Genomic DNA, 72,089 nt, shown 5'->3' with positions numbered 1-72,089 from the left:
TTTCCAATACTGAGTTGAACTAGATATGCCCTGTTTGTGTAGGAAGCACAGTTCTTTTGTTCTGAGCTAGCTCACTTACGGGCCCTATAGGAAACACAGTAGAGGGAAAGAATGCTGTTTTCTCTTAAACAGAGTGTTTTTCTTGCATGGCACACTAGGGTTCAATTAAACTTCCTAAACGGAGTTGAATCACGTTGAGATTCAAGTTCTCACAGCAAGTGTTCGTTCAGGCTAAGAACAGCACACTTGTGCTTCCTTTCTGGCCATATACAGTGCAAATAGCATTCACGTCTGTTCCCAGCCGGTACAGTGTATTGGACTGATGAGAAGCTCCTGTTTTACTCAGTTTCCAATACTGAGTTGAACTAGATATGCCCCGTTTGTACAGGAAGCACAGTTCTTTTGTTCTGAGCTAGCTCACTTACGGGTCCTATAGGAAACACAGTAGAGGGAAAGAATGCTGTTTTCTCTAAAACAGAGTGTTTTTCTTGCATGGCACACTAGGGTTCAATTAAATTTCCTAAACGGAGTTGAATCACGTTGAGATTCAAGTTCTAGCAGCAAGTGTTCATGCAGGCTAAGAACAGCACACTTGTGCTATTCTGGCCATATACAGTGCAAATAGCATTCGCGTCTGTTCCCAGCCAGTACAGTGTATTGGACTGAAGAGAAGCTCCTGTTTTACTCAGTTTCCAATACTGAGTTGAGCTAGATATGCCCCGTTTGTGTAGGAAGCACATTTCTTTTGTTCTGAGCTAGCTCACTGTACGGGTGCTATAGGAAACACAGTAGAGGGAAAGAATGCTGTTTTCTCTAAAACAGAGCGTTTTTCTTGCATGGCACACCAGGGTTCAATTAAATTTCCTAAACGGAGTTGAATCACGTTGAGATTCAAGTTCTAGCAGCAAGTGTTCATGCAGGCTAAGAACAGCACACTTGTGCTATTCTGGCCAAATACAGTGCAAATAGCATTCGCGTCTGTTCCCAGCCAGTACAGTGTATTGGACTGAAGAGAAGCTCCTGTTTTACTCAGTTTCCAATACTGAGTTGAGCTAGATATGCCCCGTTTGTGTAGTAAGCACAGTTCTTTTGTTCTGAGCTAGCTCACTGTACGGGTCCTATAGGAAACACAGTAGAGGGAAAGAATGCTGTTTTCTCTAAAACAGAGCGTTTTTCTTGCATGGCACACTAGGGTTCAATTAAACTTCCTAAACGGAGTTGAATCACGTTGAGATTCAAATTCTAGCAGCAAGTGTTCATGCAGGCTAAGAACAGCACACTTGGGCTATTCTGGCCATATACAGTGCAAATAGCATTCGCGTCTGTTTCCAGCCAGTACAGTGTATTGGACTGAAGAGAAGCTCCTGTTTTACTCAGTTTCCAATACTGAGTTGAACTAGATATGCCCAGTTTGTGTAGGAAGCACAGTTCTTTTGTTCTGAGCTAGCTCACTGTACGTGCCCTATAGGAAACACAGTAGAGTGAAAGAATGCTGTTTTCTCTAAAACAGAGCGTTTTTCTTGCATGGCACACTAGGGTTCAATTAAACTTCCTAAACGGAGTTGAATCACGTTGAGATTCAAGTTCTAGCAGCAAGTGTTCATTCAGGCTAAGAACAGCACACTTGTGCTATTATGGCCATATACCGTGCAAATAGCATTCGCGTCTCTTTCCAGCCAGTACAGTGTATTGGACTGAAGAGAAGCTCCTGTTTTACTCAGTTTCCAATACTGAGTTGAACTAGATATGCCCTGTTTGTGTAGGAAGCACAGTTCTTTTGTTCTGAGCTAGCTCACTTACGGGCCCTATAGGAAACACAGTAGAGGGAAAGAATGCTGTTTTCTCTTAAACAGAGTGTTTTTCTTGCATGGCACACTAGGGTTCAATTAAACTTCCTAAACGGAGTTGAATCACGTTGAGATTCAAGTTCTCGCAGCAAGTGTTCATTCAGGCTAAGAACAGCACACTTGTGCTTCCTTTCTGGCCATATACAGTGCAAATAGAATTCACGTCTGTTCCCAGCCAATACAGTGTATTGGACTGAAGAGAAGCTCCTGTTTTACTCAGTTTCCAATACTGAGTTGAACTAGATATGCCCTGTTTGTGTAGGAAGCACAGTTCTTTTGTTCTGAGCTAGCTCACTGTATGTGCCCTATAGGAAACACAGTAGAGTGAAAGAATGCTGTTTTCTCTTAAACAGAGTGTTTTTCTTGCATGGCACACTAGGGTTCAATTAAACTTCCTAAACGGAGTTGAATCACGTTGAGATTCAAGTTCTAGCAGCAAGTGTTCATTCAGGCTAAGAACAGCACACTTGTGCTATTCTGGCCATATACAGTGCAAATAGCATTCGTGTCTGTTGCCAGCCAGTACAGTGTATTGGACTGAAGAGAAGCTCCTGTTTTACTCAGTTTCCAATACTGAGTTGAACTAGATATGCCCTGTTTGTGTAGGAAGCACAGTTCTTTTGTTCTGAGCTAGCTCACTGTATGTGCCCTATAGGAAAAACAGTAGAGTGAAAGAATGCTGTTTTCTCTAAAACAGAGTGTTTTTCTTGCATGGCACACTAGGGTTCAATTAAACTTCCTAAACGGAGTTGAATCACGTTGAGATTCAAGTTCTAGCAGCAAGTGTTCATTCAGGCTAAGAACAGCACACTTGTGCTATTCTGGCCATATACAGTGCAAATAGCATTCGTGTCTGTTCCCAGCCGGTACAGTGTATTGGACTGATGAGAAGCTCCTGTTTTACTCAGTTTCCAATACTGAGTTGAACTAGATATGCCCCGTTTGTGCAGGAAGCACAGTTCTTTTGTTCTGAGCTAGCTCACTTACGGGTCTTTAGGAAACACAGTAGAGGGAAAGAATGCTGTTTTCTCTAAAACAGAGTGTTTTTCTTGCATGGCACACTAGGGTTCAATTAAACTTCCTAAACGGAGTTGAATCACGTTGAGATTCAAGTTCTAGCAGCAAGTGTTCATTCAGGCTAAGAACAGCACACTTGTGCTATTCTGGCCATATACAGTGTAAATAGCATTCGTGTCTGTTCCCAGCCGGTACAGTGTATTGGACTGATGAGAAGCTCCTGTTTTACTCAGTTTCCAATACTGAGTTGAACTAGATATGCCCCATTTGTACAGGAAGCACAGTTCTTTTGTTCTGAGCTAGCTCACTTACGGGTCCTATAGGAAACACAGTAGAGGGAAAGAATGCTGTTTTCTCTAAAACAGAGTGTTTTTCTTGCATGGCACACTAGGGTTCAATTAAATTTCCTAAACGGAGTTGAATCACGTTGAGATTCAAGTTCTAGCAGCAAGTGTTCATTCAGGCTAAGAACAGCACACTTGTGCTATTCTGGCCATATACAGTGCAAATAGCATTCGCGTCTGTTCCCAGCCAGTACAGTGTATTGGACTGAAGAGAAGCTCCTGTTTTACTCAGTTTCCAATACTGAGTTGAGCTAGATATGCCCCGTTTGTGTAGGAAGCACAGTTCTTTTGTTCTGAGCTAGCTCACTGTACGGGTCCTATAGGAAACACAGTAGAGGGAAAGAATGCTGTTTTCTCTAAAACAGAGCGTTTTTCTTGCATGGCACACTAGGGTTCAATTAAATTTCCTAAACGGAGTTGAATCACGTTGAGATTCAAGTTCTAGCAGCAAGTGTTCATGCAGGCTAAGAACAGCACACTTGTGCTATTCTGGCCAAATACAGTGCAAATAGCATTCGCGTCTGTTCCCAGCCAGTACAGTGTATTGGACTGAAGAGAAGCTCCTGTTTTACTCAGTTTCCAATACTGAGTTGAGCTAGATATGCCCCGTTTGTGTAGGAAGCACAGTTCTTTTGTTCTGAGCTAGCTCACTGTATGTGCCCTATAGGAAACACAGTAGAGTGAAAGAATGCTGTTTTCTCTAAAACAGAGCGTTTTTCTTGCATGGTACACTAGGGTTCAATTAAACTTCCTAAACGGAGTTGAATCACGTTGAGATTCAAGTTCTAGCAGCAAGTGTTCATTCAGGTTAAGAACAGCACACTTGTGCTATTCTGGCCATATACAGTGCAAATAGGATTCGCGTCTGTTTCCAGCCAGTACAGTGTATTGGACTGAAGAGAAGCTCCTGTTTTACTCAGTTTCCAATACTGAGTTGAACTAGATATGCCCCGTTTGTGTAGGAAGCACAGTTCTTTTGTTCTGAGCTAGCTCACTTACGGGCCCTATAGGAAACACAGTAGAGGGAAAGAATGCTGTTTTCTCTTAAACAGAGTGTTTTTCTTGCATGGCACACTAGGGTTCAATTAAACTTCCTAAACGGAGTTGAATCACGTTGAGATTCAAGTTCTAGCAGCATGTGTTCATTCAGGATAATAACAGCACACTTGTGCTTCTTTTCTGGCCATATACAGTGCAAATAGCATTCACGTCTGTTCCCAGCCAGTACAGTGTATTGGACTGAAGAGAAGCTCCTGTTTTACTCAGTTTCCAATACTGAGTTGAACTAGATATGCCCTGTTTGTGTAGGAAGCACAGTTCTTTTGTTCTGAGCTAGCTCACTGTATGTGCCCTATAGGAAACACAGTAGAGTGAAAGAATGCTGTTTTCTCTTAAACAGAGTGTTTTTATTGCATGGCACACTAGGGTTCAATTAAACTTCCTAAACGGAGTTGAATAACGTTGAGATTCAAGTTCTAGCAGCAAGTGTTCATTCAGGCTAAGAACAGCACACTTGTGCTATTCTGGCCATATACAGTGCAAATAGCATTCGTGTCTGTTCCCAGCCGGTACAGTGTATTGGACTGATGAGAAGCTCCTGTTTTACTCAGTTTCCAATACTGAGTTGAACTAGATATGCCCCGTTTGTACAGGAAGCACAGTTCTTTTGTTCTGAGCTAGCTCACTTACGGGTCCTATAGGAAACACAGTAGAGGGAAAGAATGCTGTTTTCTCTAAAACAGAGTGTTTTTCTTGCATGGCACACTAGGGTTCAATTAAATTTCCTAAACGGAGTTGAATCACGTTGAGATTCAAGTTCTAGCAGCAAGTGTTCATGCAGGCTAAGAACAGCACACTTGTGCTATTCTGGCCATATACAGTGCAAATAGCATTCGCGTCTGTTCCCAGCCAGTACAGTGTATTGGACTGAAGAGAAGCTCCTGTTTTACTCAGTTTCCAATACTGAGTTGAGCTAGATATGCCCCGTTTGTGTAGGAAGCACAGTTCTTTTGTTCTGAGCTAGCTCACTGTACGGGTCCTATAGGAAACACAGTAGAGGGAAAGAATGCTGTTTTCTCTAAAACAGAGCGTTTTTCTTGCATGGCACACTAGGGTTCAATTAAACTTCCTAAACGGAGTTGAATCACGTTGAGATTCAAGTTCTAGCAGCAAGTGTTCATTTAGGATAAGAACAGCACACTTGTGCTTCCTTTCTGGCCATATACAGTGCAAATAGCATTCACGTCTGTTCCCAGCCAGTACAGTGTATTGGACTGAAGAGAAGCTCCTGTTTTACTCAGTTTCCAATACTGAGTTGAACTAGATATGCCCCGTTTGTGTAGGAAGCACAGTTCTTTTTTTCTGAGCTAGCTCACTGTATGTGCCCTATAGGAAACACAGTAGAGTGAAAGAATGCTGTTTTCTCTTAAACAGAGTGTTTTTATTGCATGGCACACTAGGGTTCAATTAAACTTCCTAAACGGAGTTGAATAACGTTGAGATTCAAGTTCTAGCAGCAAGTGTTCATTCAGGCTAAGAACAGCACACTTGTGCTATTCTGGCCATATACAGTGCAAATAGCATTCGTGTCTGTTCCCAGCCGGTACAGTGTATTGGACTGATGAGAAGCTCCTGTTTTACTCAGTTTCCAATACTGAGTTGAACTAGATATGCCCCGTTTGTGCAGGAAGCACAGTTCTTTTGTTCTGAGCTAGCTCACTTACGGGTCCTATAGGAAACACAGTAGAGGGAAAGAATGCTGTTTTCTCTAAAACAGAGTGTTTTTCTTGCATGGCACACTAGGGTTCAATTAAATTTCCTAAACGGAGTTGAATCACGTTGAGATTCAAGTTCTAGCAGCAAGTGTTCATTCAGGCTAAGAACAGCACACTTGTGCTTCCTTTCTGGCCATATACAGTGCAAATAGCATTCACGTCTGTTCCCAGCCAATACAGTGTATTGGACTGAAGAGAAGCTCCTGTTTTACTCAGTTTCCAATACTGAGTTGAGCTAGATATGCCCCGTTTGTGTAGGAAGCACAGTTCTTTTGTTCTGAGCTAGCTCACTGTACGTGCCCTATAGGAAACACAGTAGAGGGAGAGAATGCTGTTTTCTCTAAAACAGAGCGTTTTTCTTGCATGGCACACTAGGGTTCAATTAAACTTCCTAAACGGAGTTGAATCACATTGAGATTCAAGTTCTAGCAGCAAGTGTTCATGCAGGCTAAGAACAGCACACTTGTGCTCTTCTGGCCATATACAATGCAAAAAGCATTCGCGTCTGTTCTCAGCCTGTACAGTGAATTGGACTGAAGAGAAGCTCCTGTTTTACTCAGTTTCCAATTCTGAGTTGAACTAGATATGCCCCGTTTGTGTAGGAATCACAGTTCTTTTCTTCTGGGCTAGCTCACTGTACGTGCCCTATAGGAAACACAGTAGAGTGAAAGAATGCTGTTTTCTCTAAAACAGAGTGTTTTTCTTTCATGGCACACTAGGGTTCAATTAAACTTCCTAAACGGAGTTGAATCACGTTGAGATTCAAGTTCTAGGAGCAAGTGTTCATTCAGGCTAAGAACAGCACACTTGTGCTTTTCTGGCCATATACAGTGCAAATAGCATTCGTGTCTGTTTCCAGCCAGTACAGTGTATTGGACTGAAGAGAAGCTCCTGTTTTACTCAGTTTCCAATACTGAGTTGAACTAGATATGCCCCGTTTGTGTAGGAAGCACAGTTCTTTTGTTCTGAGCTAGCTCACTGTATGTGCCCTATAGGAAAAACAGTAGAGTGAAAGAATGCTGTTTTCTCTAAAACAGAGTGTTTTTCTTGCATGGCACACTAGGGTTCAATTAAACTTCCTAAACGGAGTTGAATCACGTTGAGATTCAAGTTCTAGCAGCAAGTGTTCATTCAGGCTAAGAACAGCACACTTGTGCTATTCTGGCCATATACAGTGTAAATAGCATTCGTGTCTGTTCCCAGCCGGTACAGTGTATTGGACTGATGAGAAGCTCCTGTTTTACTCAGTTTCCAATACTGAGTTGAACTAGATATGCCCCGTTTGTACAGGAAGCACAGTTCTTTTGTTCTGAGCTAGCTCACTTACGGGTCCTATAGGAAACACAGTAGAGGGAAAGAATGCTGTTTTCTCTAAAGCAGAGTGTTTTTCTTGCATGGCACACTAGGGTTCAATTAAATTTCCTAAACGGAGTTGAATCACGTTGAGATTCAAGTTCTAGCAGCAAGTGTTCATGCAGGCTAAGAACAGCACACTTGTGCTATTCTGGCCATATACAGTGCAAATAGCATTCGCGTCTGTTCCCAGCCAGTACAGTGTATTGGACTGAAGAGAAGCTCCTGTTTTACTCAGTTTCCAATACTGAGTTGAGCTAGATATGCCCCGTTTGTGTAGGAAGCACAGTTCTTTTGTTCTGAGCTAGCTCACTGTACGGGTCCTATAGGAAACACAGTAGAGGGAAAGAATGCTGTTTTCTCTAAAACAGAGCGTTTTTCTTGCATGGCACACCAGGGTTCAATTAAATTTCCTAAACGGAGTTGAATCACGTTGAGATTCAAGTTCTAGCAGCAAGTGTTCATGCAGGCTAAGAACAGCACACTTGTGCTATTCTGGCCAAATACAGTGCAAATAGCATTCGCGTCTGTTCCCAGCCAGTACAGTGTATTGGACTGAAGAGAAGCTCCTGTTTTACTCAGTTTCCAATACTGAGTTGAGCTAGATATGCCCCGTTTGTGTAGTAAGCACAGTTCTTTTGTTCTGAGCTAGCTCACTGTACGGGTCCTATAGGAAACACAGTAGAGGGAAAGAATGCTGTTTTCTCTAAAACAGAGCGTTTTTCTTGCATGGCACACTAGGGTTCAATTAAACTTCCTAAACGGAGTTGAATCACGTTGAGATTCAAATTCTAGCAGCAAGTGTTCATGCAGGCTAAGAACAGCACACTTGGGCTATTCTGGCCATATACAGTGCAAATAGCATTCGCGTCTGTTTCCAGCCAGTACAGTGTATTGGACTGAAGAGAAGCTCCTGTTTTACTCAGTTTCCAATACTGCGTTGAACTAGATATGCCCTGTTTGTGTAGGAAGCACAGTTCTTTTGTTCTGAGCTAGCTCACTGTACGTGCCCTATAGGAAACACAGTAGAGTGAAAGAATGCTGTTTTCTCTAAAACAGAGCGTTTTTCTTGCATGGCACACTAGGGTTCAATTAAACTTCCTAAACGGAGTTGAATCACGTTGAGATTCAAGTTCTAGCAGCAAGTGTTCATTCAGGCTAAGAACAGCACACTTGTGCTATTATGGCCATATACCGTGCAAATAGCATTCGCGTCTGTTTCCAGCCAGTACAGTGTATTGGACTGAAGAGAAGCTCCTGTTTTACTCAGTTTCCAATACTGAGTTGAACTAGATATGCCCTGTTTGTGTAGGAAGCACAGTTCTTTTGTTCTGAGCTAGCTCACTTACGGGCCCTATAGGAAACACAGTAGAGGGAAAGAATGCTGTTTTCTCTTAAACAGAGTGTTTTTCTTGCATGGCACACTAGGGTTCAATTAAACTTCCTAAACGGAGTTGAATCACGTTGAGATTCAAGTTCTCGCAGCAAGTGTTCATTCAGGCTAAGAACAGCACACTTGTGCTTCCTTTCTGGCCATATACAGTGCAAATAGAATTCACGTCTGTTCCCAGCCAATACAGTGTATTGGACTGAAGAGAAGCTCCTGTTTTACTCAGTTTCCAATACTGAGTTGAACTAGATATGCCCTGTTTGTGTAGGAAGCACAGTTCTTTTGTTCTGAGCTAGCTCACTGTATGTGCCCTATAGGAAACACAGTAGAGTGAAAGAATGCTGTTTTCTCTTAAACAGAGTGTTTTTCTTGCATGGCACACTAGGGTTCAATTAAACTTCCTAAACGGAGTTGAATCACGTTGAGATTCAAGTTCTAGCAGCAAGTGTTCATTCAGGCTAAGAACAGCACACTTGTGCTATTCTGGCCATATACAGTGCAAATAGCATTCGTGTCTGTTCCCAGCCGGTACAGTGTATTGGACTGATGAGAAGCTCCTTTTTTACTCAGTTTCCAATACTGAGTTGAACTAGATATGCCCCGTTTGTGCAGGAAGCACAGTTCTTTTGTTCCGAGCTAGCTCACTTACGGGTCCTATAGGAAACACAGTAGAGGGAAAGAATGCTGTTTTCTCTAAAACAGAGTGTTTTTCTTGCATGTCACACCAGGGTTCAATTAAACTTCCTAAACGGAGTTGAATCACGTTGAGATTCAAGTTCTAGCAGCAAGTGTTCATGCAGGCTAAGAACAGCACACTTGTGCTATTCTGGCCATATACAGTGCAAATAGCATTCACGTCTGTTCCCAGCCAGTACAGTGTATTGGACTGAAGAGAAGCTCCTGTTTTACTCAGTTTCCAATACTGAGTTGAGCTAGATATGCCCCGTTTGTGTAGGAAGCACAGTTCTTTTGTTCTGAGCTAGCTCACTGTACGTGCCCTATAGGAAACAGTAGAGGGAAAGAATGCTGTTTTCTCTAAAACAGAGCGTTTTTCTTGCATGGCACACTAGGGTTCAATTAAACTTCCTAAACGGAGTTGAATCACATTGAGATTCAAGTTCTAGCAGCAAGTGTTCATGCAGGCTAAGAACAGCACACTTGTGCTATTCTGGCCATATACAATGCAAAAAGCATTCGCGTCTGTTCTCAGCCTGTACAATGAATTGGACTGAAGAGAAGCTCCTGTTTTACTCAGTTTCCAATTCTGAGTTGAACTAGATATGCCCCGTTTGTGTAGGAAGCACATTTCTTTTATTCTGGGCTAGCTCACTGTACGTGCCCTATAGGAAACACAGTAGAGTGAAAGAATGCTGTTTTCTCTAAAACAGAGTGTTTTTCTTTCATGCCACACTAGGGTTCAATTAAACTTCCTAAACGGAGTTGAATCACGTTGAGATTCAAGTTCTAGGAGCAAGTGTTCATTCAGGCTACGAACAGCACACTTGTGCTTTTCTGGCCATATACAGTGCAAATAGCATTCGTGTCTGTTGCCAGCCAGTACAGTGTATTGGACTGAAGAGAAGCTCCTGTTTTACTCAGTTTCCTATACTGAGTTGAACTAGATATGCCCTGTTTGTGTAGGAAGCACAGTTCTTTTGTTCTGAGCTAGCTCACTGTATGTGCCCTATAGGAAAAACAGTAGAGTGAAAGAATGCTGTTTTCTCTAAAACAGAGTGTTTTTCTTGCATGGCACACTAGGGTTCAATTAAACTTCCTAAACGGAGTTGAATCACGTTGAGATTCAAGTTCTAGCAGCAAGTGTTCATTCAGGCTAAGAACAGCACACTTGTGCTATTCTGGCCATATACAGTGCAAATAGCATTCGTGTCTGTTCCCAGCCGGTACAGTGTATTGGACTGATGAGAAGCTCCTGTTTTACTCAGTTTCCAATACTGAGTTGAACTAGATATGCCCCGTTTGTGCAGGAAGCACAGTTCTTTTGTTCTGAGCTAGCTCACTTACGGGTCTTTAGGAAACACAGTAGAGGGAAAGAATGCTGTTTTCTCTAAAACAGAGTGTTTTTCTTGCATGGCACACTAGGGTTCAATTAAATTTCCTAAACGGAGTTGAATCACGTTGAGATTCAAGTTCTAGCAGCAAGTGTTCATGCAGGCTAAGTACAGCACACTTGTACTATTCTGGCCATATACAGTGCAAATAGCATTCGCGTCTGTTCCCAGCCAGTACAGTGTATTGGACTGAAGAGAAGCTCCTGTTTTACTCAGTTTCCAATACTGAGTTGAGCTAGATATGCCCCGTTTGTGTAGGAAGCACAGTTCTTTTGTTCTGAGCTAGCTCACTGTACGTGCCCAATAGGAAACACAGTAGAGTGAAAGAATGCTGTTTTCTCTAAAACAGAGCGTTTTTCTTGCATGGTACACTAGGGTTCAATTAAACTTCCTAAACGGAGTTGAATCACGTTGAGATTCAAGTTCTAGCAGCAAGTGTTCATTCAGGTTAAGAACAGCACACTTGTGCTATTCTGGCCATATACAGTGCAAATAGGATTCGCGTCTGTTTCCAGCCAGTACAGTGTATTGGACTGAAGAGAAGCTCCTGTTTTACTCAGTTTCCAATACTGAGTTGAACTAGATATGCCCCGTTTGTGTAGGAAGCACAGTTCTTTTGTTCTGAGCTAGCTCACTTACGGGCCCTATAGGAAACACAGTAGAGGGAAAGAATGCTGTTTTCTCTTAAACAGAGTGTTTTTCTTGCATGGCACACTAGGGTTCAATTAAACTTCCTAAACGGAGTTGAATAACGTTGAGATTCAAGTTCTAGCAGCAAGTGTTCATTCAGGCTAAGAACAGCACACTTGTGCTATTCTGGCCATATACAGTGCAAATAGCATTCGTGTCTGTTCCCAGCCGGTACAGTGTATTGGACTGATGAGAAGCTCCTGTTTTACTCAGTTTCCAATACTGAGTTGAACTAGATATGCCCCGTTTGTGCAGGAAGCACAGTTCTTTTGTTCTGAGCTAGCTCACTTACGGGTCCTATAGGAAACACAGTAGAGGGAAAGAATGCTGTTTTCTCTAAAACAGAGTGTTTTTCTTGCATGGCACACTAGGGTTCAATTAAATTTCCTAAAGGGAGTTGAATCACGTTGAGATTCAAGTTCTAGCAGCAAGTGTTCATGCAGGCTAAGAACAGCACACTTGTGCTATTCTGGCCATATACAGTGCAAATAGCATTCGCGTCTGTTCCCAGCCAGTACAGTGTATTAGACTGAAGAGAAGCTCCTGTTTTACTCAGTTTCCAATACTGAGTTGAGCTAGATATGCCCCGTTTGTGTAGGAAGCACAGTTCTTTTGTTCTGAGCTAGCTCACTGTACGTGCCCTATAGGAAACACAGTAGAGGGAAAGAATGCTGTTTTCTCTAAAACAGAGCGTTTTTCTTGCATGGCACACTAGGGTTCAATTAAACTTCCTAAACGGAGTTGAATCAAGTTGAGATTCAAATTCTAGCAGCAAGTGTTCATGCAGGCTAAGAACAGAACACTTGGGCTATTCTGGCCATATACAGTGCAAATAGCATTCGCGTCTGTTCTCAGCCTGTACAGTGAATTGGACTGAACAGAAGCTCCTGTTTTACTCAGTTTCCAATACTGAGTTGAGCTAGATATGCCCCGTTTGTGTAGGAAGCACAGTTCTTTTGTTCTGAGCTAGCTCACTGTACGTGCCCTATAGGAAACACAGTAGAGTGAAAGAATGCTGTTTTCTCTAAAACAGAGCGTTTTTCTTGCATGGCACACTAGGGTTCAATTAAACTTCGTAAACGGAGTTGAATCACGTTGAGATTCAAGTTCTAGCAGCAAGTGTTCATGCAGGCTAAGAACAGCACACTTGTGCTCTTCTGGCCATATACAGTGCAAATAGCATTCGCGTCTGTTCCCAGCCAGTACAGTGTATTGGACTGAAGAGAAGCTCCTGTTTTACTCAGTTTCCAATACTGAGTTGAGCTAGATATGCCCCGTTTGTGTAGGAAGCACAGTTCTTTTGTTCTGAGCTAGCTCACTGTACGTGCCCTATAGGAAACACAGTAGAGGGAAAGAATGCTGTTTTCTCTAAAACAGAGCGTTTTTCTTGCATGGCACACTAGGGTTCAATTAAACTTCCTAAACGGAGTTGAATCACATTGAGATTCAAGTTCTAGCAGCAAGTGTTCATGCAGGCTAAGAACAGCACACTTGTGCTATTCTGGCCATATACAATGCAAAAAGCATTCACGTCTGTTCTCAGCCTGTACAGTGAATTGGACTGAAGAGAAGCTCCTGTTTTACTCAGTTTCCAATTCTGAGTTGAAATAGATATGCCCCGTTTGTGTAGGAAGCCCAGTTCTTTTATTCTGGGCTAGCTCACTGTACGTGCCCTATAGGAAACACAGTAGAGTGAAAGAATGCTGTTTTCTCTAAAACAGAGTGTTTTTCTTTCATGGCACACTACGGTTCAATTAAACTTCCTAAACGGAGTTGAATCACGTTGAGATTCAAGTTCTAGGAGCAAGTGTTCATTCAGGCTAAGAACAGCACACTTGTGCTTTTCTGGCCATATACAGTGCAAATAGCATTCGTGTCTGTTTCCAGCCAGTACAGTGTATTGGACTGAAGAGAAGCTCCTGTTTTACTCAGTTTCCAATACTGAGTTGAACTAGATATGCCCTGTTTGTGTAGGAAGCACAGTTCTTTTGTTCTGAGCTAGCTCACTGTATGTGCCCTATAGGAAAAACAGTAGAGTGAAAGAATGCTGTTTTCTCTAAAACAGAGTGTTTTTCTTGCATGGCACACTAGGGTTCAATTAAACTTCCTAAACGGAGTTGAATCACGTTGAGATTCAAGTTCTAGCAGCAAGTGTTCATTCAGGCTAAGAACAGCACACTTGTGCTATTCTGGCCATATACAGTGCAAATAGCATTCGTGTCTGTTCCCAGCCGGTACAGTGTATTGGACTGATGAGAAGCTCCTGTTTTACTCAGTTTCCAATACTGAGTTGAACTAGATATGCCCCGTTTGTGCAGGAAGCACAGTTCTTTTGTTCTGAGCTAGCTCACTTACGGGTCCTATAGGAAACACAGTAGAGGGAAAGAATGCTGTTTTCTCTAAAACAGAGTGTTTTTCTTGCATGGCACACTAGGGTTCAATTAAATTTCCTAAACGGAGTTGAATCACGTTGAGATTCAAGTTCTAGCAGCAAGTGTTCATGCAGGCTAAGAACAGCACACTTGTGCTATTCTGGCCATATACAGTGCAAATAGCATTCGCGTCTGTTCCCAGCCAGTACAGTGTATTAGACTGAAGAGAAGCTCCTGTTTTACTCAGTTTCCAATACTGAGTTGAGCTAGATATGCCCCGTTTGTGTAGGAAGCACAGTTCTTTTGTTCTGAGCTAGCTCACTGTACGTGCCCTATAGGAAACACAGTAGAGGGAAAGAATGCTGTTTTCTCTAAAACAGAGCGTTTTTCTTGCATGGCACACTAGGGTTCAATTAAACTTCCTAAACGGAGTTGAATCAAGTTGAGATTCAAATTCTAGCAGCAAGTGTTCATGCAGGCTAAGAACAGAACACTTGGGCTATTCTGGCCATATACAGTGCAAATAGCATTCGCGTCTGTTCTCAGCCTGTACAGTGAATTGGACTGAAGAGAAGCTCCTGTTTTACTCAGTTTCCAATACTGAGTTGAACTAGATATGCCCCGTTTGTGTAGGAAGCACAGTTCTTTTGTTCTGAGCTAGCTCACTGTACGTGCCCTATAGGAAACACAGTAGAGTGAATGAATGCTGTTTTTTCTAAAACAGAGTGTTTTTCTTTCATGGCATACTAGGGTTCAATTAAACTTCATAAACGGAGTTGAATCACGTTGAGATTCAAGTTCTAGCAGCAAGTGTTCATTCAGGCTAAGAACAGCACACTTGTGCTTTTCTGGCCATATACAGTGCAAATAACATTCGTGTCTGTTTCCAGCCAGTACAGTGTATTGGACTGAAGAGAAGCTCCTGTTTTACTCAGTTTCCAATACTGAGTTGAACTAGATATACCCCGTTTGTGTAGGAAGCACAGTTCTTTTGTTTTGAGCTAGCTCACTTACGGGCCCTATAGGAAACACAGTAGAGGGAATGAATGCTGTTTTCTCTAAAACAGAGTGTTTTTCTTGCATGGCACACTAGGGTTCAATTAAACTTCCTAAACGGAGTTGAATCACGTTGAGATTCAAGTTCTAGAAGCAAGTGTTCATTCAGGCTAAGAACAGCACACTTGTGCTATTCTGGCCATATACAGGGCAAATAGCATTCGCGTCTGTTCCCAGCCAGTACAGTGTATTGGACTGAAGAGAAGCTCCTGTTTTACTCAGTTTCCAATACTGAGTTGAGCTAGATATGCCCCGTTTGTGTAGGAAGCACAGTTCTTTTGTTCTGAGCTAGCTCACTGTACGTGCCCTATAGGAAACACAGTAGAGTGAAAGAATGCTGTTTTCTCTAAAACAGAGCGTTTTTCTTGCATGGCACACTAGGGTTCAATTAAACTTCCTAAACGGAGTTGAATCACGTTGAGATTCAAGTTCTAGCAGCAAGTGTTCATTCAGGCTAAGAACAGCACACTTGTGCTATTCTGGCCATATACAGTACAAATAGCATTCGCGTCTGTTTCCAGCCAGTACAGTGTATTGGACTGAAGAGAAGCTCCTGTTTTACTCAGTTTCCAATACTGAGTTGAACTAGATATGCCCCGTTTGTGTAGGAAGCACAGTTCTTTTGTTCTGAGCTAGCTCACTGTATGTGCCCTATAGGAAACACAGTAGAGTGAAAGAATGCTGTTTTCTCTTAAACAGAGTGTTTTTATTGCATGGCACACTAGGGTTCAATTAAACTTCCTAAACGGAGTTGAATAACGTTGAGTTTCAAGTTCTAGCAGCAAGTGTTCATTCAGGCTAAGAACAGCACACTTGTGCTATTCTGGCCATATACAGTGCAAATAGCATTCGTGTCTGTTCCCAGCCGGTACAGTGTATTGGACTGATGAGAAGCTCCTGTTTTACTCAGTTTCCAATACTGAGTTGAACTAGATATGCCCCGTTTGTGCAGGAAGCACAGTTCTTTTGTTCTGAGCTAGCTCACTTACGGGTCCTATAGGAAACACAGTAGAGGGAAAGAATGCTGTTTTCTATAAAACAGAGTGTTTTTCTTGCATGGCACACTAGGGTTCAATTAAACTTCCTAAACGGAGTTGAATCACGTTGAGATTCAAGTTCTAGCAGCAAGTGTTCATGCAGGCTAAGAACAGCACACTTGTGCTCTTCTGGCCATATACAGTGCAAATAGCATTCGCGTCTGTTCCCAGCCAGTACAGTGTATTGGACTGAAGAGAAGCTCCTGTTTTACTCAGTTTCCAATGCTGAGTTGAGCTAGATATGCCCCGTTTGTGTAGGAAGCACAGTTCTTTTGTTCTGAGCTAGCTCACTGTACGTGCCCTATAGGAAACACAGTAGAGGGAAAGAATGCTGTTTTCTCTAAAACAGAGCGTTTTTCTTGCATGGCACACTAGGGTTCAATTAAACTTCCTAAACGGAGTTGAATCACATTGAGATTCAAGTTCTAGCAGCAAGTGTTCATGCAGGCTAAGAACAGCACACTTGTGCTATTCTGGCCATATACAATGCAAAAAGCATTCGCGTCTGTTCTCAGCCTGTACAGTGAATTGGACTGAAGAGAAGCTCCTGTTTTACTCAGTTTCCAATTCTGAGTTGAACTTGATATGCCCCGTTTGTGTAGGAAGCACAGTTCTTTTATTCTGGGCTAGCTCACTGTACGTGCCCTATAGGAAACACAGTAGAGTGAAAGAATGCTGTTTTCTCTAAAACAGAGTGTTTTTCTTTCATGGCACACTAGGGTTCAATTAAACTTCCTAAACGGAGTTGAATCACGTTGAGATTCAAGTTCTAGGAGCAAGTGTTCATTCAGGCTAAGAACAGCACACTTGTGCTTTTCTGGCCATATACAGTGCAAATAGCATTCGTGTCTGTTTCCAGCCAGTACAGTGTATTGGACTGATGAGAAGCTCCTGTTTTACTCATTTTCCAATACTGAGTTGAACTAGATATGCCCCGTTTGTGCAGGAAGCACAGTTCTTTTGTTCTGAGCTAGCTCACTTACGGGTCCTATAGGAAACACAGTAGAGGGAAAGAATGCTGTTTTCTCTAAAACAGAGTGTTTTTCTTGCATGGCACACTAGGGTTCAATTAAATTTCCTAAACGGAGTTGAATCACGTTGAGATTCAAGTTCTAGCAGCAAGTGTTCATGCAGGCTAAGAACAGAACACTTGTGCTATTCTCGCCATATACAGTGCAAATAGCATTCGCGTCTGTTCCCAGCCAGTACAGTGTATTAGACTGAAGAGAAGCTCCTGTTTTACTCAGTTTCCAATACTGAGTTGAGCTAGATATGCCCCGTTTGTGTAGGAAGCACAGTTCTTTTGTTCTGAGCTAGCTCACTGAACGTGCCCTATAGGAAACACAGTAGAGGGAAAGAATGCTGTTTTCTCTAAAACAGAGCGTTTTTCTTGCATGGCACACTAGGGTTCAATTAAACTTCCTAAACGGAGTTGAATCATGTTGAGATTCAAATTCTAGCAGCAAGTGTTCATGCAGGCTAAGAACAGCACACTTGGGCTATTCTGACCATATACAGTGCAAATAGCATTCGCGTCTGTTCTCAGCCTGTACAGTGTATTGGACTGAAGACAAGCTCCTGTTTTACTCAGTTTCCAATACTGAGTTGAACTAGATATGCCCCGTTTGTGTAGGAAGCACAGTTCTTTTGTTCTGAGCTAGCTCACTGTACGTGCCCTATAGGAAACACAGTAGAGTGAATGAATGCTGTTTTTTCTAAAACAGAGTGTTTTTCTTTCATGGCATACTAGGGTTCAATTAAACTTCATAAACGGAGTTGAATCACGTTGAGATTCAAGTTCTAGCAGCAAGTGTTCATTCAGGCTAAGAACAGCACACTTGTGCTTTTCTGGCCATATACAGTGCAAATAGCATTCGTGTCTGTTTCCAGCCAGTACAGTGTATTGGACTGAAGAGAAGCTCCTGTTTTACTCAGTTTCCAATACTGAGTTGAACTATATATGCCCCGTTTGTGTAGGAAGCACAGTTCTTTTGTTTTGAGCTAGCTCACTTACGGGACCTATAGGAAACACAGTAGAGGGAAAGAATGCTGTTTTCTCTAAAACAGAGTGTTTTTCTTGCATGGCACACTAGGGTTCAATTAAACTTCCTAAACGGAGTTGAATCACGTTGAGATTCAAGTTCTAGAAGCAAGTGTTCATTCAGGCTAAGAACAGCACACTTGTGCTATTCTGGCCATATACAGGGCAAATAGCATTCGCGTCTGTTCCCAGCCAGTACAGTGTATTGGACTGAAGAGAAGCTCCTGTTTTACTCAGTTTCCAATACTGAGTTGAGCTAGATATGCCCCGTTTGTGTAAGAAGCACAGTTCTTTTGTTCTGAGCTAGCTCACTGTACGTGCCCTATAGGAAACACAGTAGAGTGAAAGAATGCTCTTTTCTCTAAAACAGAGCGTTTTTCTTGCATGGCACACTAGGGTTCAATTAAACTTCCTAAACGGAGTTGAATCACGTTGAGATTCAAGTTCTAGCAGCAAGTGTTCATTCAGGCTAAGAACAGCACACTTGTGCTATTCTGGCCATATACAGTGCAAATAGCATTCGCGTCTGTTTCCAGCCAGTACAGTGTATTGGACTGAAGAGAAGCTCCTGTTTTACTCAGTTTCCAATACTGAGTTGAACTAGATATGCCCCGTTTGTGTAGGAAGCACAGTTCTTTTGTTCTGAGCTAGCTCACTTACGGGCCCTATAGGAAACACAGTAGAGGGAAAGAATGCTGTTTTCTCTTAAACAGAGTGTTTTTCTTGCATGGCACACTAGGGTTCAATTAAACTTCCTAAACGGAGTTGAATCACGTTGAGATTCAAGTTCTAGCAGCAAGTGTTCATTCAGGCTAAGAACAGCACACTTGTGCTTCCTTTCTGGCCATATACAGTGCAAATAGCATTCACGTCTGTTCCCAGCCAGTACAGTGTATTGGACTGAAGAGAAGCTCCTGTTTTACTCAGTTTCCAATACTGAGTTGAACTAGATATGCCCTGTTTGTGTAGGAAGCACAGTTCTTTTGTTCTGAGCTAGCTCACTGTATGTGCCCTATAGGAAACACAGTAGAGTGAAAGAATGCTGTTTTCTCTTAAACAGAGTGTTTTTATTGCATGGCACACTAGGGATCAATTAAACTTCCTAAACGGAGTTGAATCACGTTGAGATTCAAGTTCTAGCAGCAAGTGTTCATTCAGGCTAAGAACAGCACACTTGTGCTTTTCTGGCCATATACAGTGCAAATAGCATTCGCGTCTGTTCCCAGCCAGTACAGTGTATTGGACTGATGAGAAGCTCCTGTTTTACTCAGTTTCCAATACTGAGTTGAACTAGATATGCCCCGTTTGTGCAGGAAGCACAGTTCTTTTGTACTGAGCTAGCTCACTTACGGGTCCTATAGGAAATACAGTAGAGGGAAAGAATGCTGTTTTCTCTAAAACAGAGTGTTTTTCTTGCATGGCACACTAGGGTTCAATTAAACTTCCTAAACGGAGTTGAATCACGTTGAGATTCAAGTTCTAGCAGCAAGTGTTCATTCAGGCTAAGAACAGCACACTTGTGCTATTCTGGCCATATACAGTGCAAATAGCATTCGCGTCTGTTTCCAGCCAGTACAGTGTATTGGACTGAAGAGAAGCTCCTGTTTTACTCAGTTTCCAATACTGAGTTGAACTAGATATGCCCCGTTTGTGTAGGAAGCACAGTTCTTTTGTTCTGAGCTAGCTCACTTACGGGTCCTATAGGAAACACAGTAGAGGGAAAGAATGCTGTTTTCTCTTAAACAGAGTGTTTTTCTTGCATGGCACACTAGGGTTCAATTAAACTTCCTAAACGGAGTTGAATCACGTTGAGATTCAAGTTCTAGCAGCAAGTGTTCATTCAGGCTAAGAACAGCACACTTGTGCTTCCTTTCTGGCCATATACAGTGCAAATAGCATTCACGTCTGTTCCCAGCCAGTACAGTGTATTGGACTGAAGAGAAGCTCCTGTTTTACTCAGTTTCCAATACTGAGTTGAACTAGATATGCCCTGTTTGTGTAGGAAGCACAGTTCTTTTGTTCTGAGCTAGCTCACTGTATGTGCCCTATAGGAAACACAGTAGAGTGAAAGAATGCTGTTTTCTCTTAAACAGAGTGTTTTTATTGCATGGCACACTAGGGTTCAATTAAACTTCCTAAACGGAGTTGAATCACGTTGAGATTCAAGTTCTAGCAGCAAGTGTTCATTCACGCTAAGAACAGCACACTTGTGCTATTCTGGCCATATACAGTGCAAATAGCATTCGTGTCTGTTCCCACCCGGTACAGTGTATTGGACTGATGAGAAGCTCCTGTTTTACTCAGTTTCCAATACTGAGTTGAACTAGATATGCCTCGTTTGTGCAGGAAGCACAGTTCTTTTGTTCTGAGCTAGCTCACTTACGGGTCCTATAGGAAACACAGTAGAGGGAAAGAATGCTGTTTTCTCTAAAACAGAGTGTTTTTCTTGCATGGCACACTAGGGTTCAATTAAACTTCCTAAACGGAGTTGAATCACGTTGAGATTCAAGTTCTAGCAGCAAGTGTTCATGCAGGCTAAGAACAGCACACTTGTGCTCTTCTGGCCATATACAGTGCATATAGCATTCACGTCTGTTCCCAGCCAGTACAGTGTATTGGACTGAAGAGAAGCTCCTGTTTTACTCAGTTTCCAATACTGAGTTGAGCTAGATATGCCCCGTTTGTGTAGGAAGCACAGTTCTTTTGTTCTGAGCTAGCTCACTGTATGTGCCCTATAGGAAACACAGTAGAGGGAAAGAATGCTGTTTTCTCTAAAACAGAGCGTTTTTCTTGCATGGCACACTAGGGTTCAATTAAACTTGCTAAACGGAGTTGAATCACGTTGAGATTCAAATTCTAGCAGCAAGTGTTCATGCAGGGTAAGAACAGCACACTTGGGCTATTCTGGCCATATACAGTGCAAATAGCATTCGCGTCTGTTCTCAGCCTGTACAGAGAATTTGACTGAAGAGAAGCTCCTGTTTTACTCAGTTTCCAATACTGAGTTGAACTAGATATGCCCCGTTTGTGTAGGAAGCACAGTTCTTTTGTTCTGAGCTAGCTCACTGTACGTGCCCTATAGGAAACACAGTAGAGTGAATGAATGCTGTTTTCTCTAAAACAGAGTGTTTTTCTTTCATGGCATACTAGGGTTCAATTAAACTTCATAAACGGAGTTGAATCACGTTGAGATTCAAGTTCTAGCAGCAAGTGTTCATTCAGGCTAAGAACAGCACACTTGTGCTTTTCTGGCCATATACAGTGCAAATAGCATTCGTGTCTGTTTCCAGCCAGTACAGTGTATTGGACTGAAGAGAAGCTCCTGTTTTACTCAGTTTCCAATACTGAGTTGAACTAGATATGCCCCGTTTGTGTAGGAAGCACAGTTCTTTTGTTTTGAGCTAGCTCACTTACGGGTCCTATAGGAAACACAGTAGAGGGAAAGAATGCTGTTTTCTCTAAAACAGAGTGTTTTTCTTGCATGGCACACTAGGGTTCAATTAAATTTCCTAAACGGAGTTGAATCACGTTGAGATTCAAGTTCTAGCAGCAAGTGTTCATGCAGGCTAAGAACAGCACACTTGTGCTATTCTGGCCATATACAGTGCAAATAGCATTCGCGTCTGTTCCCAGCCAGTACAGTGTATTAGACTGAAGAGAAGCTCCTGTTTTACTCAGTTTCCAATACTGAGTTGAGCTAGATATGCCCCGTTTGTGTAGGAAGCACAGTTCTTTTGTTCTGAGCTAGCTCACTGTACGTGCCCTATAGGAAACACAGTAGAGGGAAAGAATGCTGTTTTCTCTAAAACAGAGCGTTTTTCTTGCATGGCACACTAGGGTTCAATTAAACTTCCTAAACGGAGTTGAATCACGTTGAGATTCAAGTTCTAGCAGCAAGTGTTCATTCAGGCTAAGAACAGCACACTTGTGCTTTTCTGGCCATATACAGTGCAAATAGCATTCGCCTCTGTTCCCAGCCAGTACAGTGTATTGGACTGAAGAGAAGCTCCTGTTTTACTCAGTTTCCAATACTGAGTTGAACTAGATATGCCCCGTTTGTGTAGGAAGCACAGTTCTTTTGTTCTAACCTAGATCACTTACGGGCCCTATAGTAAACACAGTAGAGGGAAAGAATGCTGTTTTCTCTAAAACAGAGTGTTTTTCTTGCATGGCACACTAGGGTTCAATTAAACTTCCTAAAAGGAGTTGAAACACGTTGAGATTCAAGTTCTAGCAGCAAGTGTGCATTCAGGCTAAGAACAGCACACTCGTGCTATTCTGGCCATATACAGTGCAAATAGCATTCGCGTCTGTTCCCAGCCAGTACAGTGTATTGGACTGATGAGAAGCTCCTGTTTTACTCAGTTTCCAATACTGAGTTGAACTAGATATGCCCCGTTTGTGTAGGAAGCACAGTTCTTTTGTTCTGAGCTAGCTCACTTACGGGCCCTATAGGAAACACAGTAGAGGGAAAGAATGCTGTTTTCTCTAAAACAGAGTGTTTTTCTTGCATGGCACAAATTGGGGTCAATTAAACTTCCTAAACGGAGTTGAATCACGTTGAGATTCAAGTTCTAGCAGCAAGTGTTCATTCAGGCTAAGAACAGCACACTTGTGCTATTCTGGCCATATACAGTGCAAATAGCATTCGCGTCTGTTCCCAGCCAGTACAGTGTATTGGACTGAAGAGAAGCTCCTGTTTTACTCAGTTTCCAATACTGAGTTGAGCTAGATATGCCCTGTTTGTGTAGGAAGCAAAGTTCTTTTGTTCTGAGCTAGCTCACTGTACGTGCCCTATAGGAAACACAGTAGAGGGAAAGAATGCTGTTTTCTCTAAAACAGAGCATTTTTCTTGCATGGCACACTAGGGTTCAATTAAACTTCCTAAACGGAGTTGAATCACGTTGAGATTCAAGTTCTAGCAGCAAGTGTTCATGCAGGCTAAGAACAGCACTCTTGTGCTTTTCTGGCCATATACAGTGCAAAGAGCATTCGCGTCTGTTCACAGCCTGTACAGTGAACTGGACTGAAGAGAAGATCCTGTTTTACTCAGTTTCCAATACTGAGTTGAACTAGATATGCCCCGTTTGTGTAGGAAGCACAGTTCTTTTGTTCTGAGCTAGCTCACTGTACGTGCCCTATAGGAAACACAGTAGAGTGAAAGAATGCTGTTTTCTCTAAAACAGAGTGTTTTTCTTTCATGGCACACTAGGGTTCAATTAAACTTCCTAAACGGAGTTGAATCACGTTGAGATTCAAGTTCTAGCAGCAAGTGTTCATTCAGGCTAAGAACAGCACACTTGTGCTTTTCTGGCCATATACAGTGCAAATAGCATTCGTGTCTGTTTCCAGCCAGTACAGTGTATTGGACTGAAGAGAAGCTCCTGTTTTACTCAGTTTCCAATACTGAGTTGAACTAGATATGCCCCGTTTGTGTAGGAAGCACAGTTCTTTTGTTCTGACCTAGATCACTTACGGGCCCTATAGTAAACACAGTAGAGGGAAAGAATGCTGTTTTCTCTAAAACAGAGTGTTTTTCTTGCATGGCACACTAGGGTTCAATTAAACTTCCTAAAAGGAGTTGAAACACGTTGAGATTCAAGTTCTAGTAGCAAGTGTGCATTCAGGCTAAGAACAGCACACTTGTGCTATTCTGGCCATATACAGTGCAAATAGCATTCGCCTCTGTTCCCAGCCAGTACAGTGTATTGGACTGATGAGAAGCTCCTGTTTTACTCAGTTTCCAATACTGAGTTGAACTAGATATGCCCCGTTTGTGTAGGAAGCACAGTTCTTTTGTTCTGAGCTAGCTCACTTACGGGCCCTATAGGAAACACAGTAGAGAGAAAGAATGCTGTTTTCTCTAAAACAGAGTGTTTTTCTTGCATGGCACACTAGGGTTCAATTAAACTTCCTAAACGGTGTTGAATCACGTTGAGATTCAAGTTCTAGCAGCAAGTGTTCATTCAGGCTAAGAACAGCACACTTGTGCTATTCTGGCCATATACAGTGCAAATAGCATTCGCGTCTGTTCCCAGCCAGTACAGTGTATTGGACTGAAGAGAAGCTCCTGTTTTACTCAGTTTCCAATACTGAGTTGAAGTAGATTTGCCCCGTTTGTGTACGAAGCACAGTTCTATTGTTCTGAGCTAGCTCACTGTACGTTCCCTATAGGAAACACAGTAGAGTGAAAGAATGCTGTTTTCTCTAAAACAGAGTGTTTTTCTTGCATGGCACACTAGGGTTCAATTAAACTTCCTAAACGGAGTTGAATCACTTTGAGATTCAAGTTCTAGCAGCAAGTGTTCATTCAGGCTAAGAACAGCACACTTGTGCTTTTCTGGCCATATACAGTGCAAATAGCTTTCGCGTCTGTTTCCAGCCAGTACAGTGTATTGGACTAAAGAGAAGCTCCTGTTTTACTCAGTTTCCAATACTGAGTTGAACTAGATATGCCCCGTTTGTGTAGGAAGCACAGTTCTTTTGTTTGGAGCTAGCTCACTTACGGGCCCTATAGGAAACACAGAGGAGTGAAAGAATGCTGTTTTCTCTAAAACAGAGTGTTTTTCTTGCATGGCACACTAGGGTTCAATTTATCTTCCTAAACGGAGTTGAATCACGTTGAGATTCAAGTTCTAGCATTAAGTGTTCATTCAGGCTAAGAACAGCACACTTGTGCTATTCTGGCCATATACAGTGCAAATAGCATTCGCGTCTGTTTCCAGCCAGTACAGTGTATTGGACTGAAGAGAAGCTCCTGTTTTACTCAGTTTCCAATACTGAGTTGAACTAGATATGCCCCGTTTGTGTAGGAAGCACAGTTCTTTTGTTCTGAGCTAGCTCACTGTACGTGCCCTATAGGAAACACAGAGGAGTGAAAGAATGCTGTTTTCTCTAAAACAGAGTGTTTTTCTTGCATGGCACACTAGGGTTCAATTAAACTTCCTAAACGGAGTTGAATCACGTTGAGTTTCAAGTTCTAGCAGCAAGTGTTCATTCAGTATAAGAACAGCACACTTGTGCTATTCTGGCCATATACAGTGCAAATAGCATTCGCGTCTGTTCCCAGCCAGTACAGTGTATTGGACTGAAGAGAAGCTCCTGTTTTACTCAGTTCCCAATACTGAGTTGAACTAGATATGCCCCGTTTGTGTAGGAAGCACAGTTCTTTTGTTCTGAAGTAGCTCACTGTACGTGCCCTACAGTTAACACAGCAGAGTGAAAGAATGCTGTTCTCTAAAACAGAGTGTTTTTCTTGCATGGCACACTAGGGTTTAATTAAACTTCCTAAACGGAGTTGAATCACGTTGAGATTCAAGTTCTAGCAGCAAGTGTTCATTCAGGCTAAGAACAGCACACTTGTGCTATTCTGGCCATATACAGTGCAAATAGCATTCGCGTCTGTTCCCAGCCAGTACAGTGTATTGGATTGAAGAGAACATCATGTTTTACTCAGTTTCCAATACTGAGTTGAACTAGATAAGCCCCGTTTGTGTAGGAAGCACAGTTCTTTTGTTCTGAGCTAGATCACTGTATGGGCCCTATAGGAAACACAGTAGAGTGAAAGAATGCTGTTTTCTCTAAAACAGAGTGTTTTTCTTTATGGCACACTAGGGTTCAATTAAACTTCCTAAACGGAGTTGAATCACGTTGAGATTCAAGTTCTAGCAGCAAGTGTTCATTCAGACTAAGAACAGGACACTTGTGCTTCTCTGGCGATATACACAGCAAATAGCATTCACGTCAGTTTCCAGGCAGTACAGTGTATTGGACTGAAGAGAAGCTCCTGTTTTACTCAGTTTCCAATACTGAGTTGAACCTGATATGACCCGTTTGTGAAGGAAGCACAGTTCTTTTGTTCTGAGCTAGCTCACTTACAGGCTCTATAGGAAACACAGTAGAGTGAAAGAATGCTGTTTTCTCTAAAACAGAGTGTTTTTCTTTCATGGCACACTGGGGTTCAATTAAACTTCCTAAACGGAGTTGAATCACGTTGAGATTCAAGTTCTAGCAGCAAGTGTTCATTCAGGCTAAGAACAGCACACTTGTGCTTCTCTGGCCATATACAGTGCAAATAGCATTCGCGTCTGTTTCTAGCCAGTACAGTGTATTGGACTGAAGAGAAGCTCCTGTTTTACTCAGTTTCCAATACTGAGTTGAACTAGATATGCCCCGTTTGTTTAGGAAGCACAGTTCTTTTGTTCTGAGCTAGCTCACTTACGGGCCCTATAGGAAACACAGTAGAGTGAAAGAATGCTGTTTTCTCTAAAACAGAGCGTTTTTCTGCATGGCACACTAGGGTTCAATTAAACTTCCTAAATGGAGTTGAAACACGTTGAGATTCAAGTTCTAGCAGCAAGTGTGCATTCAGGCTAAGAACAGCACATTTGTGCTATTCTGGCCATATACAGTGCAAATAGCATTCGCGTCTGTTCCCAGCCAGTACAGTGTATTGGACTGATGAGAAGCACCTGTTTTACTCAGTTTCCAATACTGAGTTGAACTAGATATGCCCCGTTTGTGTAGGAAGCACAGTTCTTTTGTTCTTAAGTAGTTCACTGTACGTGCCCTATAGTTAACACAGCAGAGTGAAAGAATGCTGTTTTCTCTAAAACAGAGTGTTTTTCTTGCATGGCACACTAGGGTTCAATTAAACTTCCTAAACGGAGTTGAATCACGTTGAGATTCAAGTTCTAGCAGCAAGTGTTCATTCAGGCTAAGAACAGGACACTTGTGCTTTTCTGGCCATATACAGTGCAAATAGCATTCGCGTCTGTTCCCAGCCAGTACAGTGTATTGGACTGAAGAGAAGCTCCTGTTTTACTCAGTTTCCAATACTGAGTTGAACTAGATATGCCCCGTTTGTGTAGGAAGCACAGTTCTTTTGTTCTGAGCTAGCTCACTTACGGGCCCTATAGGAAACACAGTAGAGTGAAAGAATGCTGTTTTTTCTAAAACAGAGTGTTTTTCTTACATGGTACACTAGGGTTCAATTAAACTTCCTATACGGAGTTGAATCACGTTGAGATTCAAGTTCTAGCAGCAAGTGTTCATTCAGGCTAAGAACAGCACACTTGTGCTATTCTGGCCATATACAGTGCAAATAGCATTCGCGTCTGTTCCCAGCCAGTACAGTGTATTGGACTGAAGAGAAGCTCCTGTTTTACTCAGTTTCCAATACTGAGTTGAACTAGATATGCCCCGTTTGTGTAGGAATCACAGTTCTTTTGTTCTGAGCTAGCTCACTGTACGGGCCCTATAGGAAACAGAGTAGAGTGAAAGAATGCTGTTTTCTCTAAAACAGAGTGTTTTTCTTTCATGGCACACTAGGGTTCAATTAAACTTCCTAAACGGAGTTGAATCACGTTGAGATTCAAGTTCTAGCAGCAAGTGTTCATTCAGGCTAAGAACAGCACACTTGTGTTTCTCTGGCCATATACAGAGCAAATAGCATTCGCGTCTGTTTCCAGCCAGTACAGTGTATTGGACTGAAGAGAAGCTCCTGTTTTACTCAGTTTCCAATACTGAGTTGAACTAGATATGCCTTGTTTGTGAAGGAAGCACAGTTCTTTTGTTCTGAGCTAGCTCACTTACGGGCCCTATAGGAAACACAGTAGAGTGAAAGAATGCTGTTTTCTCTAAAACAGAGTGTTTTTCTTGCATGGCACACTAGGGTTCAATTAAAATTCCTAAACGGAGTTGAAACACGTTGAGATTCAAGTTCTAGCAGCAAGTGTGCATTCAGGCTAAGAACAGGACACTTGTGCTATTCTGGCCATATACAGTGCAAATAGCATTCGCGTCTGTTCCCAGCCAGTACAGTGTATTGGACTGATGAGAAGCTCCTGTTTTACTCAGTTTCCAATACTGAGTTGAACTAGATATGCCCCGTTTGTGTAGGAAGCACAGTTCTTTTGTTCTGATCTAGCTCACTTACGGGCCCTATAGGAAACACAGTAGAGGGAAAGAATACTGTTTTCTCTAAAACAGAGTGTTTCTCTTGCATGGCACACTAGGGTTCAATTAAACTTCCTAAACGGAGTTGAATCTCGTTGAGATTCAAGTTCTAGCAGCAAGTGTTCATTCAGGCTAAGAACAGCACACTTGTGCTATTCTGGCCATATACAGTGCAAATAGCATTCGCGTCTGTTCCCAGCCAGTACAGTGTATTGGACTGAAGAGAAGCTCCTGTTTTACTCAGTTTCCAATACTGAGTTGAACTAGATATGCCCCTTTTGTGTAGGAAGCACAGTTCTTTTGTTCTGAGCTAGCTCACTGTACGGGCCCTATAGGAAATAAAGTAGAGTGAAAGAATGCTGTTTTTTCTAAAACAGAGTGTTTTTCTTGCATGGCACACTAGGGTTCAATTAAACTTCCTAAACGGAGTTGAATCACGTTGAGATTCAAGTTCTAGCAGCAAATGTTCATTCAGGCTAAGAACAGCACACTTGTGCTTTTCTGGCCATATACAGTGCAAATAGCATTCACGTCTGTTCCCAGCCAGTACAGTGTATTGGACTGAAGAGAAGCTCCTGTTTTACTCAGTTTCCAATACTGAGTTGAACTAGATATGCCCCGTTTGTGTAGGAAGCACAGTTCTTTGGTTCTGAGCTAGCTTACTGTATGTGCCCTATAGGAAACACAGTAGAGTGAAAGAATGCTGTTTTCTCTAAAACAGAGTGTTTTTCTTTCATGGCACACTAGGGTTCAATTAAACTTCCTAAACGGAGTTGAATCACGTTGAGATTCAAGTTCTAGCAGCAAGTGTTCATTCGGGTTAAGAACAGCATACTTGTGCTTCTCTGGCCATATACAGTGCAAATAGCATTCGCGTCTGTTTCTAGCCAGTACAGTGTATTGGACTGAAGAGAAGCTCCTGTTTTAATCAGTTTCCAATACTGAGTTGAACTAGATATGCCCCGTTTGTGAAGGAAGCACAGTTCTTTTGTTCTGAGCTAGCTCACTTACGGGCCATAAAGGAAACACAGTAGAGTGAAAGAATGCTGTTTTCTCTAAAACAGAGTTTTTTTCTTGCATTGCACACTAGGGTTCAATTAAACTTCCTAAACGGAGTTGAATCACGTTGAGATTCAAGTTCTACCAGCAAGTGTTCATTCAGGCTAAGAACAGAACACTTGTGCTATTCTTGCCATATACAGTGCAAATAGCATTCGCGTCTGTTCCCAGCCAGTACAGTGTATTGGACTGATGAGAAGCTCCTGTTTTACTCAGTTTCCAATACTGAGATGAACTAGATATGCCCCGTTTGTGTAGGAAGCACAGTTCTTTTGTTCTGAGCTAGCTCACTGTATGTGCCCTATAGGAAACACAGTAGAGTGAAAGAATGCTGTTTTCTCTAAAACAGAGCGTTTTTCTGCATGGCACACTAGGGTTCAATTAAACTTCCTAAATGGAGTTGAAACACGTTGAGATTCAAGTTCTAGCAGCAAGTGTGCATTCAGTCTAAGAACAGCACATTTGTGCTATTCTGGCCATATACAGTGCAAATAGCATTCGCGTCTGTTCCCAGCCAGTACAGTGTATTGGACTGATGAGAAGCTCCTGTTTTACTCAGTTTCCAATACTGAGTTGAACGAGATATGCCCCGTTTGTGTAGGAAGCACATTTCTTTTGTTCTGAGCTAGCTCACTTACAGGCCCTATAGGAAACACAGTAGAGTGAAAGAATGCTGTTTTCTCTAAAACAGAGTGTTTCTCTTGCATGGCACACTAGGGTTCAATTAAACATCCTAAACGGAGTTGAAACACGTTGAGATTCAAGTTCTAGCAGCAAGTGTTCATTCAGGCTAAGAACAGCACACTTGTGCTATTTTGGCCATATACAGTGCAAATAGCATTCGCATCTGTTCCCAGCCAGTACAGTGTATTGGACAGAAGAGAAGCTCCTGTTTTACTCAGTTTCCAAAACTGAGTTGAACTAGATATGCCCCGTTTGTGTAGGAATCACAGTTCTTTTGTTCTGAGCTAGCTCACTGTATGGGCCCTATAGGAAACACAGTAGAGTGAAAGAATGCTGTTTTCTCTAAAACAGAGTGTTTTTCTTTCATGGCACACTAGGGTTCAATTAAACTTCCTAAACGGAGTTGAATCACGTTGAGATTCAAGTTCTAGCAGCAAGTTTTCATTCAGGCTAAGAACAGCACACTTGTGCTATTCTGGCCATATACAGTGCAAATAGCATTCGCGTCTGTTCCCAGCCAGTACAGTGTATTGGACTGAAGAGAAGCTCCTGTTTTACTCAGTTTCCAATACTGAGTTGAACTAGATATGCCCCGTTTGTGTAGGAAGCACAGTTCTGTTGTTCTGAACTATCTCACAAACGGGCCCTATAGGAAACACAGTAGAGTGAAAGAATGCTGTTTTCTCTAAAACAGAGTGTTTTTCTTTCATGGCACACTGGGGTTCAATTAAACTTCCTAAACGGAGTTGAATCACGTTGAGATTCATGTTCTAGCAGCAAGTGTTCATTCAGGCTAAGAACAGCACACTTGTGCTATTCTGGCCATATACAGTGCAAATAGCATTCGCGTCTGTTTCCAGCCAGTACAGTGTATTGGACAGAAGAGAAGCTCCTGTTTTACTCAGTTTCCAATACTGAGTTGAACTAGATATGCCCCGTTTGTGTAGGAAGCACAGTTCTTTTGTTCTGAGCTCGCTCACTTACGGGCCCTATAGGAAACACAGTAGAGGGAAAGAATGCTGTTTTCTCTAAAACAGAGTGTTTCTCTTGCATGGCACAATAGGGTTCAATTAAACTTCCTAAACGGAGTTGAAACACGTTGAGAATCAAGTTCTAGCAGCAAGTGTTCATTCAGGCTAAGAACAGCACACTTGTGCTATTTTGGCCATATACAGTGCAAATAGCATTCGCATCTGTTCCCAGCCAGTACAGTGTATTGGACAGAAGAGAAGCTCCTGTTTTACTCAGTTTCCAAAACTGAGTTGAACTAGATATGCCCCGTTTGTGTAGGAATCACAGTTCTTTTGTTCTGAGCTAGCTCACTGTACGGGCCCTATATGAAACACAGTAGAGTGAAAGAATGCTGTTTTCTCTAAAACAGAGTGTTTTTCTTTCATGGCACACTAGGGTTCAATTAAACTTCCTAAACGGAGTTGAATCACGTTGAGATTCAAGTTCTAGCAGCAAGTTTTCATTCAGGCTAAGAACAGCACACTTGTGCTATTCTGGCCATATACAGTGCAAATAGCATTCGCGTCTGTTCCCAGCCAGTACAGTGTATTGGACTGAAGAGAAGCTCCTGTTTTACTCAGTTTCCAATACTGAGTTGAACTAGATATGCCCCGTTTGTGTAGGAAGCACAGTTCTGTTGTTCTGAACTATCTCACAAACGGGCCCTATAGGAAACACAGTAGAGTGAAAGAATGCTGTTTTCTCTAAAACAGAGTGTTTTTCTTTCATGGCACACTGGGGTTCAATTAAACTTCCTAAACGGAGTTGAATCACGGTGAGATTCATGTTCTAGCAGCAAGTGTTCATTCAGGCTAAGAACAGCACACTTGTGCTATTCTGGCCATATACAGTGCAAATAGCATTCGCGTCTGTTTCCAGCCAGTACAGTGTATTGGACTGAAGAGAAGCTCCTGTTTTACTCAGTTTCCAATACTGAGTTGAACTAGATATGCCCCGTTTGTGTAGGAAGCACAGTTTATTTGTTCTGAGCTCGCTCACTTACGGGCCCTATAGGAAACACAGTAGAGGGAAAGAATGCTGTTTTCTCTAAAACAGAGTGTTTCTCTTGCATGGCACAATAGGGTTCAATTAAACTTCCTAAACGGAGTTGAAACACGTTGAGATTCAAGTTCTAGCAGCAAGTGTTCATTCAGGCTAAGAACAGCACACTTGTGCTATTCTGGCCATATACAGTGCAAATAGCATTCGCGTCTGTTCCCAGCCAGTACAGTGTATTGGACTGAAGAGAAGCTCCTGTTTTACTTAGTTTCCAATACTGAGTTGAACTAGATATGCCCCGTTTGTGTAGGAAGCACAGTTCTTTTGTTCTGAGCTAGCTCACTGTTCGTGCCCTATAGGAAACACAGTAGAGTGAAAGAATGCTGTTTTCTCTAAAACAGAGTGTTTTTCTTTCATGGCACACTAGGCTTCAATTAAACTTCCTAAACGGAGTTGAATCACGTTGAGATTCAAGTTCTAGCAGCAAGTGTTCATTCAGGCTAAGAACAGCACACTTGTGCTTTTCTGGCCATATACAGTGCAAATAGCATTCGCGTCTGTTCCCAGCCAGTACAGTGTATAGGACTGAAGAGAAGCTCCTGTTTTACTCAGGTTCCAATACTGAGTTGAACTAGATATGCCGCGTTTGTGTAGGAAGCACAGTTCTTTTGTTCTGAGTTAGCTCACTTACGGGCCCTATAGGAAACACAGTAGAGTGAAAGAATGCTGTTTTCTCTAAAACAGAGCGTTTTTCTTGCATGGCACACTAGGGTTCAATTAAACTTCCTAAACGGAGTTGAATCACGTTGAGATTCAAGTTCTAGCAGCAAGTGTTCATTCAGGCTAAGAACAGCACACTTGTGCTTTTCTGGCCATATACAGTGCAAATAGCATTCGCGTCTGTTCCCAGCCAGTACAGTGTATTGGACTGAAGAGAAGCTGCTTTTTTACTCAGGTTCCAATACTGAGTTGAACTAGATATGCCCCGTTTGTGTAGGAAGCACAGTTCTTTTGTTCTGAGCTAGCTCACTTACGGGCCCTATGGGAAACACAGTAGAGGGAAAGAATGCTGTTTTCTCTAAAACAGAGTGTTTTTCTTGCATGGCACACTAGGGTTCAATTTAATTTCCTAAACGGAGTTGAATCACGTTGAGATTCAAGTTCTAGCAGCAAGTGTTCATTCAGGCTAAGAACAGCACTCTTGTGCTATTCTGGCCATATACAGTGCAAATAGCATTCGCGTCTGTTCCCAGACAGTACAGTGTATTGGACTGAAGAGAAGCTCCTGTTTTACTCAGTTTCCAATACTGAGTTGAACTAGATATGCCCCGTTTGTGTAGGAAGCACATTTCTTTTGTTCTGAGCTAGCTCACTGTTCGTACCCTATAGGAAACAAAGTAGAGTGAAAGAATGCTGTTTTCTCTAAAACAGAGTGTTTTTCTTTCATGGCAGACTAGGGTTCAATAAAACTTCCTAATCGGAGTTGAATCACGTTGAGATTCAAGTTCTAGCAGCAAGTGTTCATTCAGGCTAAGAACAGCACACTTGTGCTTTTCTGGCCATATACAGTGCAAATAGCATTCGCGTCTGTTCCCAGCCAGTACAGTGTATAAGACTGAAGAGAAGCTCCTGTTTTACTCAGGTTCCAATACTGAGTTGAACTAGATATGCCCCGTTTGTGTAGGAAGCACAGTTCTTTTGTTCTGAGCTAGCTCACTTACGGGCCCTATAGGAAACACGGTAGAGTGAAAGAATGCTGTTTTCTCTAAAACAGAGCGTTTTTCTTGCATGGCACACTAGGGTTCAATTAAACTTCCTAAACGGAGTTGAATCACGTTGAGATTCAAGTTCTAGCAGCAAGTGTTCATTCAGGCTAAGAACAGCACACTTGTGCTTTTCTGGCCATATACAGTGCAAATAGCATTCGCGTCTGTTCCCAGCCAGTACAGTGTATTGGACTGAAGAGAAGCTCCTGTTTTACTCAGTTTCCAATACTGAGTTGAACTAGATATGCCCCGTTTGTGTAGGAAGCACAGTTCTTTTGTTCTGAGCTTGCTCACTTACGGGCCCTATAGGAAACACAGTAGAGGGAAAGAATGCTGTTTTTTCTAAAACAGAGTGTTTTTCTTGCATGGCACACTAGGGTTCAATTAAACTTCCTAAACGGAGTTGAATCACGTTGAGATTCAAGTTCTAGCAGCAAGTGTTCATTCAGGCTAAGAACAGCACACTTGTGCTATTCTGGCCATATACAGTGCAAATAGCATTCGCGTCTGTTCCCAGCCAGTACAGTGTATTGGACTGAAGAGAAGCTCCTGTTTTACTCAGTTTCCAATACTGAGTTGAACTAGATATGCCCCGTTTGTGTAGGAAGCACAGTTCTTTTGTTCTGAGCTCTCTCACATACGGGCCCTATAGGAAACACAGTAGAGTGAAAGAATGCTGTTTTCTCTAAAACAGAGTGTTTTTCTTTCATGGCACACTAGGGTTCAATTAAACTTCCTAAACGGAGTTGAATCACGTTGAGATTCATGTTCTAGCAGCAAGTGTTCATTCAGGCTAAGAACAGCACACTTGTGCTATTCTGGCCATATACAGTGCAAATAGCATTCGCGTCTGTTTCCAGCCAGTACAGTGTATTGGACTGAAGAGAAGCTCCTCTTTTACTAAGTTTCCAATACTGAGTTGAACTAGATATGCCCCGTTTGTGTAGGAAGCACAGTTCTTTTGTTCTGAGCTAGCTCACTTACGGGCCCTATAGGAAACACAGTAGAGTGAAAGAATGCTGTTTTCTCTAAAACAGAGCGTTTTTCTTGCATGGCACACTAGGGTTCAATTAAACTTCCTAAACGGAGTTGAATCACGTTGAGATTCAAGTTCTAGCAGCAAGTGTTCATTCAGGCTAAGAACAGGACACTTGTGCTTTTCTGGCCATATACAGTGCAAATAGCATTCGCGTCTGTTCCCAGCCAGTACAGTGTATTGGACTGAAGAGAAGCTCCTGTTTTACTCAGTTTCCAATACTGAGTTGAACTAGATATGCCCCGTTTGTTTAGGAAGCACAGTTCTTTTGTTCTGAGCTAGCTCACTTACGGGCCCTATAGGAAACACAGTAGAGGGAAAGAATGCTGTTTTCAATAAAACAGAGTGTTTTTCTTTCATGGCACACTAGGGTTCAATTAAACTTCCTAAACGGAGTTGAAACACGTTGAGATTCAAGTTCTAGCAGCAAGTGTTCATTCAGGCTAAGAACAGCACACTTGTGCTTCTCTGGCCATATACAGTGCAAATAGCATTCGCGTCTGTTTCCAGCCAGTACACTGTATTGGACTGAAGAGAAGCTCCTGTTTTACTCAGTTTCCAATACTGAGTTGAACTAGATATGCCCCGTTTGTGTCGGTAGAACAGTTCTTTTGTTCTGAGCTAGCTCACTTACGGGCCCTATAGGAAACACAGTAGAGGGAAAGAATGCTGTTTTCTCTAAAACAGAGTGTTTTTCTTGCATGGCACACTAGGGTTCAATTAAAGTTCCTAAACGGTGTTGAATCACGTTTTACATTCAAGTTCTATCAGCAAGTGTTAATTCAGGCTAAGAACAGCACACTTGTGCTATTCTGGCGATATACAGTGCAAATAGCATTCGCGTCTGTTCCCAGCCAGTACAGTGTATTGGACTGAAGAGAAGTTCCTGGTTTAATCAGTTGTCAATACTGAGTTGAACTAGATATGCCCCGTTTGTGTAGAAAGCACAGTTCTTTTGTTCTGAGCTAGCTCACTGTTCGTGCCCTATAGGAAACACAGTAGAGTGAATGAATGCTGTTCTCTCTAAAACAGAGTATTTTTCTTGCATGGCACACTAGGGTTCAATTAAACTTCCTAATCGGAGTTGAATCACGTTGAGATTCAAGTTCTAGCAGCAAGTGTTCATTCAGGCTAAGAACAGCACACTTGTGCTATTCTGGCCATATACAGTGCAAATACCATTCGCGTCTGTTCCAAGCCAGTACAGTGTATTGGACTGAAGAGAAGCTCCTGTTTTACTCAGTTTCCAATACTGAGTTGAAATAGATATGCCCTGTTTGTGTAGGAAGCACAGTTCTTTTGTTCTGAGCTAGCTCACTGTATGTGCCCTATAGGAAACACAGTAGAGTGAAAGAATGCTGTTTTCTCTAAAACAGAGTGTTTTTCTTGCATGGCACACTAGGGTTTAATTAAAGTTCCCTTACGGAGTTGAATCACGTTTAGATTCAAGTTCTAGCAGCAAGTGTTCATTCAGGCTAAGAACAGCACACTTGTGCTATTCTGGCCATATACAGTGCAAATAGCATTCGTGTCTGTTCCCAGCCAGTACAGTGTATTGGACTGAAGAGAAGCTCCTGTTTTACTCAGTTTCCAATACTGAGTTGAAATAGATATGCCCCGTTTGTGTAGAAAGCACAGTTCTTTTGTTCTGAGCTTGCTCACTTATGGGCCCTATAGGAAACACAGTAGAGTGAAAGAATGCTGTTTTCTCTAAAACAGAGTGTTTTTCTTGCATGGCACACTAGGGTTTAATTAAAGTTCCTAAACGGAGTTGAATCATGTTGAGATTCAAGTTCTAGCAGCAAGTGTTTATTCAGGCTAAGAACAGCACACTTGTGCTTTCCTGGCCATATACAGTGCAAATAGCTTTCGCGTCTGTTCCCAGCCAGTACAGAGTATTGGACTGAAGAGAAGCTCCTGTTTTACTCAGTTTCCAATACTGAGTGAACTAGATATGCCCCGTTTGTGTAGGAAGCACAGTTCTTTTGTTCTGAGCTAGCTCACTGTACGTGCCCTATAGGAAACACAGTAGAGTGAAAGAAGGCTGTTCTCTCTAAAACAGAGTATTTTTCTTGCATGGCACACTAGGGTTCAATTAAACTTCCTAAACGGAGTTGAATCACGTTGAGATTCAAGTTCTAGCAGCAAGTGTTCATTCAGGCTAAGAACACCACACTTGTGCTATTCTGGCCATAAACAGTGCAAATAGCATTCGTGTCTGTTCCCAGCCAGTACAGTGTATTGGACTGAAGAGAAGCTCCTGTTTTACTCAGTTTCCAATACTGAGTTGAAATAGATATGCCCCGTTTGTGTAGGAAGCACAGTTCTTTTGTTCTGAGCTAGCTCACTTTATGTGCCCTATAGGAAACACAGTAGAGTGAAAGAATGCTGTTTTCTCTAAAACAGAGTGTTTTTCTTGCATGGCACACTAGGGTTTAATTAAAGTTCCTAAACGGAGTTGAATCACGTTTAGATTCAAGTTCTAGCAGCAAGTGTTCATTCAGGCTAAGAACAGCACACTTGTGCTTTTCTGGCCATATACAATGCAAATAGCATTCGCGTCTGTTCCCAGCCAGTACAGTGTATTGGACTGAAGAGAAGCTACTGTTTTACTCAGTTTCCAATACTGAGTTGAACTAGATATGCCCCGTTTGTGTAGGAAGCACAGTTCTTTTGTTCTGAGCTAGCTCACTGTACGTGCCCTATAGGAAACACAGTAGAGTGAAAGAATGCTGTTTTCTCTAAAACAGAGTGTTTTTCTTGCATGGCACACTAGGGTTCAATTAAACTTCCTAAACGGAGTTGAATCACGTTGAGATTCAAGTTCTAACAGCAAGTGTTCATTAGGGCTAAGAACAGCAGCCTTGTGCTTTTCTGGCCATAGACAGTGCAAATAGCATTCGCGTCTGTTCCCAGCCAGTACAGTGTATTGGACTGAAGAGAAGCTCCTGTTTTACTCAGTTTCCAATACTGAGTTGAACTAGATATGCCCCGTTTGTGTAGAAAGCACAGTTCTTTTGTTCTGAGCTAGCTGACTTATCAGCCCTATAGGAAACACAGTAGAGTGAAAGAATGCTGTTTTCTCTGACAACAGAGTGTTTTTCTTGCATGGCACACTAGGGTTCAATTAAACTTCCTAAACGGAGTTGAATCACGTTGAGATTCAAGTTTCAGCAGCAAGTGTTCATTCAGGCTAAGAACAGCACACTTGTGCTTTTCTGGCCAAATACAATGCAAATAGCATTTGCGTCTGTTCCCAGGCAGTACAGTGTATTGGACTGAAGAGAAGCTCCTGTTTTACTCAGTTTCCAATACTGAGTTGAACTAGATATGCCCCGTTTGTGTAGGAAGCACAGTTCTTTTGTTCTGAGCTAGCTCACTGTATGTGCCATATAGGAAACACAGTAGAGTGAAAGAATGCTGTTTTCTCTAAAACAGAGTGTTTTTCTTGCATGGCACACTAGGGTTCAATTAAACTTCCTAAACGCAGTTGAAACACGTTGAGATTCAAGTTCTAGCAGCAAGTGTTCATTCAGGCTAAGAACAGCACACTTGTGCTATTCTGGCCATATACAGTGCAAATAGCATCGCGTTTGTTCCCAGCCTGTACAGTGTATTGGACTGAAGAGAAGCTCCTGTTTTACTCAGTTTCCAATACTGAGTTGAACTAGATATGCCCCGTTTGTGTAGGAAGCACAGTTCTTTTGTTCTGAGCTAGCTCACTGTACGTGCCCTATAGGAAACACAGTAGAGTGAAAGAATGCTGTTTTCTCTAAAACAGAGTGTTTTTCTTGCATGGCACACTAGTGTTTAATTAAAGTTGCTAAACGGTGTTGAATCACGTTTACATTCAAGTTCTATCAGCAAGTGTTAATTCAGGCTAAGAACAGCACACTTGTGCTATTCTGGCGATATACAGTGCAAATAGCATTCGTGTCTGTTCCCAGCCAGTACAGTGTATTGGACTGAAGAGAAGTTCCTGGTTTAATCAGTTGTCAATACTGAGTTGAACTAGATATGCCCCGTTTGTGTAGGAAGCACAGTTCTTTTGTTCTGAGCTAGCTCACTGTACGTGCCCTATAGGAAACACAGTAGAGTGTAAGAATGCTGTTTTCTCTAAAACAGAGTGTTTTTCTTGCATGGCACACTAGGGTTCAATTAAACTTCCTAAACGGAGTTGAATCACATTGAGATTCAAGTTCTAGCAGCAAGTGTTCATTCAGTCTAAGAACAGCAGCCTTGTGCTTTTCTGGCCATATACAGTGCAAATAGCATTCGCGTCTGTTCCCAGCCAGTACAGTGTATTGGACTGAAGAGAAGCTCCTGTTTTACTCAGTTTCCAATACTGAGTTGAACTAGATATGCCCCGTTTGTGTAGAAAGCACAGTTCTTTTGTTATGAGCTAGCTCACTTACGGGCCCTATAGGAAACACAGTAGAGTGAAAGAATGCTGTTTTCTCTAAAACAGAGTGTTTTTCTTGCATGGCACACTAGGGTTTAATTAAAGTTCCTAAACGGAGTTGAATCACGTTTAGATTCAAGTTCGAGCAGCTAGTGTTCATTCAGGCTAAGAACAGCACACTTGTGCTTTTCTGGCCATATACAGTGCAAATAGCATTCGCGTCTGTTCCCAATCAGTACAGTGTATTGGACTGAAGAGAAGCTCCTGTTTTACTCAGTTTCCAATACTGAGTTGAACTAGATATGCCCCGTTTGTGTAGAAAGCACAGTTCTTTTGTTCTGAGCTAGCTAACTTACAGGCCCTATAGGAAACACAGTAGAGTGAAAGAATGCTGTTTTCTCTAAAACAGAGTGTTTTTCTTGCATGGCACACTAGGGTTCAATTAAACTTCCTAAACGGAGTTGAATCACGTTGAGATTCAAGTTCTAGCAGCAAGTGTTTATTCAGGCTAAGAACAGCACACTTGTGCTTTCCTGGCCATATACAGTGCAAATAGCATTCGCGTCTGTTCCCAGCCAGTACAGTGTATTGGACTGAAGAGAAGCTCCTGTTTTACTCAGTTTCCAGTACTGAGTTGAACTAGATATGCCCCGTTTGTGTAGGAAGCACAGTTCTTTTGTTCTGAGCTGGCTCACTGTACGTGCCCTATAGGAAACACAGTAGAGTGAAAGAATGCTGTTTTCTGTAAAACAGAGTGTTTTTCTTGCATGGCACACTAGGGTTCAATTAAACTTCCTAAACGGAGTTGAATCACGTTGAGATTCAAGTTCTAACAGCAAGTGTTCATTAGGGTAATAACAGCACACTTGTGCTATTCTTGCCATATACAGTGCAAATACCATTCGCGTCTGTTCCCAGCCAGTACAGTGTATTGGACTGAAGAGAAGCTCCTGTTTTACTCAGTTTCCAATAATGAGTTGAACTAGATATGCCCCGTTTGTGTAGAAAGCACAGTTCTTTTGTTCTGAGCTAGCTCACTTACGGGCCCTATAGGAAACACAGTAGAGTGAAAGAATGCTGTTTTCACTAAAACAGAGTGTTTTTCTTGCATGGCACACTAGGGTTCAATTAAACTTCCTAAACGGAGTTGAATCACGTTGAGATTCAAGTTCTAACAGCAAGTGTTCATTAGGGTAAGAACAGCACACTTGTGCTATTCTTGCCATATACAGTGCAAATACCATTCGCGTCTGTTCCCAGCCAGTACAGTGTATTGGACTGAAGAGAAGCTCCTGTTTTACTCAGTTTCCAATAATGAGTTGAACTAGATATGCCCCGTTTTTGTAGAAAGCACAGTTCTTTTGTTCTGAGCTAGCTCACTTACGGGCCCTATAGGAAACACAGTAGAGTGAAAGAATGCTGTTTTCTCTAAAACAGAGTGTTTTTCTTGCATGGCACACTAGGGTTTAATTAAAGTTCCTTAACAGAGTTGAATCACGTTTACATTCAAGTTCTATCAGCAAGTGTTAATTCAGGCTAAGAACAGCACACTTGTGCTATTCTGGCGATATACAGTGCAAATAGCATTCACGTCTGTTCCCAGCCAGTACAGTGTATTGGACTGAAGAGAAGCTCCTGTTTTACTCAGTTTCCAATACTGAGTTGAACTAGATATGCCCCGTTTGTGTAGAAAGCACAGTTCTTTTGCTCTGAGCTACCTCACTTACGGGCCCTATAGGAAACACAGTAGAGTGAAAGAATGCTGTTTTCTCTAAAACAGAGTGTTTTTCTTGCATGGCACACTAGGGTTCAATTAAACTTCCTAAACGGAGTTGAATCACGTTGAGATTCAAGTTCTAGCAGCAAGTGTTCATTTAGGCTAAGAACAGCACACTTGTGCTTTTCTGGCCATATACAGTGCAAATAGCATTCGCGTCTGTTCCCAGCCAGTACAGTGTATTGTACTGAAGAGAAGCTCCTGTTTTACTCAGTTTCCAATACTGAGTTGAACTAGATATGCCCCGTTTGTGTAGAAAGCACAGTTCTTTTGTTCTGAGCTAGCTCACTTACGGGCCCTATAGGAAACACAGTAGAGTGAAAGAATGCTGTTTTCTCTAAAACAGAGTGTTTTTCTTGCATGGCACACTAGGGTTCAATTAAACTTCCTAAACGGAGTTGAATCACGTTGAGATTCAAGTTCTAGCAGCAAGTGTTCATTCAGGCTAAGAACAGCACACTTGTGCTTTTCTGGCAATATAAGGTGCAAATAGCATTCGCGTCTGTTCCCTGCCAGTACAGTGTATTGGACTGAAGACAAGCTCCTGTTTTACTCAGTTTCCAATACTGAGTTGAACTAGATATGCCCCGTTTGTGTAGGAAGCACAGTTCTTTTGTTCTGAGCTAGCTCACTGTATGTGCCCTATAGGAAACACAGTAGAGTGAAAGAATGCTGTTTTCTCTAAAACAGAGTGTTTTTCTTGCATGGCACACTAGGGTTTAATTAAAGTTCCTAAACGGAGTTGAATCACGTTTAGATTCAAGTTCTAGCAGCAAGTGTTCATTCAGGCTAAGAACAGCACACTTGTGCTATTCTGGCCATATACAGTGCAAATAGCATTCGCGTCTGTTCCCAGGCAGTACAGTGTATTGGACTGAAGAGAAGCTCCTGTTTTACTCAGTTTCCAATACTGAGTTGAACTAGATATGCCCCGTTTGTGTAGGAAGCACAGTTCTTTTATTCTGAGCTAGCTCACTGTACGTGCCGTATAGGAAACACAGTAGAGTTAAAGAATGCTGTTTTCTCTAAAACAGAGTGTTTTTCTGGCATGGCACACTAGGGTTTAATTAAAGTTCCTAAACGGAGTTGAATCACGTTTACATTCAAGTTCTATCAGCAAGTGTTAATTCAGGCTAAGAACAGCACACTTGTGCTATTCTGGCGATATACAGTGCAAATAGCATTCGCGTCTGTTCCCAGCCAGTACAGTGTATTGGACTGAAGAGAAGTTCCTGTTTTAATCAGTTTTCAATACTGAGTTGAACTAGATATGCTCCGTTTGTGTAGGAAGCACAGTTCTTTTGTTCTGAGCTAGCTCACTGTACGTGCCCTATAGGAAACACAGTAGAGTGAAAGAATGCTGTTTTCTCTAAAACAGAGTGTTTTTCTTGCATGGCACACTAGGGTTCAATTAAACTTCCTAAACGGAGTTGAATCATGTTGAGATTCAAGTTCTAGCAGCAAGTGTTCATTCAGGCTAAGGACAGCACACTTGTGCTTTTCTGGCCATATACAGTGCAAATAGCATTCGCGTCTGTTCCCAGCCAGTACAGTGTATTGGACTGAAGAGAAGCTCCTGTTTTACTCAGTTTCCAATACTGAGTTGAACTAGATATGCCCCGTTTGTGTAGAAAGCACAGCTCTTTTGTTCTGAGCTAGCTCACTTACGTGCCCTATAGAAAACACAGTAGAGTGAAAGAATGCTGTTTTCTCTAAAACAGAGTGTTTTTCTTGCATGGCACACTAGGGTTCAATTAAACTTCCTAAACGGAGTTGAATCACGTTGAGATTCAAGTTCTAGCAGCAAGTGTTCATTCAGGCTAAGAACAGCACACTTGTGCTTTTCTGGCCATATACAATGCAAATAGCATTCGCGTCTGTTCCCAGCCAGTACAGTGTATTGGACTGAAGAGAAGCTCCTGTTTTACTCAGTTTCCAATACTGAGTTGAACTAGATATGCCCCGTTTGTGTAGAAAGCACAGTTCTTTTGTTCTGAGCTAGCTCACTGTACGTGCCCTATAGGAAACACAGTAGAGTGAAAGAATGCTGTGTTCTCTAAAAGAGAGTGTTTTTCTTGCATGGCACACTAGGGTTCAATTAACCTTCCTAAACGGAGTTGAATCACGTTGAGATTCAAGTTCTAGCAGCAAGTGTTCATTCAGGCTAAGAACAGCACACTTGTGCTTTTCTGGCCATATACAATGCAAATAGCATTCGCGTCTGTTCCCAGCCAGTACAGTGTATTGGACTGAAGAGAAGCTCCTGTTTTACTCAGTTTCCAATACTGAGTTGAACTAGATATGCCCCGTTTGTGTAGGAAGCACAGTTCTTTTGTTCTGAGCTAGCTCACTGTACGTGCCCTATAGGAAACACAGTAGAGTGAAAGAATGCTGTTTTCTCTAAAACAGAGTGTTTTTCTTGCATGGCACACTAGGGTTTAATTAAAGTTCCTAAACGGAGTTGAATCACGTTTACATTCAAGTTCTATCAGCAAGTGTTAATTCAGGCTAAGAACAGCACACTTGTGCTATTCTGGCGATATACAGTGCATATAGCATTCGCGTCTGTTCCCAGCCAGTACAGTGTATTGGACTGAAGAGAAGTTCCTGTTTTAATCAGTTTACAATACTGAATTGAACTAGATATGCCTCGTTTGTGTAGGAAGCACAGTTCTTTTGTTCTGAGCTAGGTCACTGTACGTGCCCTATAGGAAACACAGTAGAGTGAAAGAATGCTGTTTTCTCTAAAACAGAGTGTTTTTCTTGCATGGCACACTAGGGTTCAATTAAACTTCCTAAACGGAGTTGAATCACGTTGAGATTCAAGTTCTAGCAGCAAGTGCTCATTCAGGCTAAGAACAGCAGCCTTGTGCTTTTCTGGCCATATACAGTGCAAATAGCATTCGCGTCTGTTCCCAGGCAGTACAGTGTATTGGACTGAAGAGAAGCTCCTGTTTTACTCAGTTTCCACTACTGAGTTGAACTACATATGCCCCGTTTGTGTAGGAAGCACAGTTCTTTTATTCTGAGCTAGCTCACTGTACGTGCCCTATAGGAAACACAGTAGAGGGAAAGAATGCTGTTTTCTCTAAAACACAGGGTTTTTTTTGCATGGCACACTAGAGTTTAATTAAAGTTCCTAAACGGAGTTGAATCACGTTTACATTCAAGTTCTCTCAGCAAGTGTTAATTCAGGCTAAGAACAGCACACTTGTGCTATTCTGGCGATATACAGTGCAAATAGCATTCGCGTCTGTTCCCAGCCAGTACAGTGTATTGGACTGAAGAGAAGTTCCTGTTTTAATCAGTTTTCAATACTGAGTTGAACTAGATATGCCCCATTTGTGTAGGAAGCACAGTTCTTTTGTTCTGAGCTAGCTCACTGTACGTGCCCTATAGGAAACACAGTAGAGTGAAAGAATGCTGTTTTCTCTAAAACAGAGTGTTTTTCTTGCATGGCACTCTAGGGTTCAATTAAACTTCCTAAACGGAGTTGAATCACGTTGAGATTCAAGTTCTAGCAGCAAGTGTTCATTCAGGCTAAGAACAGCAGCCTTGTGCTTTTCTGGCCATAGACAGTGCAAATAGCATTCGCGTCTGTTCCCAGCCAGTACAGTGTATTGGACTGAAGAGAAGCTCCTGTTTTACTCAGTTTCCAATACTGACTTGAACTAGATATGCCCCGTTTGTGTAGAAAGCACAGTTCTTTTGTTCTGAGCTAGCTCAGTGTACGTGCCCTATAGGAAACACAGTAGAGTGAAAGAATGCTGTTTTCTCTAAAGCAGAGTGTTTTTCTTGCATGGCACACTAGGGTTCAATTAAACTTCCTAAACGGAGTTGAATCACGTTGAGATTCAAGTTCTAGCAGCAAGTGTTCTTTCAGGCTAAGAACAGCACACTTGTGCTTTTCTGGCCATAAAAGGTGCAAATAGCATTCGCGTCTGTTCCCTGCCAGTACAGTGTATTGGACTGAAGAGAAGCTCCTGTTTTACTCAGTTTCCAATACTGAGTTGAACTAGATATGCCCCGTTTGTGTAGAAAGCACAGTTCTTTTGTTCTGAGCTAGCTCACTTACGTGCCCTATAGGAAACACAGTAGAGTGAAAGAATGCTGTTTTCTCTAAAACAGAGTGTTTTTCTTGCATGGCACACTAGGGTTCAATTAAACTTCCTAAACGGAGTTGAATCACGTTGAGATTCAAGTTCTAGCAGCAAGTGTTCATTCAGGCTAAGAACAGCACACTTGTGCTTTTCTGGCCATATACAATGCAAATAGCATTCGCGTCTGTTCCCAGCCAGTACAGTGTATTGGACTGAAGAGAAGCTCCTGTTTTACTCAGTTTCCAATACTGAGTTGAACTAGATATGCCCCGTTTGTGTAGAAAGCACAGTTCTTTTGTTCTGAGCTAGCTCACTTACGGGCCCTATCAGAAACACAGTAGAGTGAAAGAATGCTGTTTTTTCGGAAAACATAGTGTTTTTCTTGCATGGCACACTAGGGTTCAATTAAACTTCCTAAACGGAGTTGAATCACGTTGAGATTCAAGTTCTAGCAGCAAGTGTTCTTTCAGGCTAAGAACAGCACACTTGTGCTTTTCTGGCCATATACAATGCAAATAGCATTCGCGTCTGTTCCCAGCCAGTACAGTGTATTGGACTGAAGAGAAGCTCCTGTTTTACTCAGTTTCCAATACTGAGTTGAACTAGATATGCCCCGTTTGTGTAGGAAGCACAGTTCTTTTGTTCTGAGCTAGCTCACTGTACGTGCCCTATAGGAAACACAGTAGAGTGAAAGAATGCTGTTTTCTCTTAAACAGAGTGTTTTTCTTGCATGGCACACTAGGGTTTAATTAAAGTTCCTAAACGGAGTTGAATCACGTTTACATTCAAGTTCTCTCAGCAAGTGTTAATTCAGGCTAAGAACAGCACACTTGTGCTATTCTGGCGATATACAGTGCATATAGCATTCGCGTCTGTTCCCAGCCAGTACAGTGTATTGGACTGAAGAGAAGTTCCTGTTTTAATCAGTTTTCAATACTGAATTGAACTAGATATGCCCCGTTTGTGTAGGAAGCACAGTTCTTTTGTTCTGAGCTAGCTCACTGTACGTGCCCTATAGGAAACACAGTAGAGTGAAAGAATGCTGTTTTCTCTAAAACAGAGTGTTTTTCTTGCATGGCACACTAGGGTTTAATTAAAGTTCCTAAACGGAGTTGAATCACGTTTACATTCAAGTTCTATCAGCAAGTGTTAATTCAGGCTAAGAACAGCACACTTGTGCTATTCTGGCGATATACAGTGCATATAGCATTCGCGTCTGTTCCCAGCCAGTACAGTGTATTGGACTGAAGAGAAGTTCCTGTTTTAATCAGGTTTCAATACTGAATTGAACTAGATATGCCCCGTTTGTGTAGGAAGCACAGTTCTTTTGTTCTGAGCTAGCTCACTGTACGTGCCCTATAGGAAACACAGTAGAGTGAAAGAATGCTGTTTTCTCTAAAACAGAGTGTTTTTCTTGCATGGCACACTAGGGTTCAATTAAACTTCCTAAACGGAGTTGAATCACGTTGAGATTCAAGTTCTAGCAGCAAGTGCTCATTCAGGCTAAGAACAGCAGCCTTGTGCTTTTCTGGCCATATACAGTGCAAATAGCATTCGCGTCTGTTCCCAGCCAGTACAGTGGATTGGACTGAAGAGAAGATCCTGTTTTACTCAGTTTCCACTACTGAGTTGAACTATATATGCCCCATTTGTGTAGGAAGCACAGTTCTTTTATTCTGAGCTAGCTCACTGTACGTGCCCTATAGGAAACACAGTAGAGTGAAAGAATGCTGTTTTCTCTAAAACAGAGTGTTTTTCTTGCATGGCACACTAGAGTTTAATTAAAGTTCCTAAACGGAGTTGAATCACGTTTACATTCAAGTTCTCTCAGCAAGTGTTAATTCAGGCTAAGAACAGCACACTTGTGCTATTCTGGCGATATACAGTGCAAATAGCATTCGCGTCTGTTCCCAGCCAGTACAGTGTATTGGACTGAAGAGAAGTTCCTGTTTTAATCAGTTTTCAATACTGAGTTGAACTAGATATGCCCCGTTTGTGTAGGAAGCACAGTTCTTTTGTTCTGAGCTAGCTCACTGTACGTGCCCTATAGGAAACACAGTAGAGTGAAAGAATGCTGTTTTCTCTAAAACAGAGTGTTTTTCTTGCATGGCACACTAGGGTTCAATTAAACTTCCTAAACGGAGTTGAATCACGTTGAGATTCAAGTTCTAGCAGCAAGTGTTCATTCAGGCTAAGAACAGCAGCCTTGTGCTTTTCTGGCCATAGACAGTGCAAATAGCATTCGCGTCTGTTCCCAGCCAGTACAGTGTATTGGACTGAAGAGAAGCTCCTGTTTTACTCAGTTTCCAATACTGACTTGAACTAGATATGCCCCGTTTGTGTAGAAAGCACAGTTCTTTTGTTCTGAGCTAGCTCACTTACGGGCCCTATAGGAAACACAGTAGAGTGAAAGAATGCTGTTTTCTCTAAAGCAGAGTGTTTTTCTTGCATGGCACACTAGGGTTCAATTAAACTTCCTAAACGGAGTTGAATCACGTTGAGATTCAAGTTCTAGCAGCAAGTGTTCATTCAGGCTAAGAACAGCACACTTGTGCTTTTCTGGCCATATAAGGTGCAAATAGCATTCGCGTCTGTTCCGTGCCAGTACAGTGTATTGGACTGAAGAGAAGCTCCTGTTTTACTCAGTTTCCAATACTGAGTTGAACTAGATATGCCCCGTTTGTGTAGGAAGCACAGTTCTTTTGTTCTGAGCTAGCTCACTGTATGTGCCCTATAGGAAACACAGTAGAGTGAAAGAATGCTGTTTTCTCTAAAACAGAGTGTTTTTCTTGCATGGCACACTAGGGTTTAATTAAAGTTCCTAAACGGAGTTGAATCGCGTTTAGATTCAAGTTCTAGCAGCTAGTGTTCATTCAGGCTAAGAACAGCACACTTGTGCTTTTCTGGCCATATACAGTGCAAATAGCATTCGCGTCTGTTCCCAGTCAGTACAGTGTATTGGACTGAAGAGAAGCTCCTGTTTTACTCAGTTTCCAATACTGAGTTGAACTTGATATGCCCCGTTTGTGTAGAAAGCACAGTTCTTTTGTTCTGAGCTAGCTCACTTACGGACCCTATAGGAAACACAGTAGAGTGAAAGAATGCTGTTTTCTCTAAAACAGAGTGTTTTTCTTGCATGGCACACTAGGTTTCAATTACACTTCCTAAACGGAGTTGAATCACGTTGAGATTCAAGTTCTAACACCAAGTGTTCATTAGGGCTAAGAACAGCACACTTGTGCTATTCTGGCCATATACAGTGCAAATAGCATTCGCGTCTGTTCCCAGCCAGTACAGTGTATTGGACTGAAGAGAAGCTCCTGTTTTACTCAGTTTCCAATACTGAGTTGAACTAGATATGCCCCGTTTGTGTAGAAAGCACAGTTCTTTTGTTCTGAGCTAGCTCACTTACGGGCCCTATAGGAAACACAGTAGAGTGAAAGAATGCGGTTTTCTCTAAAACAGAGTGTTTTTCTTGCATGGCACACTAGGGTTCAATTAAACTTCCTAAACGGAGTTGAATCACGTTGAGATTCAAGTTCTAGCAGCAAGTGTTCTTTCAGGCTAAGAACAGCACACTTGTGCTTTTCTGGCCATATACAGTGCAAATAGCATTCGCGTCTGTTCCCAGGCAGTATAGTGTATTGGACTGAAGAGAAGCTCCTGTTTTACTCAGTTTCCAATACTGAGTTGAATTAGATATGCCCCGTTTGTGTAGAAAGCACAGTTCTTTTGTTCTGAGCTAGCTCACTTACGGGCCCTATAGGAAACACAGTAGAGTGAAAGAATGCTGTTTTCTCTAAACAGAGTGTTTTTCTTGCATGGCACTCTAGGGTTCAATTACACTTCCTAAACGGAGTTGAATCACGTTGAGATTCAACTTCTAGCAGCAAGTGTTCATTCAGGCTAAGAACAGCACAATTGTGCTATTCTGGCCATATACAGTGCAAATAGCATTCGCGTCTGTTCCCAGCCAGTACAGTGTATTGGACTGAAGAGAAGCTCCTGTTTTACTCAGTTTCCAATACTGAGTTGAACTAGATATGCCCCGTTTGTGTAGGAAGCACAGTTCTTTTGTTCTGAGCTAGCTCACTGTACGTGCCCTATAGGAAACACAGTAGAGTGAAAGAATGCTGTTTTCTCTAAAACAGAGTGTTTTTCTTGCATAGCACACTAGGGTTTAATTAAAGTTCCTAAACGGAGTTGAATCACGTTTACATTCAAGTTCTATCAGCAAGTGTTAATTCAGGCTAAGAACAGCACACTTGTGCTATTCTGGCGATATACAGTGCATATAGCATTCGCGTCTGTTCCCAGCCAGTACAGTGTATTGGACTGAAGAGAAGTTCCTGTTTTAATCAGTTTTCAATACTGAATTGAACTAGATATGCCCCGTTTGTGTAGGACGCACAGTTCTTTTGTTCTGACCTAGCTCACTGTATGTGCCCTATAGGAAACACAGTAGAGTGAAAGAATGCTGTTTTCTCTAAAACAGAGTGTTTTTCTTGCATGGCACACTAGGGTTCAATTAAACTTCCTAAACGGAGTTGAATCACGTTGAGATTCAAGTTCTAGCAGCAAGTGCTCATTCAGGCTAAGAACAGCAGCCTTGTGCTTTTCTGGCCATATACAGTGCAAATAGCATTCGCGTCTGTTCCCAGCCAGTACAGTGGATTGGACTGAAGAGAAGCTCCTGTTTTACTCAGTTTCCACTACTGAGTTGAACTAGATATGCCCCGTTTGTGTAGGAAGCACAGTTCTTTTATTCTGAGCTAGCTCACTGTAAGTGCCCTATAGGAAACACAGTAGAGTGAAAGAATGCTGTTTTCTCTAAAACAGAGTGTTTTTCTTGCATGGCACACTAGAGTTTAATTAAAGTTCCTAAACGGAGTTGAATCACGTTTACATTCAAGTTCTCTCAGCAAGTGTTAATTCAGGCTAAGAACAGCACACTTGTGCTATTCTGGCCATATACAGTGCAAATAGCATTCGCGTCTGTTCCCAGCCAGTACAGTGTATTGGAATGAAGAGAAGTTCCTGTTTTAATCAGTTTTCAATACTGAGTTGAACTAGATATGCCCCGTTTGTGTAGGAAGCACAGTTCTTTTGTTCTGAGCTAGCTCACTGTACGTGCCCTATAGGAAACACAGTAGAGTGAAAGAATGCTGTTTTCTCTAAAACAGAGTGTTTTTCTTGCATGGCACTCTAGGGTTCAATTAAACTTCCTAAACGGAGTTGAATCACGTTGAGATTCAAGTTCTAGCAGCAAGTGTTCATTCAGGCTAAGAACAGCAGCCTTGTGCTTTTCTGGCCATAGACAGTGCAAATAGCATTCGCGTCTGTTCCCAGCCAGTACAGTGTATTGGACTGAAGAGAAGCTCCTGTTTTACTCAGTTTCCAATACTGACTTGAACTAGATATGCCCCGTTTGTGTAGAAAGCACAGTTCTTTTGTTCTGAGCTAGCTCACTTACGGGCCCTATAGGAAACACAGTAGAGTGAAAGAATGCTGTTTTCTCTAAAGCAGAGTGTTTTTCTTGCATGGCACACTAGGGTTCAATTAAACTTCCTAAACGGAGTTGAATCACGTTGAGATTCAAGTTCTAGCAGCAAGTGTTCATTCAGGCTAAGAACAGCACACTTGTGCTTTTCTGGCCATATAAGGTGCAAATAGCATTCGCGTCTGTTCCGTGCCAGTACAGTGTATTGGACTGAAGAGAAGCTCCTGTTTTACTCAGTTTCCAATACTGAGTTGAACTAGATATGCCCCGTTTGTGTAGGAAGCACAGTTCTTTTGTTCTGAGCTATTTCACTGTATGTGCCCTATAGGAAACACAGTAGAGTGAAAGAATGCTGTTTTCTCTAAAACAGAGTGTTTTTCTTGCATGGCACACTAGGGTTTAATTAAAGTTCCTAAACGGAGTTGAATCGCGTTTAGATTCAAGTTCTAGCAGCTAGTGTTCATTCAGGCTAAGAACAGCACACTTGTGCTTTTCTGGCCATATACAGTGCAAATAGCATTCGCGTCTGTTCCCAGTCAGTACAGTGTATTGGACTGAAGAGAAGCTCCTGTTTTACTCAGTTTCCAATACTGAGTTGAACTAGATATGCCCCGTTTGTGTAGAAAGCACAGTTCTTTTGTTCTGAGCTAGCTCACTTACGGGCCCTATAGGAAACACAGTAGAGTGAAAGAATGCGGTTTTCTCTAAAACAGAGTGTTTTTCTTGCATGGCACACTAGGGTTCAATTAAACTTCCTAAACGGAGTTGAATCACGTTGAGATTCAAGTTCTAGCAGCAAGTGTTCTTTCAGGCTAAGAACAGCACACTTGTGCTTTTCTGGCCATATACAGTGCAAATAGCATTCGCGTCTGTTCCCAGACAGTATAGTGTATTGGACTGAAGAGAAGCTCCTGTTTTACTCAGTTTCCAATACTGACTTGAACTAGATATGCCCCGTTTTTGTAGAAAGCACAGTTCTTTTGTTCTGAGCTAGCTCAGTGTACGTGCCCTATAGGAAACACAGTAGAGTGAAAGAATGCTGTTTTCTCTAAAGCAGAGTGTTTTTCTTGCATGGCACACTAGGATTCAATTAAACTTCCTAAACGGAGTTGAATCACGTTGAGATTCAAGTTCTAGCAGCAAGTGTTCTTTCAGGCTAAGAACAGCACACTTGTGCTTTTCTGGCCATATAAGGTGCAAATAGCATTCGCGTCTGTTCCCTGCCAGTACAGTGTATTGGACTGAAGAGAAGCTCCTGTTTTACTCAGTTTCCAATACTGACTTGAACTAGATATGCCCCGTTTGTGTAGAAAGCACAGTTCTTTTGTTCTGAGCTAGCTCACTTACGTGCCCTATAGGAAACACAGTAGAGTGAAAGAATGCTGTTTTCTCTAAAACAGAGTGTTTTTCTTGCATGGCACACTAGGGTTCAATTAAACTTCCTAAACGGAGTTGAATCACGTTGAGATTCAAGTTCTAGCAGCAAGTGTTCATTCAGGCTAAGAACAGCACACTTGTGCTTTTCTGGCCATATACAATGCAAATAGCATTCGCGTCTGTTCCCAGCCAGTACAGTGTATTGGACTGAAGAGAAGCTCCTGTTTTACTCAGTTTCCAATACTGAGTTGAACTAGATATGCCCCGTTTGTGTAGAAAGCACAGTTCTTTTGTTCTGAGCTAGCTCACTTACGGGCCCTATCAGAAACACAGTAGAGTGAAAGAATGCTGTTTTTTCGGAAAACATAGTGTTTTTCTTGCATGGCACACTAGGGTTCAATTAAACTTCCTAAACGGAGTTGAATCACGTTGAGATTCAAGTTCTAGCAGCAAGTGTTCTTTCAGGCTAAGAACAGCACACTTGTGCTTTTCTGGCCATATACAATGCAAATACCTTCGCGTCTGTTCCCAGCCAGTACAGTGTATTGGACTGAAGAGAAGCTCCTGTTTTACTCAGTTTCCAATACTGAGTTGAACTAGATATGCCCCGTTTGTGTAGGAAGCACAGTTCTTTTGTTCTGAGCTAGCTCACTGTACGTGCCCTATAGGAAACACAGTAGAGTGAAAGAATGCTGTTTTCTCTAAAACAGAGTGTTTTTCTTGCATAGCACACTAGGGTTTAATTAAAGTTCCTAAACGGAGTTGAATCACGTTTACATTCAAGTTCTATCAGCAAGTGTTAATTCAGGCTAAGAACAGCACACTTGTGCTATTCTGGCGATATACAGTGCATATAGCATTCGCGTCTGTTCCCAGCCAGTACAGTGTATTGGACTGAAGAGAAGTTCCTGTTTTAATCAGTTTTCAATACTGAATTGAACTAGATATGCCCCGTTTGTGTAGGACGCACAGTTCTTTTGTTCTGACCTAGCTCACTGTATGTGCCCTATAGGAAACACAGTAGAGTGAAAGAATGCTGTTTTCTCTAAAACAGAGTGTTTTTCTTGCATGGCACACTAGGGTTCAATTAAACTTCCTAAACGGAGTTGAATCACGTTGAGATTCAAGTTCTAGCAGCAAGTGCTCATTCAGGCTAAGAACAGCAGCCTTGTGCTTTTCTGGCCATATACAGTGCAAATAGCATTCGCGTCTGTTCCCAGCCAGTACAGTGGATTGGACTGAAGAGAAGCTCCTGTTTTACTCAGTTTCCACTACTGAGTTGAACTAGATATGCCCCGTTTGTGTAGGAAGCACAGTTCTTTTATTCTGAGCTAGCTCACTGTAAGTGCCCTATAGGAAACACAGTAGAGTGAAAGAATGCTGTTTTCTCTAAAACAGAGTGTTTTTCTTGCATGGCACACTAGAGTTTAATTAAAGTTCCTAAACGGAGTTGAATCACGTTTACATTCAAGTTCTCTCAGCAAGTGTTAATTCAGGCTAAGAACAGCACACTTGTGCTATTCTGGCCATATACAGTGCAAATAGCATTCGCGTCTGTTCCCAGCCAGTACAGTGTATTGGAATGAAGAGAAGTTCCTGTTTTAATCAGTTTTCAATACTGAGTTGAACTAGATATGCCCCGTTTGTGTAGGAAGCACAGTTCTTTTGTTCTGAGCTAGCTCACTGTACGTGCCCTATAGGAAACACAGTAGAGTGAAAGAATGCTGTTTTCTCTAAAACAGAGTGTTTTTCTTGCATGGCACTCTAGGGTTCAATTAAACTTCCTAAACGGAGTTGAATCACGTTGAGATTCAAGTTCTAGCAGCAAGTGTTCATTCAGGCTAAGAACAGCAGCCTTGTGCTTTTCTGGCCATAGACAGTGCAAATAGCATTCGCGTCTGTTCCCAGCCAGTACAGTGTATTGGACTGAAGAGAAGCTCCTGTTTTACTCAGTTTCCAATACTGACTTGAACTAGATATGCCCCGTTTGTGTAGAAAGCACAGTTCTTTTGTTCTGAGCTAGCTCACTTACGGGCCCTATAGGAAACACAGTAGAGTGAAAGAATGCTGTTTTCTCTAAAGCAGAGTGTTTTTCTTGCATGGCACACTAGGGTTCAATTAAACTTCCTAAACGGAGTTGAATCACGTTGAGATTCAAGTTCTAGCAGCAAGTGTTCATTCAGGCTAAGAACAGCACACTTGTGCTTTTCTGGCCATATAAGGTGCAAATAGCATTCGCGTCTGTTCCCAGCCAGTACAGTGTATTGGACTGAAGAGAAGCTCCTGTTTTACTCAGTTTCCAATACTGAGTTGAACTAGATATGCCCCGTTTGTGTAGGAAGCACAGTTCTTTTGTTCTGAGCTATCTCACTGTATGTGCCCTATAGGAAACACAGTAGAGTGAAAGAATGCTGTTTTCTCTAAAACAGAGTGTTTTTCTTGCATGGCACACTAGGGTTTAATTAAAGTTCCTAAACGGAGTTGAATCGCGTTTAGATTCAAGTTCTAGCAGCTAGTGTTCATTCAGGCTAAGAACAGCACACTTGTGCTTTTCTGGCCATATACAGTGCAAATAGCATTCGCGTCTGTTCCCAGTCAGTACAGTGTATTGGACTGAAGAGAAGCTCCTGTTTTACTCAGTTTCCAATACTGAGTTGAACTAGATATGCCCCGTTTGTGTAGAAAGCACAGTTCTTTTGTTCTGAGCTAGCTCACTTACGGGCCCTATAGGAAACACAGTAGAGTGAAAGAATGCGGTTTTCTCTAAAACAGAGTGTTTTTCTTGCATGGCACACTAGGGTTCAATTAAACTTCCTAAACGGAGTTGAATCACGTTGAGATTCAACTTCTAGCAGCAAGTGTTCATTCAGGCTAAGAACAGCACACTTGTGCTATTCTGACGATATACAGTGCAAATAGCATTCGCGTCTGTTCCCAGCCAGTACAGTGTATTGGACTGAAGAGAAGTTCCTGTTTTAATCAGTTTTCAATACTGAGTTGAACTAGATATGCCCCATTTGTGTAGGAAGCACAGTTCTTTTGTTCTGAGCTAGCTCACTGTACGTGCCCTATAGGAAACACAGTAGAGTGAAAGAATGCTGTTTTCTCTAAAACAGAGTGTTTTTCTTGCATGGCACACTGGGGTTCAATTAAACTTCCTAAACGGAGTTGAATCACGTAGAGATTCAAGTTCTAGCAGCAAGTGTTCATTCAGGCTAAGAACAGCAGCCTTGTGCTTTTCTGGCCATAGACAGTGCAAATAGCATTCGCGTCTGTTCCCAGGCAGTATAGTGTATTGGACTGAAGAGAAGCTCCTGTTTTACTCAGTTTCCAATACTGAGTTGAATTAGATATGCCCCGTTTGTGTAGAAAGCATAGTTCTTTTGTTCTGAGCTAGCTCACTTACGGGCCCTATAGGAAACACAGTAGAGTGAAAGAATGCTGTTTTCTCTAAACAGAGTGTTTTTCTTGCATGGCACTCTAGGGTTCAATTACACTTCCTAAACGGAGTTGAATCACGTTGAGATTCAACTTCTAGCAGCAAGTGTTCATTCAGGCTAAGAACAGCACAATTGTGCTATTCTGGCCATATACAGTGCAAATAGCATTCGCGTCTGTTCCCAGCCAGTACTTGTATTGGACTGAAGAGAAGCTCCTGTTTTACTCAGTTTCCAATACTGAGTTGAACTAGATATGCCCCGTTTGTGTAGGAAGCACAGTTCTTTTGTTCTGAGCTAGCTCATTGTACGTGCCCTATAGGAAACACAGTAGAGTGAAAGAATGCTGTTTTCTCTAAAACAGAGTGTTTTTCTTGCATGGCACACTAGGGTTCAATTAAACTTCCTAAACGGAGTTGAATCACGTTGAGATTCAAGTTCTAGCAGCAAGTGTTCATTCAGGCTAAGAACAGCACACTTGTGCTATTCTGGCCATATACAGTGCAAATAGCATTCGCGTCTGTTCCCAGGCAGTACAGTGTATTGGACTGAAGAGAAGCTCCTGTTTTACTCAGTTTCCAATACTGAGTTGAACTAGATATGCCCCGTTTGTGTAGAAAGCACAGTTCTTTTGTTCTGAGCTAGCTCACTGTACGTGCCCTATAGGAAACACAGTAGAGTGAAAGAATGCTGTTTTCTCTAAAACAGAGTGTTTTTCTTGCATGGCACACTAGAGTTTAATTAAAGTTCCTAAACGGAGTTGAATCACGTTTACATTCAAGTTCTATCAGCAAGTGTTAATTCAGGCTAAGAACAGCACACTTGTGCTATTCTGGCGATATACAGTGCAAATAGCATTCGCGTCTGTTCCCAGCCAGTACAGTGTATTGGACTGAAAAGAAGTTCCTGTTTTAATCAGTTTTCAATACTGAGTTGAACTAGATATGCCCCGTTTGTGTAGGAAGCACAGTTCTTTTGTTCTGAGCTAGCTCACTGTACGTGCCCTATAGGAAACACAGTAGAGTGAAAGAATGCTGTTTTCTCTAAAACAGAGTGTTTTTCTTGCATGGCACACTAGGGTTCAATTAAACTTCCTAAACGGAGTTGAATCACGTTGAGATTCAAGTTCTAGCAGCAAGTGTTCATTCAGGCTAAGAACAGCACACTTGTGCTTTTCTGGCCATATACAGTGCAAATAGCATTCGCGTCTGTTCCCAGGCAGTATAGTGTATTGGACTGAAGAGAAGCTCCTGTTTTACTCAGTTTCCAATACTGAGTTGAATTAGATATGCCCCGTTTGTGTAGAAAGCACAGTTCTTTTGTTCTGAGCTAGCTCACTTACGGGCCATATAGGAAACACAGTAGAGTGAAAGAATGCTGTTTTCTCTAAAACAGAGTGTTTTTCTTGCATGGCACACTAGGGTTCAATTACACTTCCTAAATGGAGTTGAATCACGTTGAGATTCAACTTCTAGCAGCAAGTGTTCATTCAGGCTAAGAACAGCACAATTGTGCTATTCGGGCCATATACAGTGCAAATAGCATTCGCGTCTGTTCCCAGCCAGTACTTGTATTGGACTGAAGAGAAGCTCCTGTTTTACTCAGTTTCCAATACTGAGTTGAACTAGATATGCCCCGTTTGTGTAGGAAGCACAGTTCTTTTGTTCTGAGCTAGCTCAGTGTACGTGCCCTATAGGAAACACAGTAGAGTGAACGAATGCTGTTTTCTCTAAAACAGAGTGTTTTTCTTGCATGGCACACTAAGGTTCAATTAAACTTCCTAAACGGAGTTGAATCACGTTGAGATTCAAGTTCTAGCAGCAAGTGTTCATTCAGGCTAAGAACAGCACACTTGTGCTATTCTGGCCATATACAGTGCAAATAGCATTCGCGTCTGTTCCCAGCCAGTACAGTGTATTGGACAGAAGAGAAGCTCCTGTTTTACTCAGTTTCCAATACTGAGTTGAACTAGATATGCCCCGTTTGTGTAGAAAGCACAGTATTTTGTTCTGAGCTAGCTCACTTACGGGCCGTATAGGAACACAGTAGAGTTAAATAATGCTGTTTTGTCTAAAACAGAGTGTTTTTCTTGCATGGCACACTAGGGTTCAATTAAACTTCCTAAACGGAGTTGAATCACGTTGAGATTCAAGTTCCGGCAGCAAGTGTTCATTCAGGCTAAGAACAGCACACTTGTGCTTTTCTGGCCATATACAATGCAAATAGCATTCGCGTCTGTTCCCAGCCAGTACAGTGTATTGGACTGAAGAGAAGCTCCTGTTTTACTCAGTTTCCAGTACTGAGTTGAACTCGATATGCCCCGTTTGTGTAGGAAGCACAGTTCTTTTGTTCTGAGCTAGCTCACTGTACGTGCCCTATAGGAAACACAGTATAGTGAAAGAATGCTGTTTTCTCTAAAACAGAGTGTTTTTCTTGCATGGCACACTAGGGTTCAATTAAACTTCCTAAACGGAGTTGAATCACGTTGAGATTCAAGTACTAACAGCAAGTGTTCATTAGGGCTAAGAACAGCACATTTGTGCTATTCTGGCCATATAAAGTGCAAATAGCATTCTCGTCTGTTCCCAGCCAGTACAGTGTATTGGACTGAAGAGAAGCTCCTGTTTTACTCAGTTTCCAATACTGAGTTGAACTAGATATGCCCCGTTTGTGTAAAAAGCACAGTTCTTTTGTTCTGAGCTAGCTCACTTACGGGCCCTATAGGAAACACAGTAGAGTGAAAGAATGCTGTTTTCTCTAAAACAGAGTGTTTTTCTTGCATGGCACACTAGGGTTCAATTAAACTTCCTAAACGGAGTTGAATCACGTTGAGATTCAAGTTCTAACAGCAAGTGTTCATTCAGGCTAAGAACAGCAGCCTTGTGCTTTTCTGGCCATATACAGTGCAAATAGCATTCGCGTCTGTTCCCAGCCAGTACAGTGTATTGGACTGAAGAGAAGCTCCTGTTTTACTCAGGTTCCAATACTGAGTTGAACTAGATATGCCCCGTTTGTGTAGGAAGCACAGTTCTTTTGTTCTGAGCTAGTTCACTGTACGTGCCCTATAGGAAACACAGTAGAGTTAAAGAATGCTGTTTTCTCTAAAACAGAGTGTTTTTCTTGCATGGCACACTAGGGTTTAATTAAAGTTCCTAAACGGAGTTGAATCACGTTTACATTCAAGTTCTATCAGCAAGTGTTAATTCAGGCTAAGAACAGCACACTTGTACTATTCTGGCGATATACAGTGCAAATAGCATTCGCGTCTGTTTCCAGCCAGTACAGTGTATTGGACTGAAGAGAAGTTCCTGTTTTAATCAGTTTTCAATACTGAGTTGAACTAGATATGCCCCGTTTGTGTAGGAAGCACAGTTCTTTTGTTCTGAGCTAGCTCACTGTACGTGCCCTATAGGAAACACAGTAGAGTGAAAGAATGCTGTTTTCTCTAAAACAGAGTGTTTTTCTTGCATGGCACACTAGGGTTCAATTAAACTTCCTGAACGGAGTTGAATCACGTTGAGATTCAAGTTCTAGCAGCAAGTGTTCATTCAGTCTAAGAACAGCAGCCTGGTGCTTTTCTGGTCATATACAGTGCAAATAGCATTCGCGTCTGTTCCCAGCCAGTACAGTGTAGTGGACTGAAGAGAAGCTCCTGTTTTACTCAGTTTCCAATACTGAGTTGAACTAGATATGCCCCGTTTGTGTAGAAAGCACAGTTCTTTTGTTCTGAGCTAGCTCACTTACGGGCCCTATAGGAAACACAGTAGAGTGAAAGAATGTTGTTTTCTCTAAAACAGAGTGTTTTTCTTGCATGGAACACTAGGGTTCAATTAAACTTCCTAAACGGAGTTGAATCACGTTGAGATTCAAGTTCCAGCAGCAAGTGTTCATTCAGGCTAAGAACAGCACACTTGTGCTTTTCTGGCCATATACAATGCAAATAGCATTCGCGTCTGTTCCCAGCCAGTACAGTGTATTGGACTGAAGAGAAGCTCCTGTTTTACTCAGTTTCCAATACTGAGTTGAACTAGATATGCCCCGTTTGTGTAGGAAGCACAGTTCTTTTGTTCTGAGCTAGCTCACTGTACGTGCCCTATAGGAAACACAGTAGAGTGAAAGAATGCTGTTTTCTCTAAAACACAGTGTTTTTCTTGCATGGCACACTAGGGTTCATTTAAACTTCCTAAACGGAGTTGAATCACGTTGAGATTCATGTTCTAACAGCAAGTGTTCATTAGGGCTAAGAACAGCACACTTGTGCTATTCTGGCCATATACAGTGCAAATAGCATTCGCGTCTGTTCCCTGCCAGTACAGTGTATTGGACTGAACAGAAGCTCCTGTTTTACTCAGTTTCCAATACTGAGTTGAATTAGATATGCCCCGTTTGTGTAGAAAGCACAGTTCTTTTGTTCTGAGCTAGCTCACTTACGGGCCATATAGGAAACACAGTAGAGTGAAAGAATGCTGTTTTCTCTAAAACAGAGTGTTTTTCTTGCATGGCACACTAGGGTTCAATTACACTTCCTAAATGGAGTTGAATCACGTTGAGATTCAACTTCTAGCAGCAAGTGTTCATTCAGGCTAAGAACAGCACAATTGTGCTATTCAGGCCATATACAGTGCAAATAGCATTCGCGTCTGTTCCCAGCCAGTACTTGTATTGGACTGAAGAGAAGCTCCTGTTTTACTCAGTTTCCAATACTGAGTTGAACTAGATATTCCCCGTTTGTGTAGGAAGCACAGTTCTTTTGTTCTGAGCTAGCTCAGTGTACGTGCCCTATAGGAAACACAGTAGAGTGAACGAATGCTGTTTTCTCTAAAACAGAGTGTTTTTCTTGCATGGCACACTAAGGTTCAATTAAACTTCCTAAACGGAGTTGAATCACGTTGAGATTCAAGTTCTAGCAGCAAGTGTTCATTCAGGCTAAGAACAGCACACTTGTGCTATTCTGGCCATATACAGTGCAAATAGCATTCGCGTCTGTTCCCAGCCAGTACAGTGTATTGGACAGAAGAGAAGCTCCTGTTTTACTCAGTTTCCAATACTGAGTTGAACTAGATATGCCCCGTTTGTGTAGAAAGCACAGTATTTTGTTCTGAGCTAGCTCACTTACGGGCCGTATAGGAACACAGTAGAGTTAAATAATGCTGTTTTGTCTAAAACAGAGTGTTTTTCTTGCATGGCACACTAGGGTTCAATTAAACTTCCTAAACGGAGTTGAATCACGTTGAGATTCAAGTTCCGGCAGCAAGTGTTCATTCAGGCTAAGAACAGCACACTTGTGCTTTTCTGGCCATATACAATGCAAATAGCATTCGCGTCTGTTCCCAGCCAGTACAGTGTATTGGACTGAAGAGAAGCTCCTGTTTTACTCAGTTTCCAGTACTGAGTTGAACTCGATATGCCCCGTTTGTGTAGGAAGCACAGTTCTTTTGTTCTGAGCTAGCTCACTGTACGTGCCCTATAGGAAACACAGTATAGTGAAAGAATGCTGTTTTCTCTAAAACAGAGTGTTTTTCTTGCATGGCACACTAGGGGTCAATTAAACTTCCTAAACGGAGTTGAATCACGTTGAGATTCAAGTACTAACAGCAAGTGTTCATTAGGGCTAAGAACAGCACATTTGTGCTATTCTGGCCATATAAAGTGCAAATAGCATTCTCGTCTGTTCCCAGCCAGTACAGTGTATTGGACTGAAGAGAAGCTCCTGTTTTACTCAGTTTCCAATACTGAGTTGAACTAGATATGCCCCGTTTGTGTAAAAAGCACAGTTCTTTTGTTCTGAGCTAGCTCACTTACGGGCCCTATAGGAAACACAGTAGAGTGAAAGAATGCTGTTTTCTCTAAAACAGAGTGTTTTTCTTGCATGGCACACTAGGGTTCAATTAAACTTCCTAAACGGAGTTGAATCACGTTGAGATTCAAGTTCTAACAGCAAGTGTTCATTCAGGCTAAGAACAGCAGCCTTGTGCTTTTCTGGCCATATACAGTGCAAATAGCATTCGCGTCTGTTCCCAGCCAGTACAGTGTATTGGACTGAAGAGAAGCTCCTGTTTTACTCAGGTTCCAATACTGAGTTGAACTAGATATGCCCCGTTTGTGTAGGAAGCACAGTTCTTTTGTTCTGAGCTAGTTCACTGTACGTGCCCTATAGGAAACACAGTAGAGTTAAAGAATGCTGTTTTCTCTAAAACAGAGTGTTTTTCTTGCATGGCACACTAGGGTTTAATTAAAGTTCCTAAACGGAGTTGAATCACGTTTACATTCAAGTTCTATCAGCAAGTGTTAATTCAGGCTAAGAACAGCACACTTGTACTATTCTGGCGATATAGAGTGCAAATAGCATTCGCGTCTGTTTCCAGCCAGTACAGTGTATTGGACTGAAGAGAAGTTCCTGTTTTAATCAGTTTTCAATACTGAGTTGAACTAGATATGCCCCGTTTGTGTAGGAAGCACAGTTCTTTTGTTCTGAGCTAGCTCACTGTACGTGCCCTATAGGAAACACAGTAGAGTGAAAGAATGCTGTTTTCTCTAAAACAGAGTGTTTTTCTTGCATGGCACACTAGGGTTCAATTAAACTTCCTGAACGGAGTTGAATCACGTTGAGATTCAAGTTCTAGCAGCAAGTGTTCATTCAGTCTAAGAACAGCAGCCTGGTGCTTTTCTGGTCATATACAGTGCAAATAGCATTCGCGTCTGTTCCCAGCCAGTACAGTGTAGTGGACTGAAGAGAAGCTCCTGTTTTACTCAGTTTCCAATACTGAGTTGAACTAGATATGCCCCGTTTGTGTAGAAAGCACAGTTCTTTTGTTCTGAGCTAGCTCACTTACGGGCCCTATAGGAAACACAGTAGAGTGAAAGAATGTTGTTTTCTCTAAAACAGAGTGTTTTTCTTGCATGGAACACTAGGGTTCAATTAAACTTCCTAAACGGAGTTGAATCACGTTGAGATTCAAGTTCCAGCAGCAAGTGTTCATTCAGGCTAAGAACAGCACACTTGTGCTTTTCTGGCCATATACAATGCAAATAGCATTCGCGTCTGTTCCCAGCCAGTACAGTGTATTGGACTGAAGAGAAGCTCCTGTTTTACTCAGTTTCCAATACTGAGTTGAACTAGATATGCCCCGTTTGTGTAGGAAGCACAGTTCTTTTGTTCTGAGCTAGCTCACTGTACGTGCCCTATAGGAAACACAGTAGAGTGAAAGAATGCTGTTTTCTCTAAAACACAGTGTTTTTCTTGCATGGCACACTAGGGTTCATTTAAACTTCCTAAACGGAGTTGAATCACGTTGAGATTCATGTTCTAACAGCAAGTGTTCATTAGGGCTAAGAACAGCACACTTGTGCTATTCTGGCCATATACAGTGCAAATAGCATTCGCGTCTGTTCCCTGCCAGTACAGTGTATTGGACTGAAGAGAAGCTCCTGTTTTACTCAGTTTCCAATACTGAGTTGAATTAGATATGCCCCGTTTGTGTAGAAAGCACAGTTCTTTTGTTCTGAGCTAGCTCACTTACGGGCCCTATAGGAAACACAGTAGAGTGAAAGAATGCTGTTTTCTCTAAAACAGAGTGTTTTTCTTGCATGGCACACTAGGGTTCAATTACACTTCCTAAACGGAGTTGAATCACGTTGAGATTCAAGTTCTACCAGCAAGGGTTCATTAGGGCTAAGAACAGCACACTTGTGCTATTCTGGCCATATACAGTGCAAATAGCATTCGCGTCTGTTCCCAGCCAGTACTTGTATTGGACTGAAGAGAAGCTCCTGTTTTACTCAGTTTCCCATACTGTGTTGAACTAGATATGCCCCGTTTGTGTAGGAAGCACAGTTCTTTTGTTCTGAGCTAGCTCACTACGTGCCCTAAAGGAAACACAGTAGAGTGAAACAATGCTGTTTTCTCAAAAACAGAGTGTTTTTCTTGCATGGCACACTAGGGTTCAATTAAACTTCCTAAACGGAGTTGAATCACGTTGAGATTCAAGTTCTAGCAGCAAGTGTTCATTCAGGCTAAGAACAGCACACTTGTGCTTTTCTGGCCATATACAATGCAAATAGCATTCGCGTCTGTTCCAAGCCAGTACAGTGTATTGGACAGAAGAGAAGCTCCTGTTTTACTCAGTTTTCAATACTGAGTTGGACTAGATATGCCCCGTTTGTGTAGGAAGCACAGTTCTTTTGTTCTGAGCTAGCTCACTGTACGTGCCCTATAGGAAACACAGTAGAGTGAAAGAATGCTGTTTTCTCTAAAACAGAGTGTTTTTCTTGCATGGCACACTAGGGTTCAATTAAACTTCCTAAACGGAGTTGAATCACGTTGAGATTCAAGTTCTAGCAAGAAGTGTTCATTCAGGCTAAGAACAGCACACTTGTGCTATTCTGGCCATATACAGTGCAAATAGCATTCGCGTCTGTTCCCAGGCAGTACAGTGTATTGGACTGAAGAGAAGCTCCTGTTTTACTCAGGTTCTAATACTGAGTTGAACTAGATACGTCCCGTTTGTGTAGGGAGCACAGTTCTTTTGTTCTGAGCTAGCTCACTGTATGTGCCCTATAGGAAACACAGTAGAGTGAAAGAATGCTGTTTTCTCTAAAACAGAGTGTTTTTCTTGCATGGCACACTAGGGTTTAATTAAAGTTCCTAAACGGAGTTGAATCACATTTAGATTCAAGTTCGAGCAGCCAGTGTTCATTCAGGCTAAGAACAGCACACATGTGCTTTTCTGGCCATATACATTGCAAATAGCATTCGCGTCTGTTCCCATCCTGTACAGTGTATTGGACTGAAGAGAAGCTCCTGTTTTACTCAGTTTCCAATACTGAGTTGAACTAGATATGCCCCGTTTGTGTAGAAAGCACAGTTCTTTTGTTCTGAGCTAGCTCACTTACGGGCCCTATAGGAAACACAGTAGAGTGAAAGAATGCTGTTTTTTCTAAAACAGTGTGTTTTTCTTGCATGGCACACTAGGGTTCAATTACACTTCCTAAACGGAGTTGAATCACGTTGAGATTCAAGTTCTACCTGCAAGGGTTCATTAGGGCTAAGAACAGCACACTTGTGCTATTCTGGCCATATACAGTGCAAATAGCATTCGCGTCTGTTCCCAGCCAGTACTTGTATTGGACTGAAGAGAAGCTCCTGTTTTACTCAGTTTCCAATACTGAGTTGAACTAGATATGCCCCGTTTGTGTAGGAAGCACAGTTCTTTTGTTCTGAGCTAGCTCACTACGTGCCCTATAGGAAACACAGTAGAGTGAAAGAATGCTGTTTTCTCAAAAACAGAGTGTTTTTCTTGCATGGCACACTAGGGTTCAATTAAACTTCCTAAACGGAGTTGAATCACGTTGAGATTCAAGTTCTAGCAGCAAGTGTTCATTCAGGCTAAGAACAGCACACTTGTGCTTTTCTCGCCATATACAATGCAAATAGCATTCGCGTCTGTTCCCAGCCAGTACAGTGTATTGGACAGAAGAGAAGCTCCTGTTTTACTCAGTTTCCAATACTGAGTTGAACTAGATATGCCCCGTTTGTGTAGGAAGCACAGTTCTTTTGTTCTGAGCTAGCTCACTGTACGTGCCCTATAGGAAACACAGTAGAGTGAAAGAATGCTGTTTTCTCTAAAACAGAGTGTTTTTCTTGCATGGCACACTAGGGTTCAATTTAACTTCCTAAACGGAGTTGAATCACGTTGAGATTCAAGTTCTAGCAGCAAGTGTTCATTCAGGCTAAGAACAGCACACTTGTGCTATTCTGGCCATATACAGTGCAAATAGCATTCGCGTCTGTTCCCAGGCAGTACAGTGTATTGGACTGAAGAGAAGCTCCTGTTTTACTCAGTTTCCAATACTGAGTTGAACTAGATATGCCCCGTTTGTGTTGAAAGCACAGTTCTTTTGTTCTGAGCTAGCTCACTTACGGGCCGTATAGGAACACAGTAGAGTTAAATAATGCTGTTTTCTCTAAAACAGAGTGTTTTTCTTGCATGGCACACTAGGGTTCAATTAAACTTCCTACACGGAGTTGAATCACGTTGAGATTCAAGTTCCAGCAGCAAGTGTTCATTCAGGCTAAGAACAGCACACTTGTGCTTTTCTGGCCATATACAATGCAAATAGCATTCGCGTCTGTTCCGAGCCAGTAAAGTGTATTGGACTGAAGAGAAGCTCCTGTTTTACTCAGTTTCCAGTACTGAGTTGAACTCGATATGCCCCGTTTGTGTAGGAAGCACAGTTCTTTTGTTCTGAGCTAGCTCACTTACGGGCCCTATAGGAAACACAGTAGAGTGAAAGAATGGTGTTTTCTCTAAAACAGAGTGTTTTTCTTGCATGGCACACTAGGGTTCAATTAAACTTCCTAAAAGGAGTTGAATCACGTTGAGATTCAAGTTATAGCAGCAAGTGTTCATTCAGGCTAAGAACAGCACACTTGTGCTATTCTGGCCATATACAGTGCAAATAGCATTCGCGTCTGTTCCCAGCCAGTACAGTGTATTGGACTGAAGAGAAGCTCCTGTTTTACTCAGTTTCCAATACTGAGTTGAACTAGATATGCCCCGTTTGTGTAGGAAGCACAGTTCTTTTGTTCTGAGCTAGCTCACTGTACGTGCCCTATAGGAAACACAGTAGAGTTAAAGAATGCTGTTTTCTCTAAAACAGAGTGTTTTTCTTGCATGGCACACTAGGGTTTAATTAAAGTTCCTAAACGGAGTTGAATCACGTTGAGATTCAAGTTCCAGCAGCAAGTGTTCATTCAGGCTAAGAACAGCACACTTGTTCTTTTCTGGCCATATACAATGCAAATAGCATTCGTGTCTGTTCCCAGCCAGTAAAGTGTATTGGACTGAAGAGAAGCTCCTGTTTTACTCAGTTTCCAATACTGAGTTGAACTAGTTATGCCCCGTTTGTGTAGAAAGCACAGTTCTTTTGTTCTGAGCTAGCTCAATTACGGGCACTATAGGAAACACAGTAGAGTGAAAGAATGCTGTTTTCTCTAAAACAGAGTGTTTTTCTTGCATGGCACACTAGGTTTCAATTAAACTTCCTAAACGGAGTTGAATCACGTTGAGATTCAAGTTCTAACAGCATGGGTTCATTAGGGCTAAGAACAGCACACTTGTGCTATTCTGGCCATATACAGTGCAAATAGCATTCGCGTCTGTTCCCAGCCAGTACAGTGTATTGGACTGAAGAAAAGCTCCTGTTTTACTCAGTTTCCAATACTGAGTTGAAATAGATATGCCCCGTTTGTATAGGAAGCACAGTTCTTTTGTTCTGAGCTAGCTCACTGTATGTGCCCTATAGGAAACACAGTAGAGTGAAAGAATGCTGTTTTCTCTAAAACAGAGTGTTTTTCTTGAATGGCACACTAGGGTTCAATTAAAGTTCCTAAACGGAGTTGAATCACGTTTAGATTCAAGTTCTAGCAGCAAGTGTTCATTCAGGCTAAGAACAGCACACTTGTGCTATTCTGGCCATATACAGTGCAAATAGCATTCGCGTCTGTTCCCAGCCAGTACAGTGTATTGGACTGAAGAGAAGCTCCTGTTTTACTCAGTTTCCAATACTGAGTTGAACTAGATATGCCCCGTTTGTGTAGGAAGCACAGTTCTTTTTTTCTGAGCTAGCTCACTGTACGTGCCCTATAGGAAACCCAGTAGAGTGAAAGAATGCTGTTTTCTCTAAAACAGAGTGTTTTTCTTCAATGGCACACTAGGGTTTAATTAAAGTTCCTAAACGGAGTTGAATCACGTTGAGATTCAAGTGCCAGCAGCAAGTGTTCATTCAGGCTAAGAACAGCACACTTGTGCTTTTCTGGCCATATACAATGCAAATAGCATTCGCGTCTGTTCCCAGCCAGTACAGTGTATTGGACTGAAGAGAAGCTCCTGTTTTACTCAGTTTCCAATACTGAGTTGAACTAGTTATGCCCCGTTTGTGTAGGAAGCACAGTTCTTTTGTTCTGAGCTAGCTCACTGTACGTGCCCTATAGGAAACACAGTAGAGTGAAAGAATGCTGTTTTCTCTAAAACAGAGTGTTTTTCTTGCATGGCACACTAGGGTTCAATTAAACTTCCTAAACGAAGTTGAATCACGTTGAGATTCAAGTTCTAACAGCAAGTGTTCATTAGGGCTAAGAACAGCACACTTGTGCTCTTCTGTCTATATACAGTGCAAATAGCATTCGCGTCTGTTCCCAGCCAGTACAGTGTATTGGACTGAAGAGAAGCTCCTGTTTTACTCAGTTTCCAATACTGAGTTGAACTAGATATGCCCCGTTTGTGTAGAAAGCACAGTTCTTTTGTTCTGAGCTAGCTCACTTACGGGCCCTACAGGAAACACAGTAGAGTGAAAGAATGCTGTTTTCTCTAAAACAGAGTGTTTTTCTTGCATGGCACACTAGGGTTCAATTAAACTTCCTAAACGGAGTTGAATCACGTTGAGATTCAAGTTATAGCAGCAAGTGTTCATTCAGGCTAAGAACAGCACACTTGTGCTATTTTGGCCATATACAGTGCAAATAGCATTCGCGTCTGTTCCCAGCCAGTACAGTGTATTGGACTGAAGAGAAGCTCCTGTTTTACTCAGTTTCCAATACTGAGTTGAAATAGATATGCCCTGTTTGTGTAGGAAGCACAGTTCTTTTGTTCTGAGCTAGCTCACTGTATGTGCCCTATAGGAAACACAGTAGAGTGAAAGAGCGCTGTTTTCTCTAAAACAGAGTGTTTTTCTTGCATGGCACACTAGGGTTTAATTAAAGTTCCCTTACGGAGTTGAATCACGTTTAGATTCAAGTTCTAGCAGCAAGTGTTCATTCAGGCTAAGAACAGCACACTTGTGCTATTCTGGCCATATACAGTGCAAATAGCATTCGCGTCTGTTCCCAGCCAGTACAGTGTATTGGACTGAAGAGAAGCTCCTGTTTTACTCAGTTTCCAATACTGAGTTGAACTAGATATGCCCCGTTTGTGTAGGAAGCACAGTTCTTTTGTTCTGAGCTAGCTAACTGTACGTGCCCTATAGGAAACACAATAGAGTGAAAGAATGCTGTTTTCTCTAAAACAGAGTGTTTTTCTTGCATGGCACACTAGGGTTCAATTAAACTTCCTAAACGGAGTTGAATCACGTTGAGATTCAAGTTCTAACAGCAAGTGTTCATTTGGGCTTAGAACAGCACACTTGTGCTATTCTGGCCATATACAGTGCAAATAGCATTCGCGTCTGTTCCCAGCCAGTACAGTGTATTGGACTGAAGGGAAGCTCCTGTTTTACTCAGTTTCCAATACTGAGTTGAACTAGATATGCCCCGTTTGTGTAGAAAGCACAGTTCTTTTGTTCTGAGCTTGCTCACTTATGGGCCCTATAGGAAACACAGTAGAGTGAAAGAATGCTGTTTTCTCTAAAACAGAGTGTTTTTCTTGCATGGCACACTAGGGTTCAATTAAACTTCCTAAACGGAGTTGAATCACGTTGAGATTCAAGTTCTAGCAGCAAGTGTTTATTCAGGCTAAGAACAGCACACTTGTGCTTTCCTGGCCATATACAGTGCAAATAGCATTCGTGTCTGTTCCCAGCCAGTACAGAGTATTGGACTGAAGAGAAGCTCCTGTTTTACTCAGTTTCCAATACTGAGTTGACCTAGATATGCCCCGTTTGTGTAGGAAGCACAGTTCTTTTATTCTGAGCTAGCTCACTGTACGTGCCCTATAGGAAACACAGTAGAGTTAAAGAATGCTGTTTTCTCTAAAACAGAGTGTTTTTCTTGCATGGCACACTAGGGTTCAATATACTTCCTAAACGGAGTTGAATCACGTTGAGATTCAAGTTCTAACAGCATGGGTTCATTAGGGCTAAGAATACCACACTTGTGCTATTCTGGCCATATACAGTGCAAATAGCATTCGCGTCTGTTCCCAGCCAGTACAGTGTATTGGACTGAAGAGAAGCTCCTGTTTTACTCAGATTCCAATACTGAGTTGAAATAGATATGCCCCGTTTGTGTAGGAAGCACAGTTCTTTTGTTCTGAGCTAGCTCACTGTATGTGCCCTATAGGAAACACAGTAGAGTGAAAGAATGCTGTTTTCTCTAAAACAGAGTGTTTTTCTTGCATGGCAAACTAGGGTTTAATTAAAGTTCCTAAACGGAGTTGAATCACGTTTAGATTCAAGTTCTAGCAACAAGTGTTCATTCAGGCTAAGAACAGCACACTTGTGCTATTCTGGCCATATACAGTGCAAATAGCATTCGCGTCTGTTCCCAGCCAGTACAGTGTATTGGACTGAAGAGAAGTTCCTGTTTTACTCAGTTTCCAATACTGAGTTGAACTAGATATGCCCCGTTTGTGTAGGAAGCACAGTCCTTTTGTTCTGAGCTAGCTCACTGTACGTGCCCTATAGGAAACACAGTAGAGTTAAAGAATGCTGTTTTCTCTAAAACAGAGTGTTTTTCTTGCATGGCACACTAGGGTTTAATTAAAGTTCCTAAACGGAGTTGAATCACGTTGAGATTCAAGTGCCAGCAGCAAGTGTTCATTCAGGCTACGAACAGCACACTTGTGCTTTTCTGGCCATATACAGTGCAAATGGCATTCGCGTCTGTTCCCAGCCAGTACAGTGTATTGGACTGAAGAGAAGTTCCTGTTTTACTCAGTTTCCAATACTGAGTTGAACTAGATATGCCCCGTTTGTGTAGGAAGCACAGTTCTTTTGTTCTGAGCTAGCTCACTTACGGGCCCTACAGGAAACACAGTAGAGTGAAAGAATGCTGTTTTCTCTAAAACAGAGTGTTTTTCTTGCATGGCACAATAGGGTTCAATTAAACTTCCTAAACGGAGTTGAATCACATTGAGATTCAAGTTCTAGCAGCAAGTGTTTATTCAGGCTAAGAACAGCACACTTGTGCTTTCCTGGCCATATACAGTGCAAATAGCATTTGTGTCTGTTCCCAGCCAGTACAGTGTATTGGACTGAAGAGAAGCTCCTGTTTTACTCAGTTTCCAATACTGAGTGAACTAGATATGCCCCGTTTGTGTAGAAAGCACAGTTCTTTTGTTCTGAGCTAGCTCACTGTTCGTGCCCTATAGGAAACACAGTAGAGTGAATGAATGCTGTTCTCTCTAAAACAGAGTATTTTTCTTGCATGGCACACTAGGGTTCAATTAAACTTCCTAAACGGAGTTGAATCACGTTGAGATTCAAGTTCTAGCAGCAAGTGTTCATTCAGGCTAAGAACAGCACACTTGTGCTATTCTGGCCATATACAGTGCAAATAGCATTCGCGTCTGTTCCCAGCCAGTACAGTGTATTGGACTGAAGAGAAGCTCCTGTTTTACTCAGTTTCCAATACTGAGTTGAAATAGATATGCCCTGTTTGTGTAGGAAGCACAGTTCTTTTGTTCTGAGCTAGCTCACTGTATGTGCCCTATAGGAAACACAGTAGAGTGAAAGAATGCTGTTTTCTCTAAAACAGAGTGTTTTTCTTGCATGGCACACTAGGGTTTAATTAAAGTTCCCTTACGGAGTTGAATCACGTTTAGATTCAAGTTCTAGCAGCAAGTGTCCATTCAGGCTAAGAACAGAACACTTGTGCTATTCTGGCCATATACAGTGCAAATAGCATTCGTGTCTGTTCCCAGCCAGTACAGAAAATTGGACTGAAGAGAAGCTCCTGTTTTACTCAGTTTCCAATACTGAGTTGAAATAGATATGCCCCGTTTGTGTAGGAAGCACAGTTCTTTTGTTCTGAGCTAGCTCACTGTACGTGCCCTATAGGAAACACAGTAGAGTGAAAGAATGCTGTTTTCTCTAAAACAGAGTGTTTTTCTTGCATGGCACACTAGGGTTCAATTAAACTTCCTAAACGGAGTTGAATCACGTTCAGATTCAAGTTCTAACAGCAAGTGTTCATTTGGGCTAAGAACAGCACACTTGTGCTATTCTGGCGATATACAGTGCAAATAGCATTCGCGTCTGTTCCCAGCCAGTACAGTGTATTGGACTGAAGAGAAGCTCCTGTTTTACTCAGTTTCCAATACTGAGTTGAACTAGATATGCCCCGTTTGTGTAGAAAGCACAGTTCTTTTGTTCTGAGCTTGCTCACTTATGGGCCCTATAGGAAACACAGTAGAGTGAAAGAATGCTGTTTTCTCTAAAACAGAGTGTTTTTCTTGCATGGCACACTAGGGTTCAATTAAACTTCCTAAACGGAGTTGAATCACGTTGAGATTCAAATTCTAGCAGCAAGTGTTTATTCAGGCTAAGAACAGCACACTTGTGCTTTCCTGGCCATATACAGTGCAAATAGCATTCGTGTCTGTTCCCAGCCAGTACAGAGTATTGGACTGAAGAGAAGCTCCTGTTTTACTCAGTTTCCAATACTGAGTGAACTAGATATGCCCCGTTTGTGTAGGAAGCACAGTTCTTTTGTTCTGAGCTAGCTCACTGTACGTGCCATATAGGAAACACAGTAGAGTAAAAAAATGCTGTTCTCTCTAAAACAGAGTATTTTTCTTGCATGGCACACTAGGGTTCAATTAAACTTCCTAAACGGAGTTGAATCACGTTGAGATTCAAGTTCGAGCAGCAAGTGTTCATTCAGGCTAAGAACAGGACACTTGTGCTATTTTGGCCATATACAGTGCAAATAGCATTCGCGTCTGTTTCCAGCCAGTACAGTGTATTGGACTGAAGAGAAGCTCCTGTTTTACTCAGTTTCCAATACTGAGTTGACCTAGATATGCCCCATTTGTTTCGGAAGCACAGTTCTTTTATTCTGAGCTAGCTCACTGTACGTGCCCTATAGGAAACACAGTAGAGTTAAAGAATGCTGTTTTCTCAAAAACAGAGTGTTTTTCTTGCATGGCACACTAGGGTTTAATTAAAGTTCCTAAACGGAGTTGAAGCACGTTTACATTCAAGTTCTAGCAGCAAGTGTTCATTCAGGCTAAGAACAGCACACTTGTGCTATTCTGGCGATATACAGTGCAAATAGCATT

The sequence above is a fragment of the Peromyscus maniculatus genome, chromosome 11 (assembly GCF_049852395.1).
Source record: "Peromyscus maniculatus bairdii isolate BWxNUB_F1_BW_parent chromosome 11, HU_Pman_BW_mat_3.1, whole genome shotgun sequence".
Classification (NCBI taxonomy): domain Eukaryota; kingdom Metazoa; phylum Chordata; class Mammalia; order Rodentia; family Cricetidae; genus Peromyscus; species Peromyscus maniculatus.
This window is presented reverse-complemented; position numbering follows the sequence as displayed.